The following is a 72,089-nucleotide window of genomic DNA, read 5'->3' on the forward strand; positions in this document are numbered from 1 at the left end:
TAAACACAAAAAAGGGACTCAGTGTAAATATTTAAACCACGGAGATCCTTATCCAGTCCAGGCTAGAGTATACGGAGGTGGCAGCTGCCGGCAGTATTTCAAGTCTTTTAGCCAGCTTCTGACACAGGCAAGGCATGACCTAGCTCTGATGGAGAAGTCATACAGCCCATTTTTCCATCATCTGATGTCTCAGTTACTATGAGCCAGTTGAAAGGCTTGCAGCATTTTCAGACTTTCCGCTAGTTTAGCTGAGACTCTTTTAGACACAACCATCTTACAAATCTTCCTAACACATTCTTATTTTTTGGCAGCTCTCAGTTGTATTTTCATTTTTCATGGCAAGATCTTTTTGGCTGGAGTGACTGATTATTTTGGTGTAGTTTTAACAATACTTTTAGGGAAACATTTTTCAAATGGCTTATGACTCTCAATAAACAAAATGAGTCATATTAACGGATGTGGTATTGCCTGTTACCAGATGTAAGCATACTGCTATCTTGTGCTTTCCTATGCAACCTAATTGATCGGCATATGGCTGTCATCCTATTTGTTTCTCTGTTTAAGTAATGCAATCACTATGGCCACTCCAAACACACAACTGGAAGTTAAATGCAGTGGGCAAAGCTGGCAAATGTTGTAAAAGGGTAAATCGTTTCAGAGGGTCTAAGAAAGTTACGAACCACATTTTAATGGAGTATTTACTGTTGTGGGGATCTCTGAAACATCCTAACAGGAAATAAAGTAAATTGGCTACTGTCATGGATGCAAAAATACCACAAAAGGTCAATCCAGTTGGACTATTTATAAAAAATGATATGTACATACAAATCAATTTGTTTATTACCAAAGAGGAAGAGACAGCATAGAAGCAGTAATGGCCAAGAATTCTCCTTTCCTTCCCCCCCTGCCTGCCTCCCTCTCCCTTGGCCTCCCAACCCTTCTTCCCCCCCTTTCTTCCCTCCCCTTCTTCCCTGACATAAGGTTTGGGCTATTTTTTCTTCTCATTGTAGAAATATCTGGAATTATACATATAAACTCAGGTTGTCTACGAACTTGTGAAAGACAGAAGCTTAGCTCCCTACTAGTTTGGTGTAATTCACATGTCATTTCATGGAGTTTCTGATAAAATGAAAAAGATTATTCATAGTCATTTCAGTAAACTATTTTATCTAAAAAGCTAATGTCATGTCAGTGACAATGACTACTAGGATGCACTATAGCAGGACCTACTAGTTTTTCCAGCAACTGAACAGTGACTGTTGGCAAAATCTGCAGACTTTTTATAAATATTTAGTAAATAATTACTTACTGTTAACACATGCTTTTTCCATTACAAGCATTCCCATAAAGTCTACAGGTTCTGATAACTGCGAATATAATGGCTAATAATATTGGAACTAGCACCTCCTTTCTTTGTCTTAAGATAAAGCATAACCGAAGCTTTTCTGAAGTTCTATTTTCACATCATATTTCATCCAGATTAATGCATACATATGTTTTGACATATAAGTTTCTGTATGTTTTTACATCAAACAGAGCACATTTGTAAAGAAGACCAGATAAAATATGTTGATTGTTATTTTTAATTCCTGAGTATAAATACAGAATCTGTCTGAGACTCAATATAATATACTCAGGGAAAGCAAATGAGCTAGTTAGATTTAAGAGGAAAAGAAATTCACAATAGCTTATATTGTTTAGCACTGAATATAGGATATTTATGATTCTATGATTCTATGATATTTGAAAAATTCAACTGTGTCTCAAGTACTAAGACAATTACAGACCTGAGGAATGTGTCCCACCTAGTTGCTTCAATCTCTTTAGTTTTGAAATCAAAAGGACACATTTTCCCTTGAAGGCATCCCATTATGCCTTTCCGGTTTTGTGAAACTGCAAAAATACTGCTGACGTAGCCTTTATGTACCCGGTATTTGAGAATCCTGTGCTAGGAAAGGAGTGGCTTGATGCCATCTCTCTTTCCCAGGGCAGCTGCAAAGCATGCTCATGTTCTTGGTGCTGAACCAGTAACTTAAAGACTGGAACAGCCAGTGTATTACTGGAACAATTTTGACGTTCTTCTTATACATGCCAGAAATCACAGTGGAGAAGAAAGGAAGGATTTTAAACTTGTTTGAAAGATATCTTCTGGTTTGGCAAGAATGGATGAGGTGATTCATAAGGATTTGTACTGAAGTAATTCTGTCAAAGTGTTAAAACTCTTTAAATTACATACTAATGCCTTAAATATACTGGATAATACTGCACACTCATCCCACTGAAGTCAGCTGTATCCGTAGTTATCAGAATTTTCACCAAGTAAAAATAAATATCTGTCCAAGAAGCAAGGGTGTAGTACATTGGTTGCAATGTGACATTAACTTTCATATTTTAATTAAATGAAGTGATAATGAAATGATTTATGAAGAAAAATATTTCTTTTCATGAAAGCCACACATTCATTGAGAAGATAGCACAGTGCAAACACTAAGCTTAAACTTAATACAGGTTTTATCTTTAGATACATAGTTTACAATATTTTAGCAACCTTAATCTTGCTTCTTGCTTTGAAATCTAGTGCAGTATCTCTGTTCCAGAGAACAGAAATGGAGTCATTACGTAGAGCAGGTGTTGAAGAAAAATCAACAAATTTTCCAGGGTATATTCAACTGGATGTATTTGGGCAATATTTCTGATTAAAATCTAGTTGTGAACCTGCCAAATGGTTTAATCTTTTACAGTGCTGAGTACCTGGTGTGTTTTGACATTATGCATGCGCTATGCATATGTTTTCTCATCTTCAGTTTATAATGAATCTTATTAAAGCAGAACTTGCCTTCAAGAAAGAGAACACTTGAATAGTATTTTACTAGTTTCTCAAATACTGTCCACTCTCCCTTCCTCACAGTACCACCAAATGAAAATACCCTCTAAAAGCCCTTTCTCCTACCTCTTCATTTATCACTTTTTCACCATTTTTTTTTTTTAACTTGATCTCAGCTCTGGACTCATTAGATGTGATATTTAAAAGCTTTACTTTGACTTTACCACTTCTAGATCATCACACTTTCTCCACTCTATGGAAGGTATTTTCACTAAAATATCTTTGCATTTCTCTTTTTCTTTTTTTTTTTAACTTTCATCCTTTTTGTTTTCTCTGCTGCTTTTGATTCTGTAATGCCATCTAATGCGTCTTTGTGTGTCCAAAGAAGGGCAACAAAGTTGGTGAAGGGTCTAGAGCACAAGTCTTATGAGGAGTGGCTGAGGGAGCTGGGGTTGTTTAGTCTGGAGAAGAGGAGGCTGAGGGGACACCTTATCGCTCTCTACAACTACCTGAAAGGAGGTTGTAGTGAGGTGGGGGTCAGTCTCTTCTCCCAGGTAACAAGTGATAGGATGAGGGGAAATGGCCTCAAGCTGTGCCACGGGAGGTTTCGGTTGGATATTAGGAAAAACTTCTTCACCGAAAGGGCAGTCAGGCATTGGAACAGGCTGCCCAGGGAAGTGGTTGAGCCTCCATCCCTGGAGGTATTTAAAAGCTGGGTAGATGTGGTACTTGAGGACATGGTTTAGTGGTGGACTTGGCAGTGTTAGGTTAACGGTTGGACTTGATGATCTTAAGGGTCTTTTCCAACCTTAACAATTCTATGATTCTAATCTTTTCCTCTGATACAATGTACTTTGCTGTCTTTTTCTGCTTGTCTCTGTATATATTATCACCTGTTGCCACACGACTTATGGAGCGCTGCCAGTTCCTACCCAAACTTTCTCTGACTTGTACCACTCCTGCAATGGAACAATAAACTTTCCACACATAGTCTTCCTAATCTTTTAGTGTCAGTCTTAAAAAATGAATTATTAAAATGGAGAAACGATTCAGGTTCAGATCCTTGTGGTATTTAAGCATCTAATTTCCACTCATTTGATCAGGGCCTATTTTTAATTTGGTACTTAATGACTTCTAAATATAAAGAATGCTTTCAGTATTTATGTGACGAGGTCTATAAAAGATGTTGCAAAGGCTTTTTTTCCACACTGTGTGCAGCCTAGGCACTCCTCTGACTGACACAGTTGCATCCCGGAGATCTTCCTTCATCGTGTTATACTGTCTCTTCCTTGCTTTTTCCTTAAGCAGTGTATCTAGGAGTTAGGGACCTAAATATCCTTGAAGCATGTGTCCCAGTGGTTCTCAGCCTTCATGCTTGATTTGTAAATCCCTGCCCCCAGAGGGAGAGGAAAAATAATGCAATCTAACCACCAGGAAAAGAGAGAGGGAGATGTTTTTGGAACACTGTTGGTCTACGTTTGAGTAGTTAAAAGCATGACTTCACTCTCAGGGTGACAGAAAGGGTTACAATGAGTTCATTAGTCCCATTAAATGATCTGAAATTAAGTCCTAATGTACACCTGGAATTCTTGAAAGTGCTGTTACTTGTGTAGCTGCCAGTTTTATTATTTACAGAAGGAAAAAACCTACAAATTGCTATTTGGAAACAGTAAGAACAAACAAGAACACGTCCCAGGGGCTGTTAGGATTTGGGGGAAGAAGATGAAAGAATAGTTTGGTTTGCTGAATCTGACAAAATTAAGGCTATAAAAGGGCTACCATTGTCTTCTTCAAAGTAAATCAGAAGTATAGGTATCATGGTGAGGGAAGAATAGCTTAAAACAGAAGACAATGTTAACCAAGAGAAAATGGTCATCCCTAGATCATGAATAAATTTAGTTTGGGAATTACAGAAACATTCCTAACTATGAAAGCAGGAAGGTATTGGAGAAGCCTTTTAGCAGGAGCAATAGGGGCAAGAAACGTAATTGGCTTTAAGGTAGAATTTGTTCATCTGATGAATGACGTGGTGTGACAACTCAGGTTACCAGATGACTGAATTTAGTGACAGCAGAAATCCCTTTTAAAAAATGATTCATTTTGAAGTTTCTCCACATAAAATGTGACAGTGATTTGAACTTTTGATTTTTAGGAAATTAGGTTTTCTGACTGAGAACCACTATTCCATATCCACAAAATTCTAACCACGTCCATATTCATGAACCAGTGCGCTGTATCGTCTAGTTACCGGCTGTAACAAGAGTCTGTGAACACAACATTTCATGGTTCAAGCACTGTATGCCAGCCCTGGAAAATAACTCAAAGTACACCGCTAAGTTCACAAAGTCTATCAAGACCACTCTTTCTCAGTTTCCATATTTTTTAAAGATAATTGTGTTGTACTGTAAAGCTTCAACTATCATTTAGACTATTTTTCTGTGTGCACCTACTTTGTATTTACTGAGACAGAGACTCCATATCCTGTGTGTGCTCCTACTTCATATTTGCTGAGATTGAGACTCCATATCCAAAGAGACAGATAAATAGAATTACATAGTGATGGTAGACAACTTTTGGAGGGAGAAATGTCTAAGTTGCTTGATTGTTGAGAGGTTAGAAAGCTGTTCTTCAACTGTCTCCTTGAGTCACTAAGGTGTCCTGGTCACAAACAAAGCTGGCATGGCTGAGTTACAATGCTTGGGGGGTTTCAGCAGGGTGGGGAAAGATGACCTGCAGAATCAGAAGCTCCATCCTTGTCAAATGTCCATTTAGGAGGTTTTATCTAAATTTCTTTATCTAAAAATAAATTTAAATAAAACTTTATCTAAATTAGAATAAGTATTTTATTCTAAATATCTTGGTGTTGTCCAGCTTCTATGTGATCAAAACAACAGAAAAGCTTGAAAATTTGCCTCTCCAAACCGCAAATTGAATCCCTTGTTCTAAAGCAAGAAGATGAAATCACACAGAACTTAAAATTGTGATACTGCTTGGAGTATATGAGCCACTTCCCCCAGATTGCACAATTATGTATTTTAGTATATGTGGTAAGACAATTTGATTGATACGTGCTAGCACAAGGAAACATTGTTCTGTATCAAAATGCTGGCCACAGTAACTGTTCCAGCATCAGAGCACCATGTAGTCCGACTTTCAGTCTAATGCAGATGGGGCCAAAGAGTCATTTGAGAATTAGTTCAAATGAACCAGGCAATTTTGTGGCACTTTGAAAATAAAGTGCAGAAAACAAAGTATGATTTATATTTCAAAAAGAAAGAACATGCAACTCCTATGCTGCCCCATATTGCATTAGGTATTGATCACAGTCCACTACTTTTTATATGGCAATTCTAGTTTTTGAAACATTTATTAGTAAAGTGAATCTTCGTAAGTAGACAGTATTCCTCTTTGGTGATGTTTAGATTTTCCATTAAAAGCAATTAGTTCACTGCAAATAGGTAAACAAGTACCCTCCAGTGACTACCTAACAAAACTGAAACTACTCTAAGATATTGCATTAGAAAAAAACTCCTGGTACGGAAGGTACATTTGCAGCCAGAAATGAAAATGGATGGGGTTGGATCAGACGTATTAAAAAAAGAAAGTTTCAAGGATCACTTGATGAGTATGGATGCTCCTCCCACACCAAGCAATGTGTACCCACCTCGTTTAAATAAGCGTCTGTCTACACAGAGCGAGCCACCAGGTGACACAACCGGTGGCTTCACACGTCACAAGAACTTACTGATATAAGCAGCAGATAAGGATTTAAATAGTCATATCTTTGTGTTCTTTATATATGTGTTGCTTCAGAGAGAAATCACCTGCAAACTTCTTGAATGGTAAGCGTAATATAGTTTTCATGTAGCTCAGATTCTGTCGCTCAAATTTTTGTTGGGCCTGTTTTTCTTTTGCTTTTAGGGAGCTTTCTGTCTTAAAAATACAAGGTAGTACATTTGGAATTCATATTTAAATGTAAATTTGGCATAATTTCAGCTAATTGAAGAACTGTGTAATACATATCTTAGTGAATTTTAATAAAATCTACTTTTTCCAAGCAGGCAAATGCAAGTAATATACAAATAATATGGCATTCTTTCATGTTCAGTATGACTTTACATTTCTTTTTATTGGCAAAACTTTTTCACAACCTAGTTTTTCTATTGGCCACCAGACTTTTTTTTTTCCCCAGTAGATCCATATGAAAAAGCATTCTAAGTATTGCACCTTCTTTACTAGTAGATATTGACTCTATTTCTAAGTAATGTTTGTAAAAATGAAGGATTTAATTATATTTCCTTAGACTAAAATAGACTATTATTACAGAGGGTCTGGTCATAGTTTCATATCTACTAAATATGAAATAGAAAATATATTTCAAATAAATACCCATATCTATTCCATCTAATAAGCATGCAGAACTTAATCTTAGTTAGTGAAACACAATGTCTGAATGACTTTGATATGACGGCCATCCTTCAGTTAGGGCAGGAATGTCCAGGACTTGGGGAAATGAAGAGTCAGCAAGTCTTAAACACTAGCTAAAATATGCAATACTATGCTAAAAGTAATTTCGTTAAGATATCTTGGCCTTTTTCTTCTTTCCTGAATTACATTTGTTTAAGCTGACTAATTTAAAAAGAAACTATATGTTTCCACATTTCACAAATTCAGGTATGTAAGCATCATTTTCACTCAATTATATATGTAACCATTTTCAAGGTAATGTTTTCTTTCATTTTAAAATAAAAAATGTATATAGTTCATTTGCACTATATAACATATACATTTTAATAATTCTAGTTTTTAACAAGTCTTTTTTTTCCTAACCTGATAGAAATATAGTTTAATATACCAAAAGTTCTGCTTCATGATTTCAGTGTAATTGCATGGGCAACTCATTGAGAAGAAATAAAAGTGATACAGATATCTTGCAAAATAAATTATTGATATTTGAAAGAAGTGAAAACCTGAGGTGTAATCTGACATAGATAATAGGAACTGCATTTTATTTTGAAAAATTGATGTTTTGTTGCATTTATACCAGTCTGTGATGATCCATAGAAAGCATTTATCGAAGACTTCCAGTGTTGGCTGCTTCTGCGATATAGATTCAATTCTTTATTCCCAGTTACTTATACAAGGGGTTCAGGTTAACCACTGGAAAGGTAGGATCCGTGTCTCTCTTAGATATTAGAAATGATCAAGTGCTTTCAGAAAATGCTTATACGTAAGAGAGTTAGAGAGTTAAGTGAATCCTCTTAGTTCAAAAAATGAAAGTATAGTCAGCAGAAGCTAAGGGGAAAACAGACTTTGGCTGGATGATATGTACAGAAAGAAAATAACGTCAGGGAAAGAGAAGAAAGAGGATTAAGCAGCCTTGAAATATAAACAGAGAAGCCAAGGTAGAAGAACAGGCAAGAGAGGAGATAGTAGGAAGGATATGAGATACGGTCATAAAAATAAGTTTGAAATGCCAACATGAAGACAGCTGGAAATAATGTGCACTATTGTTTTACTAATGCTACTTTTCCATGCTTGAGGTTGCCACCCTTCATTTGCTATGCTTGCAAACTGGTGACAGGGGAAATATCCATGAGATTTTCCCTCGGTGGTTCCCCGGAACAACTATGAGCGTGAAAAAGTTTGATCATTCTGGTTTAGCGGTGAGATGCACACCACACTCTTTCAGGAAAATAGTATCAGTATGCCCCCCCTGAAAATGCTAACATGCATTTTTCCACAATTTTACCTATTTTTATGATCCTAAAGTCTAGTTCATTTCTCTCTGTTTATTTGGGTTCCCTGGCCCGCTCCCCCTCCAAGCTGAAACTTTTCTATTTCATTCTGATTTCAAGCACTTTCTGGCACAAATCATCTTTGATATAATAGTTATTTTCTACAAATATGAATAAGTATGGCTACATTCACACTCATCTAGTAATTTGTAACATATTTCCATCAGTATTTTAATCCCTTAATGATGAAAATTCTTCTGGACAGCATCTTACATTATGTCTAAAAAAGTATATCAGACATCCTACACAATAGGGAAAGTTCAAGACAGTAAGCTTAAAATTTACTGTGTGTTTTCATTAGGAAATAATTAATGCATGGAAATATTCAACAGAATGATAATTAAAGCAGTTAGTATAGTTGTAATAAGAAATTATTCCTACTTATTTTGCCTTTCTGTTCCTGTATGTGGTAAACTCAATTATATTCCTAAAGAATGTCATAAATTACTAGGACACATTCTGACAGGTTTTCCTTCATACAGTCATTTTTAAGAACTTCCATCTTTAATGACGTTTACCAATAATAGGTCAATATCGATAACCACCAGTGAGACTAGACTATACCTCTGAAAGAAAAAAAGTCATTGAAGGCTCTTTCCAGCTTTTAAGAGAAAGAGAGATTAGGAGTTGTGTGATTAAGATGTCTTTATAGAGGACAGATTTTGCTGGATAGGATGTCCAGAAGAGAAAAGGATTTCTAAGTAGGCAGAGTAATGAATGAAACGCACCATCGCAATGAGGGTGCTGTTGCCTGACAGGCATGGCAGCATATATACTGTGTAGGAGAAATCTGTGGATGCATATTAGGATACCAATGGTGATGTAAACTACACAGCTGAATGAGGAAAGACCAAGTGGCACTAAGAAATAATACTTTCTGAATGTATTATTGGTCAGCAAAAAAGTGCCTAAATTATATTGCAGGTAGGATTTAGGCTTCTGAAATCTAGGAGTATCTTGCCTAAAATAAACCCTTGCCTAACCTTTCCATGTACAAATATCCTGAGGCACCTGTATCTTCAACCTGATCTAGTTGAAGATGTCCTTGCTCACGGCAGGGGAGTTGGACGAGATGGCCTTTAAAGGTCCCTTCCAACCCAAACTATTCTATGATTCTATGTATTTCATCACTAAGATTCTCCAGTTTTTGAGAGTTGTACAACTGGAAGTGTATCTTAACAATATCCAGAACTGAAATAAACTCGTCCATAATAAGCAGTGTAATGTATATATACCACGCCTCAGTCTGATTGGACTTTAAGGACCAAAAAGCTTCTGAAGCCTGGTAATTCAGCTTTTCCTAAATTCCACAGTTAGAGGAAGCCCAGGAGTGAGGTCCCTGCTTCACAGAAGGTTGCTGGGTTTGGTCAGTGGTAGCTGAATGTAAAACCACAAAAGCAGTCCTGGAGGCAGGAACAAGAAAGTAAGTTTTCCAGTGTGGTAGGAAACCAGACTTCAGCACTTTGACCCTAACAGTCTCTGGCTGTACATTGGCACAGCTTCAACAGGAAGAGGAGAGAGAGGATCACTACCAGAAAGCAAGCTACCATCTGGTGGCCATGATTGCTTTTATTACATAGATAGAAAATGTTTTAATCTCTTTAGTTTGAGGGAGGCGTATGATGCCTGGTATGTAAGAGGCCCTCCACTTGTTTAAAGGATAGCTGGCAAGAGATGGCTTAGCTCCCAGCTTCACAGGAGGATTACTGTCTGAAATGGGTACCTAAGTCACCCTTCATCTGTACACACTCCACTCCGAAGCATCCAACTTTTGCTACCATACACCTAAACCTTTCCTAGATCCAGCTTATATACTTGAAAGCTTTTGTCTAGGAGTTAACTTGAAGACAATAGTCGCTGCAATTAATTGCTGGTCTGTACTGGACATCTTGGGAAGTATCCTTACCAAGAATGTTCTCATGGAGTGTCACCTCCTTTACTTATTACAATTGATATTAACCGCAAGATCAATTTATACTTACTTTTAAAGCATAGATTGTACTCTATGGGCCTCTACTTAAATTTCTTCTTGTCCAAAGCATTAAGAGTAGGACTCAAAATCTGCAAGATATTATTTCGTATCTGATTATCATTAGGAAAAAAAAAAAAAGACTCTGTGGTGTAGTGGAATGAATTATTGTTTTCTAAATCCTCTGTTTTTTAAATGAGGCATGTAATAAACCTGTCAATAACTTAAATCCTTCTGCTGAGCATAGCAGCATGTCCCTTACTACAGCAAAATCTCAAGAAGAAAAAATGCAATGAAAAATCCATTAGACATAAGTGTAAAATATTATTTAAATTCATCTTTCTGGTTTAAAAAGACAGTGCAATGTTTCTCCATGGTAAGTACAAGCATGTTTCTGAAAACTTGTAGGAGACAATGCATTGTTGCTTGTTTAGGCAGTAGCTCAGATTAATTTCTGGATGACCGTAATCAATATCTGAAGTAGCATCATGAATTAATTTGGCTTACTGAATTAAGTTGACAGCACAAAACCCTAAATATCATTTTACACATCATAATTTGTATAGCACTGTTGCCAAATAAGTTACTTCCAAAGCAAAAAACCATACAGCACATCCTTTTCTTTACTGATATTTGCTTGAATTTATAGTTCCTAGGCCTGCAAAATTAACAAAATCGCAGGACTGTATTACTAAGGCTACAGGACTGGAATGGTGCATATTTACTGTATATACAATTTAATTATTAAACAATCATATTTTTAATGAAATGCTGCTCTATGATTACCTTTAGTGAATTTTGCTTGTGCTAATGGATCCACTATTCTACCATTAGCAAGAGCATGTTTGAAATAAAATGGTATAAATGTATTTTAATCCACTCTTGGGAAAAACAGCTGTAAGAAAGGTTATTCTTTGACTACTTATGTGAATTAGTTCCTTATGTCAAATGATTATGCAGAAATAAAAGCTGTGGTCAGCCCACTTAAAATTCCATTTGATTCCTCCTGGGAATGGAAAACCTTTGTATTATTTTTCATGCTCTGAACGTTCTTCTAAACATTTACTAGAAGACTGAAAACTAACAGTAATTTTAAAAGAAGAGGACAGTATTATCAGATTCAAGAAAATAAGTAAAACTATGATTGTTCAAGGATCATGACTTCTATTGTTTCACAGCATTACTCTGACTGCAATTTAGGGGATTTTAAGAAAAAAATGAATGATAGATTTACTAAAGCTTACCAATGTTTCAGTGATACCTCTATTTCCAGGTAATGATTCTTGCAGAAAATAGCATTTATTTTCTTTATATGATATCTAGACTGTTATTTGTTGAGTTTAATTTCTCATGAAGAGGACTATGGGCAACAGAAAAGTCAAGGCCAGACAGGGAATTCAAAGGGACCTCACCATGGGAAGGCGAACAATCTCACCAACTGGGGCTGCTCTTAATGGAAGTACCAGGAAAGGGGTTTAGAAATACAGAGGGCTCGTCCAGTGTCTTAATCCTAACTCTCATAATTAGAATCTCTGCAGGCACTAATGGCTGGCTTTCTTGAGTATAGCTTTCTTGCTATAGCATAAACGACCATTTTTTCTGGTCACAGTTAATGATGACATAACAATAAAAATGTACCTTAATGCGCTGCTCTTGAACGTATGCAATACCTATGGCTACGGCAGAATGTGGGCTGAAGAAACTTTTTTTGTTCCATTTTTTAGTGTTTCCTGATAATTAATAAGATCAAAGGTCTACACCACAAGCACTTAAAACCACTCAGTCTTAGGACTACTTAGTCTTATGATCTTAAGACTACTTAGTTAAGGTTGCGTAACTTAAGCAACTTATTATAAACGATTCTGGAGTTACAGGCTCTAGGATCAAAACAACAAACACAGTGTTCATAGAGAAAAGTCTGGTGTTACACATGCCAGTGAAACCTCTGAAGGAATTGGCAAGCATAGAGGTACAAATGATGCCAGTGACAAGTGGATTTGGGAAAGTTCTTCAACAAGGTCCCTGCTCCTAATCTATTAATGAAACTAAACTGTCATAGGACAGGCAGAAAGGATTTCCTGAATCTCATTAAGGGTTAAAAAATATGGAATAGGAATACATCTTCGCAAAGCAGGGAGGTTCCTTAGGACCCCTTAAAGTCAGCATTGGGATCAATGGTGCAAAGATATTCTGGCGATCTGGAAGGTGCTATTGAATTTTTCAGAATGATGAAAAATGCAGACGATTGTGGGAGATTCCACAACATTTGGTGAAACAGTAATGAAATGTCAGATGAAATTCAGTGTTGAATAAACACTAGGTGGGTACACAGAGGAAACATAACTGTAACCACCCTCATATGAGTGAGTAGAGCACGAGTGCTATTTATTTATACTATCACCACTCAGAAAAGGGATTGTGGTGGAGCTGCAAAAATTCTCAGGAAACTTAGCTCAGTGGCATTAAAAAAAAACCCAAATACCTTTGTGAGCATTTAGGAGAGGAATGAAGAAAAAATTGAACAATTACTTAGTACTATTGCTTGAGTATACCTTGACTTCAGCATGTAGGTCTTGCTATCCCATTTCAAAAGGAACATGGAAAAGATGCAGAGTAGCAGGATGAGGACGTTCAGAAATACAAAATGACACCCCTAAGAAGGAAAACCATATGAACCAAGCCCCATCAGCGAGCAAAGAGCTGGAAGAACTTTGTGAAATTATGAGAACTAACAGGGATAAAAAAATGGGGAACGACTCTTCATTTCCCAAAATAAAAACACCAGGCAGCACTAAGTGAAGCTAGCGGTAAAAGAAAGCATTTTCCACAAACGTGTAATGAAATTATGGCACTTAGTGCCACAGCACGTTGTGGCACGGCCAGCATAAAAAACGTTCAGAAAGGGCATGAGTGAAGTAAAGGAGAATTGCCAGTTGATGGCTATTAAACAGGCTGGACTGGATGAGACACCTGGTTCTGGCAGCCTCTAAGCTGCCGATTGCCATAAACCACGAACATCCAGGCAAAAAGTCATCCCATATGCTTCCTATTGCTTTTCCTAAGCGTTTGCCCTGGCCGCTACCTGACCTTTGGTAGGACTGTTATCACATTAAGTAAACTGTTAGTTCTCTGACTTCCCAATGTTTCCGTTAAAGGCTCAGCAAGAATGACTCCGTTAAAGTTGCTTTAGTAATTAACCCTTTGAAACTCTTTGTGCTGCTTCTTTCTACACTCTTCTCATAGCTTTCCTACGCTGCTCCAAATTTGCCGGTAGAACAAGTTCTACACGAAAATTTTATGACTGCAAAGTAAATGCTGAGAAGTTAATGGTAGAAAACTCAACTATTTTAAAGTCGCGAGGCCGGTGTAGACCAGCCCCCTTGCCACCGGAGCAGCAGCACTGCCCGGCCGCCCTAGGGCAGCTAGCGCGGGCCGGACAGCTTTTCTCCTCACAGGTTGCACCACGGGCGCTGGGAAGAGCCTGACTCTGCTGCTCCTGTTTTGCCTCGCGTTTATTTATTTTAATCTTTGCACATCGCAGCTCTTTCACGTACAGATGCACGCATCTCCAGGGACCTCTGTCACTGTCAGATACCCAACCAGGGAATGAAAAAAAAAACCACCCCAAGCCCCACGGGGATCGCTTAGCCCTCTCCCGCGGCTAACGCTGCCAGCGGCGCCTCCGGCCGCCGCCGCTCCCCGGCCGGCCGCGGGGACAGCCGCCGCGGGCCCACCCAGCACTAGCGGTGGCCCCTGAGGGGACCGGGGTTTCGCGCCCCCGGGGACCGCCCGGGACCTGCTTTTCGGCGGGGGGCAGCCGCCCGGCGGGGTTCCCGTCCCGGCGGGGAGCCGCTCGCCCTGCGGGGGGCAGCGGCGGCAGCGCCCCCGCCCGCTTTCCCCGCCTCCTGCCGCCGCCGCTTCGGCAGCGTGGCCGGGCGCGGCCGCGGCCCCGGCCGTCACTCGGTCTTTCGCCTCGCAGGTCTGCGGAGCGGGCGCTGCTCGGAGCCGGGCGGGCGGGCGCCATGAAGCGCTCTCTGCTGCGGCTCTGCCAGTCGCGGGAGAAGGCGGCCGCCTCCAGCTCCTACCAGGGCGTCGTCTGCGAGGCGGATGCCGCCTCCGTCGCCTCGCAGGATGTCTTCAAGGTGCGTGCGGAGGGGTGCGGAGGAGGTGGGGGTCCCGAGGGCTGGGTGGTGGGTGTGAGTGTGAGAGGACAGCCTCCGAGGCACCGAGGCTGGCGGGGGACAAGGACATGGGGGTGCCCAAGAGCGTGCCGAGGCTCGCGTGAGGGCGTTGGGACAAGGAGGGGTGAAGGTGGAGGGTGAGGTCGGCGAGGGTGAGGTGGGGGCTCTGGAGGCAGCTGTGCGGGCTTGGCGTTGGTTACGTCCCAGAGACCCTTTCCTCCAGGAGGCCCTTTCCCCTCACTCGTCAGCAGAGCCGTGAGGGAAGAGCTGTGAGGGGTGGAAATCAGGCTGGGAGCTGCCCTGGCCACGGGGCGTGAAAGGCACAGGAGACTGTGGCGTTGCGTGGCCAAGTCTGGAGCGGGGCGAGCGGGAACGCGGGAGGGGAGCAGGCGAAGGAGGATGCGGGGTGGCAGGGGCGGGTGGTGGGCGGCAGGCGGCTGCTGCGGGGCTCACATCCCTCCTGGGCCACGGCTCCCCCGAAAGAGTCCCCCTGTTAGAGGGAGGTCCAGAGGTCATGATGGGAATGAGTAGACCATCTAGCAAAAATGTCCTGAAAGGAAAGTTTAAAAGCACTGGAACTGTTATGAAGGGAAAGGGAACCAGCGGCACAACCTACAAATGCAAAATTGCTGCCGGGAAGGATATAACCTCTTCCCTTTTCCATAGAGAGCAGGATAAGAAGTGACGTATTTATATTGCTGCTAGGGTCACCTAGACTGAACGTTAGGGAAACCTTTTTTAATGGTAAGAATAATTCAGCAGAGGAAAAGGTTGCTTATGGGACGAATGACTTGGGTAACTTTGGAGATTTTTAAGAGCAGGTTAAACAAATTTGACAAAGTATGTGGATGGGTTTAAAGACCTCTTGAGATCATTTCCCGACTTGTTTTCTGTGTGCTAGCTGTAGTCCTGAGCAACACCTCTTCAGCATAACACAGCTTGTCACACTGGTGGGTGATTTGCCACCACAGAGCTGTTCAGGAAAAGTGCAAAGGAGGTGCTGTTGTTTAAAACAGCTTGCTTGGCTGTTTTGAACCAACCGAAGTACTGAGAACACCTAACTGATTTCTTCCTTTCCCATTTTGTTAAGGAAACACTGCAGTATTGGCTGAAAACTCTTACTTTTGTTGATAGAAATTATCATTGTGCCACATTTCAGCCACATTTTGTCTTACATTGACAAAAAATTCCAATGTAAAGAGTGGTAAAACGTAGTCTAAATCAATAGAAAGATTTGAAATTCATTACAATTAAAATTAAGTTAGAATATTAGAAGGAATAGAGGATACTGGGCTCTATAACAAGATTTTGTTAAATAGCTTTTTGATGTGTATAAAATGTATAGATATTTGTGCATGTAATTGACCTCTTATTTTTATGACAGCTGATTCATCTTAAATACCCTTTCCACAATGATACCACCTGTTTTCTATTAGCTTTTTCTAATTGCACTTTTAAAGCAGATGCTACCCCTGTATTTGGCCTCGGTATTCTAAACCTTTAAACACATTTGTAACATTATTCACATGAGTAACCTCACTGAGGTCAATGGGACTATTAAACTGAAGGAAGTTAAACACGTGCTTAAGTGTATGAATGGGCTGCCCCGTAATGTATATTTGCTTAATGACAGCAAAAATTGTTGCGTCTTTGGGGCTCGGGGGATCCTGGAGAGCAAAATTTTCTTTTTCATTTGTAGCTGAGGAGGGAACAGTGATTTTAGGGGATTTCCTTTATATACCCTTTGCTTGATTACACATAGTTGGGAAGGTTTGCATTGCTTTTAATATGCATTTTTCTCTTTTTTTTTTCCTCTCAACTTTATTGAATTGTTTTTCTTTTTTATTCTCTTTTAATTTTTTAATAACTGGTTTTTAAATTCCTGTCCATTCTACTGCAATCATTTTTTTCTATCACTTTTCTTCATGTACAAATATGGGTTTTGAACTAAGTATTTGGAGAACATCATAAAGTAAGAATCAGCAGGGTTTCCATAGTGGGCTTTTATTGCAAAGCACAGTACCAGGGAGGTGTCAAGGTGTCAGAGGGCTGACAGAGGGGGGGTTATTGTATTACGCTGTGAAGATGCTGGGTTGTTTCAGACTGAGATAGTAGCCCATGGGATGCTCTTGGGATACTGCTGAAATTAAAGAGTTTATTGGTTGCTCTGACATAAAGGACATCACAGAAACCCAACAGCTGAACTTGAAAGGCCAGGACATAATATCAGTCTGGTAGAAAGATCTAGAAAAGGAATCTATCAAGATTATTAATTTTTCCTCTCTGTTGAATTCATTTGACGTGGCCACAGCTGGAGAGAGTATAAAACAGTAAGTAATTAATTTGCTTGTTTGAGATTTTCCATGGTAGAGGGAGGATCTGGAGCTCACTACAGAGTACAAAATAATGTATTCAAGATAATTTCCGTTTTTTAAAATTTTGCACTGTTTCTCATCTGGGTTTGATTTTGCAATCCATCAAATCAATCTGAGTTTCACTGTTGACTCAATCTGATCAGGATTTGTGTACTTCTGTATGAAACTAAACAGTTGGGAGAGAATTACTGAGTGGTAACACACCCACAGTAACACATTATAGCATTACTAACATCTTGCCTATTAGGAGAATAAGGAAATGAAAAAATTTGTGTCCAAAACAGGTGATTTCAGATGGAAGTGCCTGTAGGCTACGGAGCTTCATTAAGAAGAATCGTTCTGGGCTTACCAAAGTGGATGAATTAAATGCCACCCCACTGCATCATGCTGCAGAAGGAGGTCAAATAGAATTAATGCAGTTGATCATAGATGATTCTTCCTGTGAAGGTAACACATGTTTTATGAACTATTTTATTTAACAGAATAAAGAAGTTCAATAATCAAAGTGTTTCTTACCCAACTGAAGCAGAACTGGTATGTGTTATCCACATTTATAGATTGAAATATAGTTCAAACTGTCTGCCACAGTTTGCAGTGTCTCGGGTGTGTTTTGGGTCGCCCTGGTTATGTTAGGACTGTTTAGTCTCTAATGCAGTGAATCGATACATTGTATTTTGTTTGGGGCTCAGATTTACAGTCTTCAGATATGAAAAAGAAAACTGCTGTGAAGTACAGTAGGCCTGACTTTTTGTCTTCCTTATTTATGTTATGTGTCTTTTGTTGCATTTATAATACTGGAAATGTAAAAGACAATTTGCTTTCTCATACTTATCATTCAAGTTGTCATCACAACTTGTTTATGTAATAGTTGGGAAGAATAAACATTTGATGAGATAGGTCATCTAAAGAAATTTAGGGAAGAAGTGGTAAGTAGGAGAATGTAGGGCCTTGAATGATGGAAAAACACTCTGTGTAAAAGGTGTTGTTTAGTAGTTATTAATAAGCATTGTGAACTACATAGGACTCCACTGACAGACTGTGGGCTACTGAGCAAATATACAATGGCCCTGAAAAGCTCATTTTTTCACCTAATGATGGCCAATCTAATTTTAGATTATTCTGGCTGAAATACATTATTTTTATTTTCAGTATATAATTTTTGTCTTAATTTTTTAGAATATTTGTTGAAGTTTATTTGCAATTTTGAAGCTCAAAATACATGTGTAGAACAGACCAGTTTTATAACTGGCGTGAATTGATTTACTTCTGTGTTCGTAAATGAATCAGAATAGATATGGTCTTTAATCTTCTTACCATTTGCAAGCACTTATCTATTATCTCTTATTTTAGTTATTCACACTCACTTGTTCCGTGCAGCCTCTAAAGCAGTAGCTGCAAAGCCAAATAAGATAGGAAAGAGAAGAGACAAGGAAAGAGGGAAATCAAGTAACTCTTGGGGGAAGAAAAAAGGTATATAATAATGGGCAAAAAACAGACAAGTGTTTCACCCCTCCCAGCTCTCTAACCAATATTCAGCTGAATATTTAATCAATTTAACACAATGCACTGTGTGACATGCAGTCTTTCCCTTTTTCTCTTCAAAGAAATGCAGTAGCACAGACCTAAACCTCCACTGAGGACTTTTTTTTTTTTTTTCAGTGCAATCAGAACATTTGATGGTTTTGCTTTGGTTTTGGTTTTGTTTTGTTTTCTCTCTTTTGACCTAGCGTTAAATGTGATGGATTCTTCTGGAAATACCCCACTGCACTGGGCCACAAAGAAAAACCAAGTTGAAAGTGTTAGTTTGCTCCTCAGCAGAGGAGCCAATCCAAACATTCTCAACTCCAATATGATGGCACCTTTGCATATGGCCGTGCAGTCCCTGCATAATGAAATTGTGAAGGTAAGTCTAAACTCCACATAAATATACAGAGTTAATAAGTAGCTCAACAGCAACTGCGTGCAGAACACTGAGACCTTGTTTATATATGCTATATCTCCTTAGATGCTTTGTTTAGTGGGCAGGATGTGTAACATTTGATGCTTGTAGAAAAGTTTGTGTCTTCTTAGCACAGCAAGTAAAAAGTAACTTATTTATATGAATACTGATGTTTGTGCTAGGGTAGTAGTCATTATGTTTCATGGAGAATTCCATTTGGAATTCCAATGGCATTTGGATAGAATTTTAGAATTTGTAGAGTTCTTGAATTTACTAGGTGAATACAACCTTAACACCACATCACTTGCTTTTCCCTTTAAAATTGTCTCTTTTTCTAGTTCATCCAAACAAAAGAAAGAAAAACATATTCCTGTATTCAAGACTTAAAATCCTTTAGAGATTTTCAGTGCTAAAATATTTCCATTTCCTCACATCTTTTACAAAATCTGTATTTATTATTAATTAAGAACAATAAAATCTGAAATACAATGACATTTTTAAAATGGGCTTTGTATCAAGTTCTGGGTTTGGGTTGTTTCACAGCTCTGCTCTTGACTAAATATGTGCTCTCATTCTTTCCCCACTCTGTTGTTTATTCAAGCTTTGGTTGAATAAACAACAACAACAACAAATTTGGTTGAATTCAATTCTTTGGTTTCTATCGTCAAATTGCCTGAGAGTGTTTAAATGTGCCAGTTTCTCCAGTACAGAAAAATTCATAGGAATTACTGCAAGACAATTAAATAAATATGTAGATAGGGGAATAAATACGTGGTGCAGTATGGTCATTATCATTTCCAGATCCTTTGCCTCTCAAAAAATGCTGGAAGCAGTCATAGAGGTACTTGGTGATACTGATAGCTCAGTGTTAGCTGTTAACATAGGGACTGAAGCAGGAATTCAGGACTGGAAGGGTCCCTGTTGTCATCAAGTCCCGTCTCCCTTGGTCTTATACAATTGTCCAATAGCACAAAATCAAGCAGCACCTACAACATTGCAACTTTCCAGGGAATACAGAATATTACAAGACATTACAACAAACTTCAGTTGAAAATCCCCATCTGCAATTTGCTACAGAAAAGATTTTCTCCCAGTATTGGGGAAATTGTTAAATAAAACTTTAAGATACTCTGCAGCTATGTGCAGTGTTTATCCTAGTTACCCAGCTGTCTGCTGTAAAGAATTTTACTTTTCTTTGTCTGTTCTCACCTGCGTTTTTCACCTGCATATTTTTACATTCTTTCTTATTTTGTCCCTCCTCTGCCTATGCATTGTGGGCTGTTGGCATGCAAAAAGAATAAGTTGCAAGAGTGCTATGGGTGATAAACAACAAAAGTAACGGAATAGGCCTTTGTGGTTGTATTTGACATATGGTTGACTGAATGTTTTCTTAAACATTTAGATTTTAGTCCAGCACAGCAGTACAGATGTTAATTTGGAAGGTGAAGCAGGGAACACACCTATAATTGTAGCGTGTTACAAGGATAATCCTGAAGCACTGACACTCCTGGTAGGTATAATTATCTATCATCTTTTGACATGATTCTTGATGCAGTGTTATTCTATTCCTGTGTTCTGTCTTTGTTCAATAGAGGAAAGTTAATCATGGACCTAATATTCAAGTTACTTTGCATAGATTACTAACAAACGTCAATCTTTTAAGAGCATATATAAATATATCTGAGTGGCAAACAGAAAAAACTTAAACTAATTTTGAAGGTCTTCAGGGCACAAAATGAAGCACATGTATGTATAGATGTATGGATATAACATGCAAAAGGCATTTGTATATAAACTTCACAATGCATATACAGCATAAAAAAATGAGACAGCTACCCAGGAGACTATACCTGTAATAGCATGTTCTTTAGTCAGAATTTTCTGTATGTCATTAAGCTATATCCAGGCCTTATTTTTCAGATTGAAAATGGAGGGAAAATATGTAAACCAAACAAAACAGGATGTATGCCTATCCATGCAGCTGCATTTTCGGGTGCAAAAACATGTATGGAAATTCTTTTAAAAAAAGGTAAATAAGTTGTTCCCAAGCACTCAATGAGATTTATTGCTTATAGTAGCGTTACCAATTTACTGTGTTAATTCTCAAAGAACTGTGCAAGCAAGTACTTATAACTGTGACTGAACTTACAAGAAGTTAATGCAATTATTCTTATGGGCAATTCATGCTGTAACTTTTGTAGAATTGTGGCAGCAGCTTAACTGTTTTCCTAAATGTGTGCCCATACATTATTTAATGATAGATGTGAAAGGTTCATATTTTGAGGGGGAGAATATTATTCCACAGTTAATATATTTGTTTTGAAAGCCTTGATAGCTTCTGTTGTCTTTCTCGCTCAAAAAATTTCCATTTATTTTCATTTCTTAGGTGAAGAATTGGGTCACTCCGCTAAAACCCACATCAATTTTACCAATAATGGAAAGTGCAGTCCACTTCATTTGGCAGTTCAAAGTGGGGACCTTGAAATGATTAAAATGTGCATTGAATTTGGAGCCCAAATTGATCTAAAACAGGTAAAACTTTGAATGGAGTGAAATATAATTTTGATAAAACCTAGATATCTCTAAATCTCTAAGTGGTATGAAAAAAAGATGAGCAGATAATCATTGTTCATTGTCTCTTCCAATGCAAAACCTAGGGAGCAGCAAAAGAAAACAAGTCTCTAGTTCAAATCAGGCAAAATGGCAGGTTTCTTCACACAAGTTACATAGGATGTTGTGGCTATGAAAAGTTTGCATGGATTCAAAATGCATTTGGGCAGACCCATAGAAGAAAAATCAGTCCTCAGCTACTGAATACAATGACATCCCCTCTGGCTCAGGAAGTCCTTGAGTCATAAACAGATGGAGTCTGGGAGAGCAATCTGGAGAATGGTACGGCCTTCTTCATAAACTCTTTACTATGCACCTGCTATCGTCCGTTCTCGGAAATGCGATCTTCGATCTGACCCTTTCTCATCATTCCTGTTTATCCTCAGCCTTTGCCCTGCCTTTACAGTATCTTCGTTGTAAGCAAGCACAAATTTGTGATACGACTGCTGCTACCGTGATACTGTGGGTGTAAGGGCCTGTGCCCAGCTTCATGATGAATAAACATTTCTGAAGATATCTATCATTAATCAAATTGTTTGCAAGGCTCAAATCAACTCATGAGAGCGAAGATAAACATGGTTTAGCCTTCTTTTATTGATTTGATCCTTCGAACACACAGCTTTTGAATGAGATGATTTATGCTGCTGATTTTGTGATGGATAAGACTGTTTGAGAATGCTTATGGTATTGTGGAAAAGCCCATTCCAATGCATTCAGTGAAATGTTCCTGTTCTAAAACGGAGAAAGTAAAAATCCTCAGGCATGTATCAAAGCTAGTTTGTCCCATCTAGCTAAATGAAATCCTGTTTTGGCAAATCTTATTCTAATCATTTATTTATTACTTAATAATTTTATGACTGTCTAGCTTATAATAGTTCAATAACATATTAGACCAAGTTATTTTTAACCTGCAGAAAATTTCATTTAAGAACAACATCTAAGGAAGATTCCATTTAAGGAAGTCAAAAACATTTGAAAATAATGCATTTTCTGTAATATATAGGCACATTTGTTTGCTTATTCATTTGTACTGGTCTGCCTATGGGTTTCTGTAGTTTTCCTTTGCTTCATCTCTTGTATTAAAGAGTGTTGTATGTATCTGTTTATTAATTCAACTACAAAAGATTGTTAAGAGTGTAATTATCTTATATCTTCGGGACTTGGCACGGAATAATAAGAAGCTTTGTAGTGATCCTTTAAAACTATCATCTCTTTAGTCTTTTCTGGTCTTTAAGATCTCTTCAGAGTTCCACTACTTTAGTTAAAGACTAAAGTTTCATTACTTGCCTAGAAATTTAGGCATTTAGGATTTATGAATCCTGGGGTAGATCACTAGTGTGTTTAATAGGTTGGAGCTTAGGTTGTTGAGGTTTAAATATTTAAATGGTTTTTTATTTTCCCATTTACAGAATGAAAAATGCACGGCACTTCATTTTGCTGCCACTCAAGGAGCAACTGAGATTGTAAAGTTAATGATGTCATCCTATGCTGGTGAGGAATCCATTATTGATGCTGTAGATGGGAATAAGGAAACATTGCTTCACAGGTAGGAGGCTGCTCTGCCAGACTTCACTATAAATTGTGAGCCATGATATTCTTAGTTATTCTCGGCATCCAATTATAGTTTATATAGTATACTTTGGAACATCCTTCTACATGGGTTGGAACTTCTCCATGGGATGGGGGATGGTTTTAGTACAATATGAAAGAGTCAGTAATTTGGTCAGAATATTGAAGATTTTGGTGCTGATATCAAAATCAAACCAGTTCTAGTTACCTTGATGCCATGTCAAGGAATGGTCACTAACAGTTTGTATTGAAAATTTACTCCAGTAAAGTAGTAGGTGAACAAGTTTATGGCATTATTAACAGCTTTTGAGGCTGTGGAACAAATGCCCTCATCTAATGGGGTTATGTTCTCCAGAAAATGAATGAAAAATAATATAAACAGTTTAAAAAAAATTTTCTTTTTTTCCCTAAAAAATTATCTTATACCTGATCAGCTACAAGTAGATGTTGGTACACTTCTCTATGACACAAAGTTGCAGATGGCATTTGTTTATGTAATAATCCTCTAGACCTCCAGTCTTTCACCGTCCTTTTGAAACCAGAGCACTAGACTGTGGAGAAGTTTCCTCAGTCTTCTGTAGCAGAAGGACGCTTAGTTAAATGTGCTGGCTACCAACTCTATGGAAGATAGTATATTTCCCCATCTATACATTTGTGCAAGAAAGATATGTCTCACTGCATTTAAGTGTAACAATTTTACGGTGTTATTCTACATGGAGTTTTACAAAATGAAAGAAAGAAGTCAGAGATAGAAAGAGAAAGTCAGAGATAGTAGAGATGATTGTTCTTTGGACACAGTATAAAGTGGAATGATTCAAAGATAATTGAAGAAATTAAAAGGGGAGTGTGTTGTAAAGTTAAGATAAGCTTTGGGTACACTTGGAAATGCTACCGCGATAGAACACTATTGAAGACAAAGCGATGACAGAACGCCAAAGGAAATTGTGCAGACACAGTGTACTACTTAATAGATAACTGCCTGTTATATCCATGAAAATGATTGTCCTTGGAAAAAGAATGACACTCTTTTATGCCCTGTGTCTGTGAAAAAGGAAAAAAATATTGTCAAGAATCATCAGAAAGGTAGAAAATCACCCAAATCTCTCAGAATATAAATAAACTGAATAGAAACGTTAACTTATTGAGAAGTGAAGGAGCAGTGAAGCATAGTCAGGACTTGATCCATTCCCATTCCTACTGTCATGGTTCCATCTAAATATTTTATAAAATGACTTCGCTGTCTCTTCAGGCACCTTGGAATTTATTTTGAGTGTGTGTGAAACATTCAGTATTTATGCCTGGCTGGAGGGGTCTGCTGGAGATAATGGAGGCATCTACGTATTTGGAACCATGACATGATTTTTAAAATAGATCTTTTGAGTATCAGTTCTAACTATAGTACACCCTGTGTTATTACCTCTTATAATGCTAAGGGAACTGTTATCTTTGAGATACAGCACAACCTTGGAACTGTCCTTCTGCGTTGCTCATTGAGTCAAAATATTTAATAGGGGTCTGACTTTTGAATTTAGAGTGTGTGTATTAACTGTGCTATACTTCCTGCTTTGACCTTTTTTTTCATATGATTCAATGTCTTATTATAGACTAAAATCTGAGAATTTTTCATGTGTATAGACAGCTTTAAAATATTTTTATTAAATTAATAAATGTCATCACGATTTATATCAGTATATTTCTTCATATTTTTTCGAGTAGACTTGCCTGCCACAGTCAGAATACATGTTTAGCTAAGTCATTTCCATTTTAACCCCACTCCAGCATTATTACACAAAATACATACCAAGTTATTTTTGATGATCGGATCAGTGAAATGGATTTGAGGCTCTAGGTCTGCCTGGAACAAATTGAGTCTGAAGTTTACGGAATTCTGTATTGACCTTGTGTGGTACAGCGAAAGATCTTACATATGAAATGACTGGTTCTGTTAAAAATCAGTGGTAAAATGCCTGTTGAATTATGAATGAGGTCTTTGTTTTCTATGATGAGTTGTCAGTGTATTAATTGAACTGAACTTGGTTTAAAAACAAAATTCCATGATAAAAACGGAAACAATTTATTAAAATGAATTGTGTAATAAAGGTATCTCTCTGTCTCTTTATTTTAAAAGGTATTTATTTGTAAATATTAGAAAATGCAGCAAATGGAGAAAAATGCTACCCTTTGGCTTGAAACTTCATTGTCCTTTCTAATGTTACTGTATTTTTGCATTTTTCCCCACAGGACAGCATTGTTTGATCATTATGAACTGGCAGAGTATTTGATTTCAATGGTAAATATTTAATCAAGCAACATGTTTATAGACATTATTGCTATCTATTACTACAGGTCTGCATAGAGAAATTCATAAAGGAGAATGTGTTCTCAGGTATAGGTTATTTAGAGAGAGATTTGTATTTCATAATGCATAATCGACGGTTACACTACAGTGGTAGTTATGCCTCCATAATAGCATCCCACAGCTACAGAGGATGAAAACTTGCAGTTTTATTTCCATTTTACTTACTCAGAAAGCTTTCATAAACATCTTTTACTAGATATGACAAACTGGTTCACTCATCCTCACTTTTAGGATATGAAATATGAAATAAATGCTAAACATGCATTGAATTTAATCTGATTTTCCGGAAAGAAATCCTTTCTTTGAAGTATGTCCATATGATTGTTCTGGGATCACACAGCCATATATTGAAGTTTGTGGACGATCTAGAAATATTTTTTACTCTGTGTAGTTTGGTTATTTTTCTTCACTGAATCATTATGAGGGAGAAAGAGATGAAATGTAACCGAGGGTGCTACTGGCTGTGCTCCAAGTGTCCATTTATACCAATTAAACTAAGGCTCATATAACCATTATATGCCCCACTCTGAGGAAATTTTCAGAAGTCAGCAGACTTCTTTTCCATTTTATGTATGTTTAGGTCTTTTACTTAATTTCATGACAACTATATTAAGAAAAATTCTCTTTTACATTTGGTTTTGCTTTTCTCAGAAACTCTGTTATAGGGATTGGATTTAGTCAGAGCTAGATGTGCTTATTTTTAATTCAAATGTGAAATGATGAGGTTTGACTGCTTAAACTTGTCTGAAAACACAACCTATCTACAGAAGTTATTACCTGATAAATACAGGCACAAGCTTTTTCATGTGGAGACTTGTGTGCACAAAGTATTAGAGGGAATATCTTTAACACTGCCTTTGCTAAGAACAAACGTTTATTCCTTGAGTATCATTTTGACTATTTTGGCCTCTTTCATAGAATCTGTACTGAGGGTTTGTTTGGCTTTCCATATAAAGTATGACAGTTTTGAAGTTTTAGGACTATTTTCAATTGCTCTGTCTGGGAATGGATTGAAATATGCCAGTTGGGGTTAGTGGGATGCAGCATGTACAACCTGTGCTGCCTGCTGTCTTGGTCCCCTGGCAAGATCACTAGGTATCACCTATGCTGTGGTGTACACAAGGGTGAAAAAGAAAGGTGGAGCAATGTTACTGCTCAAAAAGGAATAGCAAATTCCAGTTCAGAATGGCTTTCTGGTTTTAATAAAGAACAAAATTTATTTATTTTATATATTAAATATCCACATTTCATGCACATTAACTTACAATGATTACTTCCTTTATCTTATTTTTGGTACTCTCTGTGACTGAAAATAAAAGCTGTTGTAAATAGATACAGTGTTGCAACTAGCTCTTCTAGATAGAAAAGGTAAGATTAGCTATGCTAAACAGAATTGTCCAGGCGCACAATGTATGCTATTTACATTTAAATTGCACCGACTTTTTTGTAAGTTGTAGGTCAATGTGCTACACAAAAATCAGAGAAACGAACTCTACAGATATTTCTTGCAGAGCTTTTCATTATTTTGCATTTGGCCTCAACAGAACATGGCAATGAGTACATGCTCTTGTTTTTGTGAGAGGTACAGCTATGGTTTGACATAACTGAAGGCTAACCGAAGCCTTAAAAAAAGGCAAAAGGCAGAAACCTAGATCACTATTCCCAACTTCTAAATGTTACAAAACTTTATAGCTTTAAAGAAATGCTACTTACAAATTGGTTTGCAAGTTAAGCATTTTAAGCACAATGACTTTAAAAATAATGTCTAAGTGGCCATTGTCACATTTGGCAGTTAGATGCACAGTATCTGGTTTGTGCATGCACATGGCGTGATTGTATTTACGAGTTATGTACACAACTATAAAAAAGAATAAAGACATGAAAATCAGAAAGTTCTCGTGATTTAAGTAGTATCTTAGCAATTTCCCTGCATCTTTTAGTGTTTGGTTTTTTTTTCCTTGTGTACTGAACAATTTAGCATTGAGGTGTCTGGTGCTTCTTGAGTTTACTTCGTTAATTTTATTGAAATGTGCTTATTCAAAGTAAATAAGCAGTAATCTTACACATTTTTTTTGCTTCTTTTTTTGAACTTCCTTTTTCCCCTTTTGCTTCTTTTGTCTTCACTAAAAGAAAAATGAAAGATTAAGTTGGTATAAATACTAATTGATATTTACAAAATTTGCATAATATTTGTTTTTATATTAACGTCTATTTAATTCATATATATTAATATATAAATGCAAAAGTAAAAGGAGTTCAGAAACTAAATTTACAAACTCTTAATTCAGCTGTATCGTAAATGTGGTAAATATATGTGGCAACATGTAAGTTACTCCTTATTGCGATAAATAATGATGAATGCTGCTGAATTCATTTTGCTGAAGGCTGAACAATGATGTTAGCTGGAGGGAAGGTGATTAAAGGCTGCCTTATTAACTGGAAATTTCTGCCCTGTATTCACTGAAATGAATGAGCCACTTGGATAAAAAAGGTCTGTTTCTTTGATGAATAAGAACATTTTTAAGAGGCTGTCTGACCTTGTAGAAAGGTAATGGGGGAAAGGATCCTGCATGTGTTACTCTCAAACATTTCATCAACATACATTGGAAGCTTCCTGTTCTCTGTGGTAAAGTAATCACTGTACATTTATTAAAGGTTTCTTATTACTACATTACAGGTTTTACCATCTTAGAAAGTAAATATTGCTCGTGATTATGATTAATTCTCTCTCGAATTAGCATTGGACCCAAAGATGATTCAAGTTAATGGAAAAACTCCCATTGATTTTTTTTTTAATGATCTTTGGATATTATCTGAAATAAAATAGATTTTTTTGTGTACTTTGTTCAACTCATCCAATTTGACTTGCAACTCAATATCTAGAAAAATTATATCTAAAACATCATAAAATATACATGCATCTCATTCGTTCATTTACTTGTATCTTCCTACTCGCTTGTCGGGATTTTTTAGATAGATATGTTTATGTTCATAGTATTTTGCTGATATCATCATAGTGATAGTGTGACCATAGTGACCATACTGTCCTGGCAATATGCGTCTTGTGCAAAAATAGACAAAACGGCAAAACTGGGCTTTTGCCAGAATATCTCATTCCAGTCCTTGTGCTTCCCCTAAGGAGAAAGGACGTATCAAAAACCTTGAGTTTGGAGAATAAAAATGTGTCCACTGTTGATACAGCTACTTTCAAGTCAAAATTAACTTGGCTCATATAGCTTATGATGAAGAACAGAAAATTAAGATAGATCAACCTATACAGATCAAACCACACTAATCTCTGGATGCATTACTTCTTGAACAGTAATAATATAACGTAGAGGTTCAGAACGGTCTTGTTCTGGTAATTGATAGGTAAGACGACATCATTCAAAAGGGCTGCAATTTTTCTATTTTTGCAGAGCTTCAATACCAGTATTTTCAAGTTAGAATTATATATTTTGAGTATTTAAATGATATGGGAAGGTACCCTAACAACAGATCATAAGTTGTGAGTTCAGTATACCTAGAAATAGGCCGCTATTATTTAGGCATCTAAATTTATATAGATAGATAACTGGGCTGTGGCTGAGAGTTTGAAAACATAGTAGTTTCATATAGAGATGTAACGTGTTTATTGAATTTACTTATCATCTGGAGCATCTGGAGTTACTAAGAATGCCTGTAATTCTGCTATGCTTATAAAGGGCAGCACCATTTAAAAAATTCATTTCTTCATTATTCATGATAAACTTGAAATTCTTTATTGCAGGGGGCTAATATTGATAGTGTTGACATAGAAGGTCGATCCCCGCTTCTGTTGGCCACTTCCTGTGCATCATGGAAAATCGTGAATTTACTGCTCTCAAAAGGTAAAAAGGAATATGCACATGATATGCTTGCTTTGAGCAGGGTTCATACATGTTAAAACTCTTGTGTCTAACTTTCCTCTCCATTTCAATTCAGTACTTCAGCATACAGTCCGGTAGCAGCTGGGCTAAACAGCTGCACAGTGCTGGTATCTCCTGAGATAAAGGAAGAGTTAGTGTGATGATTTTACCCTTTTTAATACAGAGTGAACAGGCTGTAGAAAAATGTGTATGCCATGTGTCATGCTTCTCAAGGTAGAGGTGGCACTGTATTCCCTGTATTCCTTAGCAGTTTACAAAGTAAGCAGAACTGTGGAATAAATACACCACTTATACAGTCATGTTTCGTACCAGCAATCGATCTTTAAATGTTAAAGCCCATATTTCAAGCGTTACCTGTGATTTTATATAATCGCAGTCACCTTGAAAATGTTTGACCTATATCTCTCAATTGCTACACTTTTGGTGCAAGCTTATTATTGTTACTATATTTCCTCTTGTTAATAGTAATATAACTGATTTTGTTAATAAGCTCTGTAATAAGTTTTGAAGCTGTAACAAGATTCCAACTTTAAAAGATTAGAAGAGATGATCACCTACATATCTTTAAATTACCTCTTGATCTGTGGGTGCTCAGTATCTCTGAATATAAGGGCCCCACATAAATCTTAGTGCTGCAATGAAATACAAAATGTATACACACATGAGATAATGATGAAATCTGAGTGTCAGTAGGGGCATTTTTGTAAATAAAATTATATGTTATAATGTTGACTTGAAATAATACTTGTTATTTCTTAGATTTATAAACACATTTGTTCAATGTTTATTCCGTTGTCTTAAACATCATCAATTAGTGCCAGGGGCCAGCAGTTTTGAAGTTGCTGGTATTTATTTCCATATTTATCTAGGAGCAAATGTATCATTAAAAGATCATCTTGGTCGGAATTTCTTGCATTTGACGGTATTGCAGCCTGGAGGATTACAGCATCTGAATGAGAAATTTCTGCAGGTACAGTAAGCATCAATTTATGTCTCTCTGTTACCTTTACTAGAAAATGTAAAGAAAAAAGCAACTACCATTTTGTTTTGGAATGTTTGTAAAAGTTTGTGGTACTTGTTAAGTTGCCCAGTGTCACAGAAAATAGTTTGAAGAGGTACAAATCTCTCATGAAAACATTTCAAAGCCAATAATACAGTTTTCTTATTGCCAGGCAAAGGAATAACATAATCCCATAAATTATTTTGCTGTTGGGGGATTGAATAGCTCAAGAGGTAGGCAATAAAATATAGAACTTTTCAATTCTGTTTTCCCAGCTTGCATGCAGTAAAGCTAGGGAATGTACTCATATTCAGTCAAGCTCTAGAACTTGAACAACTTACAGCATATTCTGCAGGAGCTTTCTCTGGACTGGATTGTAATGAAGTCTTGGATTTAGTTTTAAAAAGGATTTCAAACATTGATTTGTATTTGGCTATGCTGAGGTGGAGCACTCATATTGCTAGAGCCAAAGCTTGCTTGAAAGAGTTGAATTTGTTAGCCTCCAGAGCTCCAGAAACAAGCTTTTAAATGTGAATCGAGTATAACTGATCTTACATCTGCTGAAATCTGTAAACAACTTTGATTAGTAATGCAGAATGGATTTAACCTCCCTTGTCAGCAGATGTAGAGAATCCGTTTTAAACCAGAGTGATAATTCTTAGTTGTCTGCATTGACTTTCTAATTATTGATCATACTAATAATTCAGACAAAGGAGTGGAGCAGACTGGGGGAGGAAATTTTTAGTTGCTTTAAGAAAGGCTGTACATAGGGTAGTGTTAGACAAAGTATGGAGGAAAAACAGGGAATGAAGATGAGAAAGAGAAATGGGGGAAATAAAATTACACTGAATAAACCGGTGAAGTGATGGTTCTCGACAGCCAGAAGTTTTGTTACTGAATACAGACTATAGAATAGCCTTACGTTCTGTACAAGCCTTCTGCTGACAGCAATGAGTGTTATGGTTGAATGGCAGCAAAGAAGAATCTCCTGTATTGTACTGTGGATGGATTGCAGTAAGGGTGGAGAGTGGCAAACTGCTGTGTTCTTCAAAGAGTAGTTGTTTGAAAAAATGGTGACCCACAAATCAGCAGGCATTAAATGCTCATTGTTGCTTAATTTACTTTTCCTGAAGTTTCTTTCTTATTTTTAGATACTGCTTTAAAATATTAATGCTATTGTTACAAGCTATTAGAAACTGTGGAGTATTAGTGATATAAATGTAATTCTGTGCTTTTGGGGTTTTTTGGGGGGGTAACAGATGGAACACATTAAAAATCTTGTAGTGGATGAAGATAACGAAGGATGCACTCCATTGCATTATGCATGCAGACAAGGTGTGGCCCTCTCTGTAAATAATTTACTCAGCCTCAACGTTTCCATCTACTCTAAGAGCAGGGACAAGAAGTCACCGTTACACTTTGCTGCCAGGTTAGTAGTGCAGTCTAGGCAATGGAATCAATGCCATTTTTTCCATCTGTATTTTTTTGACATTAATTTCTGTGCTTATCTTTCAAAGCTATGGGCGCATCAATACTTGTCAACGACTTATAAGAGATATGAAAGATACAAGACTTTTGAATGAAGGTGATAAGAAGGGAATGACTCCCCTTCATTTGGCAGCCCAGAATGGTCATGAGAAGGTAGTTCAGTTTCTTCTGAAGAGAGGGGCCCTTTTTCTGTGGTAAGTATACAGATTTCCATTCATTAAGGCAAAAAAGAACTATCACCCTACATTTTATGTCCATCTGCTGGGAAGCTAATACAATATAAATACAAATACAATATATGAAAATATTTAATATATTAATATATACAAATATAAATATACAATATAAGAGCATATCTGTAAAATATTTGTAAAACTAAGCTGATTGTGCCTTGCTTCAGCCTGACACAAAGAATCATGGCTAGCTGTAAAGCAAGGTTTCTAATGCTGGGGAAGCAGAAGTTTCTCTAAATCCAACTGAGAAAAGAGTATTGAACCTTCTGATGGAAAAAATATTGTTTTGGAAATATTATAATCACATCAGCTTCACTTACAGGCTTGAGTAGGGCTTCTTAGGATTGGTGGTTCACAGGCAACTTGCCTTGCACTCTTAAGTCCCCATTTCAGGTCAAAGATCCTCAGATCATTGGCAACTCCACAAAAGCTTCCAGGCTCACACCTGTAAAGCCAGGAGCCAAAGCTACCAAAAGTTGAGAGTCCTGTTTCCAAGGTACGGTCTAGAGCTTTAACTTCCATGTCCTGTGCTTCCAAGTCCACTGCAGCTACACCTTGGAGCTAGGGGCCTAAGCATTCTGAGGAGATCCTTTAGCAAACAGACCTGTCATATGTTCATTATTTCTGACTGAGAAGGACCCACTAAATGGACTACTGTCAAACCCTTTATTTCCAGTGTCCTTAGCTGGACTAGTACACCTATTCCATAACATGGCCGTGATCTATGCCACATCTGTTGCCAAGTATTAGTAACAGAATTTTGCAAGCTTCTGTGTCATTTTCAAGGGACACATAAGAAAATGGGCACAATCCAGATACACAGAGAAACAGAGAGAAGAAAAGAGAGAGGGATACCCAAATACTATTATTGAGTTGAACCTTTTACTTCTGAATGATGCATTGATAATCACATAATAGTTGACAGAAGGCATGGACATCTCTGCAGTAGTCATGCCAAAGAAAAGAGGTTTGAGTCAAAGGAAGAGGCATTTACATTTACTTTAAATTTATAAAAAGTTTTCCATTTATAATTACTAATTTTATACCGCTACATGTAAGTGATTATAAAGGCTGGACAGCCCTGCACCATGCTGCCTTCGGAGGATACACTCGCACAATGCAGATCATTTTGGATACTAACGTGAAGTGTACTGACAGAGTGGATGAAGAAGGGGTATGTGTTCACATAGCATTATTTGTTTCTTGTCTGCTATTACTTCTAGACCAAACGTCGGTGGTATGCTATTAGTAGTTTTCCACTGTGCATTACATGTGTAATACTTCATTTCCTGTGACAGATTTAATGTCTTTGTATTTCACCACTGTTAAAGTTTATTGGTTAGATTAATATATGATTGCTGAAATTGTTATCCAATTCTCATAAGTGGGAGACAAAAAAAATGCAAATAGCCAAATAGAAAACATAAAATACTGAGTATGTTAGACATGTCCCTCTTGCCCCCTTTACATAGCAGGAGTATTTTAACAATGTAGTACAAACACTGGTAATTTAAATTTAAAGAACTTATACAGATGTAAAAAATCCAGTATCAACTGTAGCTCATTAACATATTGTTTGAAATCCATCTGTTCTGCGCAGCAATGTCAGACAGATAGAGCTCCTATCTTGCTCTGAAGTTTGGACAAATGCAGTATCTGTTGGGTCAAGACAGAATCCATTTCCTGGATTGGAGACCTCTTTTATAAACCTGCCTAACAGTTCCCATTCAGAAAACATAGGGTGGTCATTTTTAAAGAACTGTTCAGTTTCCAACACAGAAGGTGTTGCTAATTTCTCTGAGAACTGGTGTTGAAAACATTTAGAATTATTAGATTAGGAACAAATCTTGCCTAGAAATTAATGAGAAGCCAATGCTTAGTTCTTAATTTCCCTCAGAAAAATCTGGGTGAGTTGGGAAGGTTTTCAAAAGTCAGTTTCAGTGTGACTTGGTTCCTAAACCACTCATTGCTTTACTTTTATGAAAATATCAAAGAAAAAAATGTTCCTCTTATAAAACTGTGCCTCCAGATTTTCTTGCAGATTTGTTTGTATGAGCACATCTGGATATAACTGGATGCTTCTCTTCTTGATTATCAAAATGCAGGTGTTCTCTATCTGTAGATACCATCATTTCTACCTATTTGTGACTTGCAGTTTGTTACTTACAAAACTAAAAGATATTAATGAATTGGCCTTTCTTACCTACAGCTGAGTTTCCTCTTCAGATTTAGTACTACTGTAGCTGTATACATAGAATAAAGAACTTGTCTATAATTTCTATCAGAATCTCTGTGACAATATTCTACTTTTTAATGTTGCTGGTAAAAGTATTCAGGATTTGCAACTGATAATAGCATGTGGCTCTTCAGTGTGGGAAAGGACTGAAATATGTACTTTTTTTTTTTTTAAAATGATTCTCATGGATGCATTGCTGTACTACTTTTCTGCACAGAACACAGCTTTGCACCTGGCTGCAAGAGAAGGACATGCAAAAGCAGTAAGGTTACTTCTTGACTATGGTGCAAAAATTCTGTTCAACAAAGCAGTAGCTTCTTTTTTCCATGAAGCAATACACAACAGGAGAAAAGATGTAGTGTCTGCTGTCATTTTGCACAAAAGGTAAGATGATACACAGAAAATGCTTTTTTAATTTATTTTTGTGGTGTTTTCTTTTGTTTTTTTTTTTTTTTAACTGAGATTAAGTTCTGAAAACCTGTAGTTTAATAAGTAAGACTGAATGCATATTTTAAAATTTCAGATATTATATTGTGTTCTCGTGAGAGCAAATAACAAATGGTGTAATTGTAATGGAAATCAGATATGTGGCACGTTGTTTTCCGTATTAGATTGAGTATTCAGATTCTGTTTAAAAAAAAAAAAAACAAAAAAACAGGTAGAAGCCATTAGAAATAAGCAATCCTTCCTCTGTCTTCCCTCTTCTTACATTCATAATTTTGGCCTTTCATATAGTGCTTCAATACCTACAGAATTTTAATCAAAATGTGAGTACAACTGATACCATTCAAGAGATTTAATTTAAAATTGTTGTTTTAAATGTTGCAAATACTTAAAAATGTGGCAGTTCAACTGTAGGTTAGAATATTTTATATTGCAATATAGAGAAGCCCCACTTCAGGAGTAAAAATGTTGCACCATTGCCTAATGATCACATCTCTTGGTAAGACTTGCAGGAAGCTGCCAGTATTTTACTGCATTTATTATTACTCACCTAATCTTGTAAGCCAAGATTCCAGTTTTAGGTCAAGTTTCATATTTCTTAGAAGGTCTTAGCATAGTTGAAACATTTCTGTTTAACTGATAACAGAATTAAACATGAATCATTCTTAGAGAAGCATCCAGAATGTTACCCAGTTACTCCCCAAACAGCTGATTTTCCAATTGATGGTATGTAAACTTGTTACATATTGTGATTTGCAAGATAATATCGTAAACAAAACTCAAATAATCTAAAAGTAGTTAATTTAAAAGAGAAGCAACTAATTCATTTTCCATTCTCTCAACTCATTTTTGCAGATGGGAAGAAGCTGTTGTGACATTCTCTCACTATTCTAGTGCCAATAAGTGTCCCTTGCTGGAAATGGTTGAGTATCTTCCTGATTCATTTAAAGTAAGTTTTCTGCACATATTAAAGAAATGACTGCACAAAAAAACCTTAGTTATGTTACATCATTTGCCATTGTTTTTCTAATGCTGTCTTCACTAATACATATTATTATAAAATAGAAACAATATAAATTCACAAATTCATTTCATTGTATTTTAGTGATAGTTTCAGTTTGGCCAGTTTAATTTCTTTAGTATCAGAAAAAGTTCTTAGCTTCCTGAGGTCAATGAAGTTATAAGAATATAAAAGCAATAGAAAAAGGAATATAGAAGTGATGAAAATCAGAAGAGAATTGGGTTCAAACCCTTTGCGATATTTTCACCTTCTGAACTGTTAAATGATGCTACAGAAATGCTTTTTATTAAAATAGCAAGTGACTTGGTATGTATATATTCATAAACACTTCACATTTTATACTTGTAAACTAGCATGTAGCCTTGTAAAGTGCATAGTTTCATTATTTAACTCCTACATGTAATCTCTGGAGTTTTATGTCTTCAAAACATATACCATAAAATCTGACTGAATCATCACTTCCGTTAGATGACTGCTGTACTTGAAGGTCATTTTCTTCAGGTACAAACATTATATTCTTTCTGATGAATGTTATCTGTGTCGCCTTAATTCACTTTTCTGTTCATCTGCAAAGCTGGTTTTGGACAACTGCATAATTGAGTCTTCAGAGGAAAAGACAAGCCGAGACTTCTATGTAAGTGGATGAAAAAATTTTTGAAGGAAGTACATTTTACTGCCTTAGGATGGAATATGTCACAACGTGCCTGGCTATATGTTAGCAGTGGTACCTTATTTGGATAATAATGCAGTTAGAAAATCATCAGCTTGGCATTTAGCTACTAATACTGGACTAAATTCTAATCCCTCTTAAATATTTTCTATAGTTGCAATTATAGTTCTATAGTTAGTAAATTGAAGTCAGCCAATATTTGAACTTGATTTATGAATAATTCAGTAGTTATTCACCAATAACTGTATTTGAATCTGTGCTTTTAACATATATTTGGCAAAAAACTCCTCAGTATTAGGATGACTTTTAAAAGTCACTTCATCAGATACTAGCAATCTTCAACTATTAGCCTTTTCTTTTTTTCTCAGCAAAGCCACTGATTTAATTCTCTTTATTGCCTCTGTGACACGGAAATGAACACATTTTTGCCTTGAAAGTTTGGGAAGTACACAATATGTATACTTCAATATGTATGTCAAGTTCATATGAATAAGATACACTTATAGATGAATATCAGATCTTAACAGAAAACACAGGTGACTGATTTTATTTTATCCTTTGGGCTGTAAATGGCTTTGAAGTTCTGTTTCTGTAATCTTCATGCTTATGCATTTTAAAAAGTATAACATTAAACTTGAGCAATCTATAGACTTTATCTTTGCTGTGTTAATTCTTGCAATCTAGCTGGGCATCAGGTTATGGATATTTTAAAATATCAGTGATAGAAGACATATTATCTATTTATGCATATCAAAAGTAGTACAATTGTCATCAATAATTCAGCATTTCTTTTTTGTAAATTCTTGTCCAAAATCTTAGGCAGTAGATTGCTTTCACAATGATAAGGAGGCATGAATGTTCTGCAGTTATGTTACCTTTGAAACCATATTGAAAACCACCTTATCAATTATTACATTGGATTGTGTCTACAGCATTAACAGAAAGCTTGCAAATTTTCTGCTACTGTACATTTTCTTTATGTTGTGTTACCAAAGCCATGTAACTTTTAAATACAAGCTTTTCTTCAAAGTCAACATTAAAACAAATTACAATTATGAGAATGACCTTTTTAAACTGTAATATTTTAAGAAGAAATGTGTACTTTTTATTTTACAATTCAAAATGGCTGTTTGTTTCATCATCTTACAGTCACAGAAGTGTATCTCGATGGCATGTGTTCACTGGCAGAGTAACTAACAATCAGTATACATCACTGTTCTAATTACTTTGACACAATGTATCTTTTTTCTCTCTAAAGGATAATCTTTTTAAAATTAAGCACATTATCTCAGTCTTAGATTATCAGTTTCATCACACTTAAATGCTGGTGTATGTTTATTTTTCAGATTGAATATAACTTCAGATATCTTCAATGTCCCCTGACACTTAACAAGAAATTAAAGGATGGTGAAGACATTTTCTATGAACCACTTACCACTTTGAATGTAAGTTCTTTATTTTACTCTGACATCATTCCATGCTGTCTTGCTTTAGATAAAATCAAGAGGTTTGAATTTTTCATCATAATATTTCTTCTCCAAAGTCCATGACTCTGTGTATTTAAAGTATATTGGAATGAAGTATGGGCCAAAGTTCTTATAGTCTAAGTAATAAATAACATTTCTTTTAGGTTTAGATAAAAATTCTTAGTTTATTTAAAAAACTATGAATGTTTCAAGAGAACACGCTGTACGTGCAGGTAATACATCAAAGAAAACCATACTCCAGTTGTTGTAGTGACCATGCACTGGAATGTAAGGCTTTGAAAAAACTGACAAAACTGATTTTTTCACATGCTAATTGCAAAATACTTTCTGTGCCTAAACCAAATTTTGCTGTTCTTTCACATTGCTAGTCTGTTCTCTCATTCTTTGTAAGAAAATGTTTACAGAACAAAATTTCTGGCTTAATTTGATTACTTTCTGGGCTTCCTGTTGGCAATTAGACTTGGTATACTGTCTAATAATAATTAAGTATTATCTCATTAAATGTAACTAGAAAAGCTTGGTCATCTCACAGGTATAGTTGGCAATAGTCTGTACAGTTTCTTAAAGCTTGAAATAGATGAACAGAGAAGCAGGAGAGAAGCTGGATGCTGCAGCAGGCAGAGAAGGCAAGATAGTAATAGCTTTGGGCCAGAATGCATAAACAAAAGAACTTTGCAATATCTTACAGGCATTTTATTTTTCATTAGGCTAATATCCAAGTAAAGAAGGTGGCCTAGACAGTTTTGTAAGCACTTTACTTAGCTAGATGAGATAAGTTTGATCCTTCTGCTTTCTTGTTTTGTAGGCCATGGTACGCCACAATCGCATGGAGCTACTCAGTCATCCCGTGTGTAAAGAATATTTGCTTATGAAATGGTACGTGTATTTTAATGTGCATAAAATATAATATTGCACGTCAGGATGAAGGCTATTGTGCTTGAGAGTTGTTTACTAAGATGTAAATATTTATAGTGTTGACTGAAGCAAATCTCTTTTCCACATAACCTCTCATAAGCGTATTTAGAATATGCTGATGATTATCATCTAAAATGTAGCTTAGCATTTAGTAATGATTCTTTGATAGTTACAGCAAAGACAACCACTATCTTTGCTTCCACTTTATTGCAAAAGTATATAATAGGATTGCCGAGTTAAAAAGTAAAGGAACAGTATTTCAGAATGGCCAATACAGTTTTGTCCACATAAAGCTTGATGAACACATTCATCGCAAAGGGACGTTTTAAGAAATGTTTATTTCCTCATCTTGAAAACATTGTTGGCTGTTACATTTGGATGCATGCTCTTCTAAATTTGTAAAGTGTTGTAACTTTAACATTCTTACTTTCAAGGATGGCCTATGGGTTTCGAGCACATCTGATGAATTTAGGCATATATTCTCTCGGTCTCATCCCACTGACTCTTCTGGTCACTCACATACAGCCAGGAAGACCTTTGAATGGAACAGAGATCTATGAAGCAAGACCATTAGAATATGAGGTACTAAATTTTCTTACTGGTTACAATATGTTTAGGATTTTCATAGCAAAACGGTATGATTATTTATTTTTTTTCTAGAATTATTTATGATTTAGCAACTCTAAGGAGTAGAATTGATGTATATTTTTAAACATTCAGCAGCAACTTCTGTAGATAATTTTCAGTTCTCATTTCTTGTTTTTAACCTTTTCTGAAAGTTTTACTTCTGGTACATAGTTACTTCAGTTTCTTTCCTGAAGTGGATATTTCTTTAATGTTGAAGAAAAAAGATTAATGTGCATTTAATTATGAAAAGACAGAAAACAGTGGATTCTTTAGCTTTCTATGTCCTTTTAATTTTCAACCAAAATAACTGGATATTGCACATTTAAAATTTGACATAGAAAGAGTAGTCAATAACAAAGTGCTTTTGAATATTCAAATACATCTTTCTTTGCCCATATTATGTATTACTTTCCCTTTCAGGCACTAGCCTTATAAACTATGAGGCTAAGACAGAACAATTTTTGCTAGTCTGTATATAGGTATCTCATGTACAACAGTAGTGAAAAACCTAACAGCATAATTCAGTCACATATGGATGGAAAACTCTGGGAAAGGTTTTTAAGTGTATTGGATGTTGCCTATAATCCCTGTAAATAAATTTAAAAGAAGAAAAAAAGAAAAAATTGTGTTGTGCTAAAATGTGAATGATATACCCCCATTTTTGAATTATCATATCTCAAAATGAAAAACTTTATTAGGTAGCAAAGTACATATGCATCATACTGACTTTTGAATGTTTGTCTCTCAGTCACAGGTGTGATAGGTGTGAGGCTACTCTAGTAATTTATGAATATTGATCTCATTCATGGTATGCATTGGATGGAAATGATGCTTTAGTTGGGGCCATAAGGAAAGCAAGCAAGGATGAACCCTGTCTCAGGATAAGCCTGTCCTCTGTAGATACTTTGGGGTTGTTAAGAGACAAAACTCAAGCTTTTTTTCAGAGGCTGGAACTGGAATAATTAGGACATCATAGTGAACTGATGAAGTTAGACTTGCCAGGTCCACGGCTACAGGAGAATGAGGCTTTAGAAAAGAAGGACATTGGTGCAACTGGTTGATGTCCTTTTTGTAAGTGTTTCCTTCCTGCAGTTAAAACTAAGCAGTATTCTGTCTTTTAAGAAGGCTGTGTTGTCCCTAACCTGAACATTGTACTAGACTTCCAGAGAAGGAACTGCAAGTTCTGCAGTTTATTGAACTTGTGAGTACAACTCATACATGGTGTTACGCTCCTGTGTCCATGTGAAGGGCAGGAGAGTCACAGAGCTCTGGCTCCACAACGTGAAGTCATATATTCTGACAAGACATACCTGTGTCATTAGCCCTGAAACAGTAACATACTGGTGTTAAGGGAGACAAGTTTTGTTGTGTGGTGAACTTTTCAAAGGATCCATTTCAAGTAAGTGATTTTATCACTAAAACCAAGGATTTTGGCAAGAAAAAAAAAAAGAGGCAAGAAAATATTTTACAGTTCTTTTGGGAGAGAAAAGACGTAAAACTGAAATAGGAACTCAAAAAGGATACGCTAGTAGAAATATGAAATAAACTCAAGGGATATAAAAGGTTCATGAGGATATATGAAAAAGTCTGGAGAATCACATACCCAGCCCAGTGCATGCGGGATTCTCAAAGATTCAGAAGCCAGAACTAGGAGAACTGGAAGAATTCACACCCCACTAACTAATCTTCCTAGTGGAAGACAGCAGAATGGCAGGAGCTGCATACAGCAGACAGAGGAATGACTCAGGCTGACCCACGTCCTTGAATCATCAGAGGCTGGGTGGAAGAAGCATAGTTAGAAGAGGGAGTCCTGTCCTTCAATGAGGAATGGTGCCAGCTGATGGAGAAGCAGTACAATGAACAGGAGCCGTGAAGGTGCTGCCTGAAAGACTAGAGCAACAGCAGTATATGTGAAATGTCGTGCACTGGAGGAGACAGTGTCCTAATGACCCAGTAACAGGAATGGAGTGGGGAATGTCAGCTCTGTAGGGAGCACAGTGTTACAGAACATGGTGCTATACTCTTAACCCAGGTTAAAGAGGGACATGCTGATGTGTATTGCAGCACGACTGAAAAGTGAGTGCCATGAATTTGTGGTCTGCCTATAAGTTAATGAACCCCTCAGGTGGGGAATTAGCTCTACAAGTTGAAAGATTAAATTCACTATTGTTATCTATGCCAAAAGAAGGCTTTTCACAATAAAGTTGTCTTTGCCTATACTGGTTGTAAAGGGAGACATCAAAGGGAGCAGCCACATAAGGATGCCAGGACTTCCCGTTTGTCCAAAGACTTCTATTGCCATTCTGGATACCGCAATATGATAGTGAAGTTATGGACAACAGAATTTGTCTTTATGTTCACCCAGTGGCAAAACATACTGAAAATATGGCATAAACACTGCACTTTCAGTTCCCAAACTCAAGTAGTAGTAATAAGGAAGCTGCACAGCAACTATTTATCATGGGAACGCTCAAACTTTCATACGTGGTTTGAATTACTTAAACACGAGATCCATGACATGGATTTCACAATAAATATTTGTAAAACACAATTTGGATAGTAATAAGTTTATTTGAAGCAAGCTAACAAAGTTTCTTAACTTGGCAATATAATGTTTATGTAGTAGGTAGAGCTGAAATAAATGTTCATTTAATAATTTCTAATTTGTTTTGTGCTCTGATTTTTGTTTCAGAACTCATACTTCACAAGGGTGTGTATGTGTTTAGTTTTAATTATGAGTTTACTGGGAATCTGCAAAGAAATATTTCAGCTCATTCAGCAGGTAAATACACAGAGAAATAACATTAATCAGACAGTGTGCTTGCATAGCAGTTTGTGTGATATTGAAGTAAATCTGATTTTTCCCTAATTAAAAGGGACATACCAATTTATATAAGATTAAAAGTGAGAAGAGGATTTAAATAGTGTCTTGTATTCAGTCCTCTAATGATGCATGGCTTGTAAATATGTATATGTCTCTCTTAAATCCTAGAAATTGAAATATTTGTTGGATTACTCCAATCTACTGGACTGGACAATTTATACTACAAGCATAATTTTTGTGTCTTCTTTATTTATTAATACACCAGCTCATTTGCAGTGGGAATGTGGAGCAATTGCTGTATACTTGTCTTGGATGAACTTCTTGCTTTACCTTCAACGGTAAAAGTTGTTTACATGCTTTACAATAAAATACTTCTAATATTTTCAGATATTTTATATATCCTAAACCGTGACTGATCAAGTGTGATAGCCCTATTTTTTATTTTTATTTTTTTCAAGCTATACAAGTTTCCAGATTAGGACCATAGGAATTTTTTAACCTAATGAACTGTAAGGTAATTTTCAGTGTTTTTCATGTAGAGAATCACAGCCTGTGTTATGGCAACTAAAGAAATAGGATGTATTTTCATGTTAAGTAAGCAAAGCCACCACATACGTCTTTTTAAAAACATGTTTCATTATACTGCACAGGCGTTCACTTAAAAAAAAAAAAGGATATGAATTACAAGAGGCAAAAGGAAGTCTGTTTTTATAAGTAATACCTGGGAGAAGGTAAATTCTATCATTTTACAAATTAAATGGCACGCCCCACTTTTCTACACCGTAGTGTCCTGTAAAAGAATTATAGGATGAAATTATTTCTTTAGTTGACATTAGGTCTATTTATTGCCATTAATGATCTTAATGCTGTCACTGGTACAATAGTGTCCAAGAGTTATGGACCGCAGGAGAGCTGGGTGGAGGGAAAAATAGTGTGGGTGTAGTGCTTAAGACTAATAAATTAAACATGTTTGTGCCTGAGCAGGACTGCCTTGCACAAAGATGATGTGTGGCTCATCAGCAAAAAAGTTGTGATTTGGAGCTGTTCAGAAAATGATGACAGTATGTGATAACACTGCATATATGCTCTTCTGATTCTTATTGTATATATGCGCTAACCACCCCCATGAGGTTTGGCAGACAGAAAAACACTGCATTTGCTGATTAATTTCAGGATCAGTTTACCCTTGTTGGGATGTTTAAGGACAAGGTTTGTAAACAGAATTAATGTCATAGAGAGTATCTTTATAGCACTGCTTCTGCTGGCAAGCCTTGTCCTCCATGTGTCTTGACCTTAGATGACTAATAAATGAGCGTGTCCTCTCTGCTGTGTGCTGTGGGCAAAATGGGGGTTTAATCTAAACAGTAACAAGTAAATTCATGATTGCCCAACCTTCCTTCTTCTGCTAGATCAAATGCTTCCCTGGCCTCCATATTTTTCATTTGTATAGCAGTAGAACTTTACACATAATTTTCCTAACTCATTCAGGCTGCCTCTTCTCAAAGGAACCTGTAGCTCCATTGACTTCAATGGAGTTTTGCCTGAGAAATGCCTAATAAATAGAAGATCAGGTTTGCTTTACTTCCAGCTTGATCTTTTCAGCCTTGCACATAATATTGCAGGGGGAAAATCCTGTGGAGGGATTTTCTCAGTTGCTACTGTTGTAGCATAAACCAGTCATCTGGTCCCTGAATCTGGCAGAGGACATAAATTCCCACGTTCAGGTTTGGAGGGAAAAGTAGTTTAATCCGCTTTACGACAATTCATGTTCTGAGATCTAGTTTTTATTTATGCCAAGAACGGGAGAGGCTTGCTGGATGTTGTTGGAAACACAGGTGTCTTAAAATTGTGCTACTCTTTCTCTTCCTGAGCAATGTGGGTTTTTTGTTTGCTTGTTTTCCATACTTCGTACTGTCATAAAAAGCAAAATCTTTTTAAATCAGGCATGTGGCTGCTAGATGGATGATGGTGCCAGTTGTCCTTTGTTCTGGTTGCTAAGCAGCAAAAAATGAGATAATTTCCTAATGTTATTATTCGGAGTGCAATAGTTGTACAATATTGTACTGTCTGTGGTTATGGAGAGAGTAAAAGTTGTCCATGAAAAATAATATCTTGAAGTACTTCTCTAGTGCATTAAAATATAAGATTACGTAGTTTAGGCTTGCTGTAAATAAGACCACTTGCATTCTTTTGGATGTGAAAGTACAACATGTTCGTACCATCTCAGAATGTCTCGGAGAGGCAAAATGTCTCTTTTCACACATGAAAATCAGGATTACTTATTGCCTTACATAAATAACTGTAAGGGACTCTAACTTCAGTATTTAATTTTACATATCTTTCCTGTTTACTTATTGCCTAGATTTGAAAACTATGGCATCTATGTTGTGATGTTCTGGGAAATTTTGAGGACTTTGATTCGGATTGCTGTCGTTTTCTTTTTCCTGATATTGGCCTTTGGACTAAGTTTCTTTGTCCTTTTGGGTTCACAGGTTAGTTGAATGGCATAGTTAATTTTATCATTATAAATATTATTTTTGACTAAAGAATCTCAAGAGATTATTTACAAATTTCATCGGTTCGGGTTTTTTCTTGATTTTGGTATTTTTCTTTTTGCAGCAAACGTATAGCACGCCTCTTCTTTCTGTAATGAAGACATTTGCAATGATGCTGGGAGACATTAATTACCATGATGCATTCCTTGATCCACTACTAAGCAATGAATTGCCATATCCATTCCTGAGTTACACAGTTCTCATTATATTTACCTTGCTTATTCCAATCCTTCTTATGAACTTGCTAGTAAGTGAATGACTTATTAATATGCAAAAGTGGTTAAGCACAGGTTTATGCACAGGTTTATACACAGTTTTAGCATACAGAATTCCTTTAGTGCTGATTCATGACATTCGTTCATTATTTAATGAACGGATATTTTCAGTAACATATTAAAAGGCTGCCTTTCCCTGGACTCATTTTTCCTCCAGTTCACTGTTCTGAGTATTTTCCCACAGTTAACTCTTGCAGGGTTATCTTGTATGTCTTTAGGTAGTAACTGTGATGGAATTTGAATTGGAGCTGCAAGGTATTACTATGAGGTCTTGATAAAGAAAATTGGGGAACAATGATTTTAAGAAGTACTTTGATAAATGCATGCCTTCTAGACTAGACATAGTCTTAATGGTTCAACCCCTTGCTGTATCATAACCTAGCACTAATGATATTTTTTTTAAAAAGCCAAAACCTAGATCTTTGTTGCACACAAACAGCAGTCAACAGTAGTGTTAAAACTAACTAATGAGCCTGACCTGAACAAAAAGAATCAGAAAACTTGGTAATGGTGAGAAAGGGAGAAAATATGTAATACATCTTCAGCCATGTTCCACTGATTTTAGGAAATCAGGTTTTTATATGAGCTGAGCAATAAAAATCAAACAATTCAGGTTTTTTAAGTTATTTATTGCTGCCATGATCCTATTCAATCAAGAGGTCAACAATTTTTTTAACATAACAGCAGTAATGAAGAATCGAAAAAAAGGGATGTTATTCTTGACAAATCTTTGAAGTAGCTCTTTAGTACCTTACTGGTAGACAGATAGTTGGCATTAAAAAAGCGTACTACATTGCTTGATATGGATTTTCCAAATATGCACAAAAGGGGTATGTTTCCAAATTCAAGTGAAACAAAATAAATTTTACTTTAGAGTAATTTTGGATTTAAATGTGAATAAGAAATACAATTGAAATCACAGACTATGAAAAAATAGATAATGTAATCTTTCTTGGTATTTTCAGATTGGTTTGGCTGTTGGGGACATAGCTGAAGTACAAAAATATGCTGCACTCAAGAGGATTGCAATGCAGGTAAGTAGCATACCATAGAAGCACCAACTATAGGAAGTAGATACTTAGAACACCATTCAGGTAATTAGCTGATTTATCATCAACATCTGTAACTAACATCTTAGCATCTCTGTAAAGCGACTTGGTGAACATGGGTATCATATTCTGAATCTCATTTTCAGTCATGTGAGTCATTGTCAAGGAAATGTATAAGCAAATGCATTTTTAAGGAACTTTTGAACAGTCAGTTCAATGAATCTGAGTTATTCCAACAACAGAATCTCAAAATGAGTAAATGCAATGTGTGAAATTGGAGAGTTGCCTTTTAAGGAGAGAATTGATGCAATGGAAAGAAGGTTAAGGTACACAGAAATCAGAAGGACAACAAACTCATTGCAGTATACGGAAGGCTCCTGCTGGTCTGTGTCCTAAGGAGATACTATGCAATAACTAAGGAACTTAATGTCACATTTCTAAATGGTTTTAGTTACCTTAAGATGTATAAAGACACCTAACAGAATTTCTGTTGAAATCAGAAGAGTTTAGTAACCTACATGCTTTTGAAAACAATATACATCTTAGATATCTGTTTTCAAAGTAGCTTTTGCAAATGTAGCCCTTATGGCTTACATACCAGGGCTAGGGCAATAGCACAACTTCATAAAATTTTAATTTTAAGAAATACTAAATTTAGCATATAGTTTTCAAAACCTTTTTTTCCTTGTGAACTGTACATCAAGCTTGACTTTCACAAGTGGAAATACACACAGTATACACCTATCAATCAAATAAAGAATAAAGATTACTTCTCCCTAATGTGTTCTTAGAAACTGTCTGTGTACATGCTTCCTTGAAGTTCTGCTCAAAGTCTGTGTTGTGAGAGGAGCTGACCATTTGTAACACTGATGCAGGGAGTGGCTTTGCCTATGTTCCCTGCTGGCTCCGCTTTTTCTAAAAAGTTTCAGAGCCTACCTAGTGGCTGAGCATAAAGAAGAGAGGTGTGCACAGACAGAATGCCCGAAAACGAGAACAGCTCAGAAATAACTTCTGGCAGTCCCGTACTTTCAATTGTGTGCTGTACTTGCTTAGTTCAAGTGTATTTGAAGAATTCTCTTTTAGAGTAACATTTCCTCCCAGGAGATATTTCTTTTGCTAGAGATACAGATGACTAAAGCAGAGGTATAAGGGCAGTTCTTGTAGCAGTTAGTGCATTTCACCTGTTTAGGTATTTCTTTGCCAACGGAATGCTCAGGAAGGATGGTGTCCTGCAACTTCAGACAGTACTATGAAATCTTTATTAAGCATGTAACTTTATACTGTACATCCTGTTCTTTTAGATACATATGCTCAGTATTTCTGTAGCAATTTGAGAATGACTGGAAAGGTGGCATCACCTGAAAAGGCACTCATTCATATATAACATACGTGTTCTACCCAAGGGAAAACTCCTTTTCCCACGGGCATTCCACTGGCATCTTAATCTATACTGACTCTGTCATAATCTAGTAAAAGGATACAGTACAATTAAAGAGAGAAAGATCACTCTCTTTCCTATTATTATTTGGTCACCTGTGGCTACAATAGATATTCTTGACATCTAGAATTAGTGAGACTTGACAACTAGTAATAGTGATTTGAATATAATGACATCATGGTTATTGTCACAGGATAACGTGTCTTTATTTTAAGAGAATATGTCTTATTCTAAATACAAAACTATGTTCAGGTTAATCTTCACACCAACTTAGAGAAGAAGCTACCGTTTTGGTTCTTAAGTCGGGTGGACCAGGAATCAATCACTGTATATCCCAACAGGCCAAGATACTGTGGATTTATGGTAAGATGGTGAATCTTAGACTGAAGAATTCTTAGTAGAATGTGATATGATCAACTTCCTTTGTACACAGATTGCTAGGAACATTGCATTAATAAAACTCAATCGTTAACTGACATCAGTGGAATCGTGATTCGACCTAGACTGTCTTCAGTGAAAATGATAAATCAGTTTGAGTGCAAGCTAACTTATTCAGATATAATTAGTGTTTGAATTCTCAGTGATCTGTGACTTTACTAAGAGAGACAAGCTACGGAAGTTATTCAGACAGAAAATAGAATTAGTCTCTTTTGGCATTTATTTGTTTACTTGTCATTTCAGCTGTTGTTGGTAGGCTGAATTTTCTGATTAAACAAATTTTGCAAAACAAACGTATACTATACAAAAAATAACTTCATAACAGAAACTCTTTTCAACTTTAACACTTTGTGGAGACTGTTACCATTCACTTATTTGGGATTTTTAATCTATTGCCAGAATATAATATCTGATTTCGGTTTGGTTCCATGTTTTGTTTAGAGCGTGTTCCAGTATTGCTTTGGGTGTGAGGACTCTACCACAGATGCACAGAGCACGGATACAACATTAGAACTGGAAGTTCTGAAGCAGAAATACAGGTATTCGTTGTGTTATTTTACTGCTGTAAAAATAAGTAGAACCAAAAAGTGTTCTAATGCTCCATACTGTACCTAAAAAATAAAATTTGATGTATCTAGTGTCCTTAAGTAAGCTCCCTCACTATGGTAACTTAGTATTTTATATTCTGTAATGTATTTACCTTCAAAATACTTCTGTGGTAAAGAAATATTTTTATCCCATGGTAGAGAAAGAGGACAGGCTTGTTTGCTCATTAAAGTAAACTCAAGTAATGAGGAAAATGCATTTTCATTTCAGAATGAGAGGTTTGTGTATAGAGGTTTTCAAGGGTTATTTTAAACTCACAATTGATGTAATTCCAATTGGTTTGCAAATATACACAATCTGTAACTGACTTTCCACTGGTCCGATGGTAAAACTGCTTCAGATTGTTTCCCCAAAAATGGATTGGTGTCCTGGTTCTCCTTTGAACAAATCATGTATCCCAAAGCCTCGGAAGGAATTCTCTGTACTTACTTTTACTCATCTTACCAATATATCCGTAAGAATGGTTTCAGAAAAGCCTTCTATGAAGGTACAGCTAGGAAAATCTATTCTTTCTCACTATATCTCACTCTCCCCTGCTCTTTTTTCCTCTCTTTTTTTTCTTTCTCCTTTTTATTTTAATCTACTAAATTTTTGTCTTCCTGCATAGATTCTGATTAAGTATTTTTTTGCATGAAGGACTCAGCAAGAGTTGAAGGGGTGAGAACACACCCTACAGATGGAAACCATGGAATTTAACAAGTCTTTCTTCAAATCCGTATATTAGGAACCAGCACAGAACATACTTTTCTTTTTTTTCCTCCCTACAAAGAGGGAAGAAAACTATTATTTTATAAAATTATAAAATTATCTGGAATAGAATAACTTGTTGCCATTTCGCTATGGAAACTTATATTTACTGCTCGGAAAATATTGGCTGAAAACTTTGGTTTACTATGTTGCCAGTATATTTTTATTGTCAGAGTTCAAAATAAAGTTCTGTTCCTACTGAAGCTAGTGGCAATCAGTGCTGAGTGTATATGTGTTTGGTTTTTGATTTGGGGTGGGATTTTTTTTTTGCTTTGTTAGCTAATTGCTGCATTATTTTAATTCTTGTGGAGAAAAAAGGCAACTATGTCTAAAGAAGTCCCAAACTGTTCTTCACAGAGAACCTTTTCAGTCACAATGTATATTTCATGCTGTAATTTTTTAAGTCTAGGCATTCTGAAAAGTGAATTTTCAAAAAGCCTGTTTGGTAGTTTTATGAAGACAGTTTCTAGACACATTTGCCATTTCTTTCATTTTTTCTTAAAAGGTAACAGATATTGTGTTCTGTATGCGTGATGCTAACTGATGTTAACTCTTTGCATCAATTGCATTTTGGATAGCACTTTAAAAGAGATCAGTAAGTGCCTCATCAGTATCTGTTATATGCTGTTAAAGTAGTTCTGAAGTTCACTAAATGTTTGTGGATGCTTAATTGCCGTTGCAAATCTGGGTCTTTTTTCTTGCCCGACTACTTCAGTCAATAGGAAAATCTTTTGATAGAACTGTTCAGAATTTTATTTTGAGAGTGAGGTTTCTCTTACCTTAAGTATATAGTAAGTTACTTTTCTCAAGAACCAGGAATTTGTTCTTTAGTCCTATTTCCTGAAACCTGGAGAGAAGTACCACAGCTTGAAAAATTAAATGTACTCCAGATAATATTCTTTGTTAGCAGAAGGGTGAAGTTGAGGACTGTCAGGTCTTTTACATGTGTAATTTTAATGACTAAAATGTCCTTTGAAACCAAATTACAAAGCCTGCTGTATGCATATTTTTTTCTTTTCTGTTTTTTTAGGCTCAAAGATATATCAACACTGTTGGAAAAGCAACATGACCTCATTAAATTGATTATCCAAAAAATGGAGATAGTGTCAGAGGCTGAGGATGAAGACAGCAATGATTTATTTCAACACAAGTTTAGGAAAAGGCAGTTAGAGCACAAGAATAGTAAATGGGATACAGTGTTAAAAGCTGTTAAAACAAATGTGCCTAATCCAAGCACAGAAAAGAACAATAGCTTCTTCTAGACCTGGCTATGATATCATGTTGTATTATAATTTTGTTTTACTTTAGGGTCACTTCTCTTATTGTCTGTGCATAATGTTAATGTGACACATCATGTATTCAAGTATAAAAAAGGCCAGATCTGAAAAAGGGATGCAGGTGCTCAAGACAGTATTTAAGGAGACTGAAGATGTCTACACCCAAAACTGTGATCCTAAAAGCGGCTGGCTAATCAGGAAAGTGCCTAACTCACCAGATGCCAACCTTGCTGTCCTGACAGTTCCCAAGGCTTCTGTCTAGATCTTTTCCTGGATTTGGCCCTAATACTCTTAGGTCTGTACTTAATTATGTTATTTTCTGTTACAAATATTTTTAGAATTTCCAACTTTTTAGAAATTCAAACTCTAATCATTTAGTATTCAAATGTTTTGAAAGAGCCAATGGGCTTTATGTAGCTTAAAGAAAAAGTATGAAACTAACCTGACAGATTGCATTGGAAGTTTTGCTGAGTAAGGACTGCAGGATCAGGCCTGAAAGGTAAGAAATAAAAAGATCATGAAAATGTAATGTAAGGAAAGGACTGTTGTCTTTTGTAGATAACTATATGCAATTCTCAGAGAGATCATTTGTACTAGCATGCATATAGCAACGATAGAATGACATGTTAAATATTAGTCATTTACAACTTGCTGTCCTGATACTGCTAATGTGATTTTGGCCTTCCTGATAACCTGAAAACTGACCTTGCTACTTTAATCTGCACTTTGGTTTTATTATTTATTTACTGGATATTCAGTGCATTATGTAATATACAGTAAGATATCAAATGTGGAAATAAACATGAATTAAACTGTGTTTAAGTACCTGAGTATATTTGTTTCAAAAACAGTGCTAATAAACTAATTATGACTATATGTGGTTATAATGCTCTGTGGTCTGCTGTTGAATTCAGACATTTTCTTTAAGAACTTAATAGACGTTAATTCTTCATGTAAAGAACAATTATGATTCCTGTTTATTTAAAAGGTAGCCACCAGAAGGTAATTCATACTGTACAGAACTTGTCCAATCTTCAGAAAACACAGGAAGATGCACTGTGGATTGGTGTGACTTGTGCCTTAAAATTGCCATGGATGACGGGCTGTTCAGTAGGGAAAATGCTTTCTCACCCAACTGCTTTATGGCAGCTTTGAGATTTTAAATCCTTGCCTGCTAAAACAGAGAAAGGAGGAGGTTATTACTGGTTTTGCCTATTCTACTACACTTGCTAAGGTGAATAGTTGCTTAATATCAAATGGTGGATGGCATCTGTAGAGATTCAGGAAACATTTGGAGTTTGTTTCTCTTCACTAGCAAGATTCATTGATACCTTTGAATCCTGTGGCATAAAGCCACGCCAGTTGTAACTGAAGATGTTTGTTGTCAAAGCTGAAGTTCTGTTCTGGGTTTGCCTCCCAGAATCTGCATAGGCATTTTGCATTTAAGTGGTCCTGTACTAGTTTAGTTAAGTAACAATTTGAGGCAGAAAATAAGCACTTGGCTACTGCGTTCACACAGGAAACTGGGGACACGGACATACGCATTGCTGTGTGACTGTGTCCACAAGCGTGCTCCTGGGTGCCCCAGAGGCCCCATCCTTAAGTCTGCCTCTGGATCCCGTTCTAGCTGTGCTGTTGACATCTACCGTGTACCATCACTCTTGCACACCCAGGTGGAGAGAAATGCGGTGCATAGATAATGGAGCATAACCGTGTCTCCAGTTTTCTCTTGACGAGGAGAGGATGAGGAAGGTGTGCTGCAGAGCAGGCTGCGTCTGCCCTGCAGGCTGCAGGAGGAGCAGCTGTGGGTTCTGCTTCGGGACCCGGTCTGGTGTGACACAGAGAAACAGGGAGAGAGAACCGGTAAGCAGAGTCGGAATCAAGGAAGTAAAATTGAAGGTAACTGTAGTCATTGAAGTTGCATTGTGGCCTCTAAACTCAAATCTATTCCTACGAATAGGCTGTTTGGATTTTCTGAGCTACTGTGCATCTGCAGCTCCCTCTGTCAGTGAAAACAGGAATTTCCAGGTTCTCAGCATAAGGCCAAACTTGAAAAATGTAAACTTTTAATTCTTAAAGCCAGAAAAGTAATTTTAAGTTCCTGACAATCTGTACCATTAACACTAGATGGCAGTGAGTGATAACATTTTTGAAGAAGTAAATTGGGCCTAAATGCATAGTTTAGGTGAAGAGGAACAGCAGTATGGTTACAGCAGAAGCAAAGTAGTCAGCATTTGTAGTTTTGAAGTTTAAGCCTTTCAAGCCTCTTTAAGCAGAACTCTGAGACATTTATACACAGCATCCTCTCAGGACAAGGATTTAATCTTTTCTGAGCTTTTAACTTAGAATTTGAGAAATGTTTTCCTTTTTTTTTTTTTTCCTCCCCCCTCAGACTTTGGTTCTTTCACTCATTTAGCAGCTGTCATTATGGTGGAAAATATGGGTAACCATATCCACCCTTCCCACATACACATCCAAAGCTGACCCTATCGCTGTTGCATAGTTTGCCTGCATGGAGGACCATTTGATGGTGGGTGTTAAGAAATTTCCAGATCGCTAAGTGGTTTTGTTTTGTTGTATTTTATTTTCTGTGACTTAGCCGTAGCAGCTTCACAGCCTGTTGAAATTCTTAGCAACAGCTCTTCCACAAGTCAGAGTGACTAGGCAGCTTGGACATCCAACGTGGAGCTAAACCCAGTATTGGCACATTATTAGGAAGCCAAATGCACGTCATGGCATACAGAAGTGATTTTTGGTAATGCAAATGCTTCTGACAAACTCCGTAGTATGTCATAATACCATTTATAAAGGTAAACTCATCCATACGATTAAGTAAATTCTTCACACTTCTATAATGTAAAAGCAGTTATTAAAGTTCATCTGTCATATTTTCAACTCTCTGGATTTAAGGAAAAATTACCAAATATACATTATTTACTGGGTAGTTTGCACACAAAGAGGTAGTTGAATAGGTATTGGGATCTATGACACATTGGTTTAGGTAGTTGCTCCTGGGTTTGGTATGCATCCTCAGGCTACCGAGGCCATCGGGACAGATTGGCAGAGAAATGGTCAGCTCCACTGTGGTGACAGTAGGACTATACAAACCAAGGGTGGTAGAAAAGTTTATGGTGGTTGGGATACGGAGAGTGCCTGCAGAGCAGGACTCTCCTGCTCCTACACAGAACCAAAATTGGCCAGTTCCTGGAAGAATACATAGAAAGTCAAAAAAGATGTTTCCTGCAGTTTAAGGTAAAGACACAGGGTTAGAGCCTGGCTTTTAAGCTTCATGAAGGAGCAGTTCTCAGCAGATATGGAAATAGCAGTGGAGAGAAAACAGTTAAACCACCTGTCTGCTAATTACTATGCAAACAAACCCCAATTTTGGTCAACAGTTTTTATACGGAAAGACAGATCGAAGGTATTTTATATTAGCTAATATCATAGCATTGAATTAGTTATTTATCTGTCTGTGGAAATCATCAGACCGATTATTTAATTGCCTTGTGATAGAAATATATAATAGAGTCTAAGTACAAAAAGTATAGAGCTTAAGAAACTTAATACATGTAGTATCAATTGGAATACAAATCACGATTATGTTGGAAAAGAATTGTGTAGACTGAGGTGAAGATACTGGGCCATTTTGGCAACATCTAGACGCAATCCAGTTAGATATGTCCAGGTATGTTAACTGGCAGTGTCATCATGTGAATTTTTAAATTCACACATAGGAATTAACATGGATAAATTCAACTGAAGTTGATTCTTTTGCTGTGAATATGGTATCTGGAAACCACGATGGGTGTATATCTGTATCCAGATATATCTGTATCCAGCGTCTTCCCCCCACTGCATCTGCTGCCACTTGCAACTGTCTTCAGTGCCCATCAGGCCTCTGCAAAGCTACAAGAACAAAAATGCTAAACCCAGCTGAGTAAGTCCTTCAAGCACATCAAAAATGAAGAAATTCAAATTTAGAAGGAAAAGACAGAGTTGGGTTCATGTGTTCAGCTTGGGTAGGATACTCAGTGAAGGCACCACCACCTTTATTTTGTTGTCCTGAGAGCAAGGTACCTATAGGTAACAGTTTTTTATACATATTTATATTTATATAGAAGTTGTATTTTAGATAAAAGCTGCAAAGCAGAGAGTTCTTGTCATCTATAACCCTATTTTTTTCCAATGGGATCTTGCTCTCACATATCCATGGTGATGACAGGAATATAGTATTTGAGATACTTAATATGACCGCTCCACTGCGGGAGGGAAACAGCTTTGCTTGTGGGAAATGTCAGCATCTCCTCTGGTCTATGCCACTGCTGTAGTACAGCATCCAGCGTGTTACAGGTGGACTCTACGTACACAATTCCTTCTGTAAAAATAAATAACTAAAGAAAAATTCTGCATTTGCATGTTCAAGACAGATCTTGCTGGGAGTGTGATGAAGAGGAACCAAAGAAGTATTTGTTCTGGTCAAAAAACAGGATTGTTATCATTCAGCACAGGCTCATTTCTCACATTTACTAAGACACATGGGATGTACATCACTTAGAGAAGAAAAAGATAAAATGTGAGAATGCTGTTCGTTCATCCTGCTGTTGGCCCAAAACTGTTTTGGTTCCCATCGTGGTCAGCCTCTACCAAAAGCAGAGCAGTAATAAACTGCATCCATTGCTCTCCAGCCCAGGAACTTGTAATGCAGTTGCTAATTGTTGATATGAAATTTAACTTCTGGTGTAGAAAGAGAAACGTGCTGAGGTTTGCCTGTGGCCTTGACAGTCTGCAAGGGCGTTTTATGTACTGTGAGGCCTCACTTTGTTTATTGTCAAGTTAAGAACTCTGCTAGTGGTTTAGTCTGGTGTCTGGCCAGGAGGTGGCTTTATCTGGCCTTGCCCACAGGACATCAGCATTTCTAAAATGCTTTTGGACAAAATGGATACCTAAAAGCAAATTTGTCCTCAGAGCGATACTGCTCTATTCAGCAGAGGCAACACCTTGGCTTGATGGAGTTGCCGAAAGGTTGGATCCTTGCTCGGACACTGCGCAAGCATACAGCCTTTAAGAAGTTGCCTCTCTGTTTCATGTAGACAGAAAGCAAACTAGCTCACTGTCTGGAGGAAACAGAGGCAACTTCTTCAACCTAAACAAAAATGTAGGTTACTGCATGCATGCGTTTATAGCTGACCATCTGATTGTAATATTACACCACATACTTATAATGAAAGTCTTTATTTTTACTGACATATATACATATTACATATCATATATATTTTGTTTAGTATGTGTGTCATATATACAATATATGGTTACAAATATTATATATAAAAAATAGATGGCAGGTATTTCATCCTTATGAGAGTGGCAATCAGTACACGGGGTCATGGTGTGCCCCATCCCCGGGTCGAGGCAGTCAGTGGGCAGAGGGGCACCTCGCCCCTGCGCTCTGTGGGACAGGCTGGAGTCTGGCCCTCCCAGGGCCCACCTGGGAGAGATGCCTCCTCTCGTTGGATTTTAACCGAGAGGAGGCATCTCGGTTGTCAATATGCAGCAAAAGACAAGACGACAGCGTGAATCTCAGACAGCTCCAGTAAGTTTATAGGATGCTCTGAGCATGATTACCTCATTTGGTTTTGAAAAGACCTAGGATTAGCATTTCAAATCCATATCTGGTCTAAGTTTGGGCACTGACTATTTCTCCCTTAAGAAAGCTAGCCGATAGTCCTGTAAAATGTGTACTGCTTTGTGAACAAGTTTAACAGAAAAGGTAGTTCTGCATTACTTCAGCCTTTAACTTCAACCCAATAAACTATCATAATTAATAGAGCTGGACTGATTTCATTTCACTACAATTTGTTCCCTTGCTAGTTACAGTAAGACTTTCTTTCTGAGCGTGTAAAAAAACCTCAGTTATTTCATGTTTCTTCATTAGTATATAAAACTAGCCAAAAGATTTCACCACTCTCTTCATTCCTTCATCTGACTCAAATAAATGATATTTTGCTTTGAAAAGGTCTCTGTTATTCTGTAATATAAGCAAATAAGTACTGGTGGGTGTAAAAATACATGCTACAATTACATCAGGTGAGACAGGGACAGATGACCACAATCAGAAGCCTGCACCTTCAGCCTCCTGCCCACCAGACAGGCAGGGTCTTGTGGAAGGACTGACGGCGATCCAAAAGTCAGGCTGTTACAACCAAGGGAAAACAGCTGGAGAAGTGAAAGTGTTTCCCACAAAAACTTGTTACAGGAAGGTAAGGCCGAAATATGTGTTGCTAAACACTATAAAAGGACCTTAGAAAGTGAAGGTGGCTGCCTGAATACGCCTCTGCTGCCTCCAAGCCACAGCATCAGCTGTGGCCTGAAGCTGGGAAGCCTCCCATGACCTGGTGGTTCCTGGTGTCTATTCCTCCCTTATACCAAACCCAACTATTGCTTTCCCATCTGCCTTCACAGCAGCTGAGGTGGCTCTATGATGTCTTCTATGCCTGAGATCAGGTGTGTGATGGATGTCACCACAGGGAGAGGTCAGGCACAGGGTGGCACAGAGGGTGCCACCCCTCGGTACCCCTTCCAGGACAGGGCACAGCTGAGGCTTCCCCTGAGGTCCACAAGCTGAGTTTCTCTGGAAAGCACGAGCAAGTGAACACGCACTGTTAAAATAACTATTTTCTTAACTGTATGATCTATACACATGGACAAAGAGGCCAAGAAAGATGAATGTGGAGTAGTGAGTGCAAGATGAGGAGGAGGAGGTGCAAATATAAAGCATATCTGACCCAACCTGGGGGCTGTAGGCAATTATGGCCAAACGTAAAAGGAGGGGAGACAATGTGAAAGGTGCTATAGAGAAGCTAGCTTAGAGGGCACTTGTGATCTCTGGGTTTGGGACAGCAAAGTTATCAATGCCATAAAGCTTCTTAAGTTTGATTAGTGACAGAAAAGGCAAAGGGTGCTGGGGGAATTAAGGATGGAGCCAATAGTCCACAAGGACTGTGAGTCACCAGGGAGCTTTGTTTGTTTTCCAGCGCAGTCATAAAAGCATCGTCCGCTTCTCTGAATAAACACCACAGTGCACAAATTATTCCTGAGGAGCTCATAAAACATGTATTAATGACTCTAGAGATAAACAATAGAATCCTAGCTCCAGCATGCATATTTTCTGATGCAAAAGCCTGCTTTTTAATGCCTACAATCCAACTTTACAAAATAGCCTTTAAATAAAGACCAAATAAGAGCTTACTCTTGAATTATGAAATCAAGTAATAATACATTTCTAGGCCTGTGGATTTCTTTCCTCTTAGGCTTTAGAAATAGTTAAAACATCTACCTAGAGAGAAATAAGAGAGGCTGAAGAAAATAAAAATAAACATCTCTTAAGCTTAGATATTTGGTTTATTTTATAGTGTATCTAAATAGTTAGGGTCGTGAAAGGTGAAATGCATCAGTGAGACTAAAGCAAAATTAAAGTAGGGTTGGTCATTCTTAGATTCGGCACCCGCAATCCTTTTATGTCATCCCAACTCCTGGTCTGCCCTAATGTATGCATTTAAACAGTGCTGCATTAGATGACAGCAGAATAAATACTCCTGGCTATTCTGGCCCCAGTGATAAATCCACTATTGCTTTCCATGAGATCTCCGTTTCTCTCAGGTGATCATTCCTCCGGGCAGCTCAGCTGCAGGGGCTAATTCTTGTTCAGTCACACTGAACGCCACACGGCTGCGATGGGACTCGAGCCCTCACCCAGCCCAGACAACCTGCTCCGAGCCCTGCCCCATGCTCTCCAGGTCCAGCTGTTCACCTGCACCCCCACAGAGTGGGATATATTGCTGCTCTGCTGTTTACTCAAATGGAACGAGATAACCTGAGGGTAGTTTATTTCAGATGATACTTCATTTTTTAGTTATATTAGCGGTGTTTTTTGCAGTGAATCTTCCCTACTTCCCTGGCACGTTTGCCCTTTGCATTGCCTAGGAATTTAGAAAATGCTTGACGGGCCTGCTGACTGCAGGTGACAGCCCTGGTCCCTGCCTGGCGACACACATCGGTGGTTGTGCCTTAGTTCTGGTATGGCATTCCCAGCCTGATAAAACTTTGGAAATGCCTGAGATGTTCATGCAAACCTTCCAGCAAATTATGCCAGATTTCAGAGCATGTGTGGGATGTCTGAACACATCCAGAGAACTGCCAGCGATGTTTTCCCCTGTGTTACACAATCTCCCACCAAGCACATTCTTAGATGAAGGAGCAGCAAACCTGTACTTCTTTCAAAGTATGAGCGGAGTACGTGGTCCCTTGCTGTTCAAAATACAGCAAGTTCCTGTTTACTGCCAGGACCTCCATGCTAGCACAGCACTTGTTTCTCGGTTTCTATCAATCAGCAAGATCATTTTCCCAGGGATGCAAGATACAAGGCATCCTAGCTGTGGCAGCATTAGTGTTGTCATTAGTGGCATCCATCTTATGTTAACACGCTCCTGTCCATAATTTCAGTTGGTTGGGCTCTTTCTGGGGGTGGCTGGGAGATTTGCTCAGTTTTTGCCAGCGGTAACACAGCACATGCTATTGCCAGGGCACCTGTGGTGGCCCGTGGGCGTTGCGGTTCTCCCCGAGCAGTTCCCTGGCACACGGCAGCAGCGAGCAGGTCGTCCAGCGCGAGCAGAAGCCCCGGGGCTGTGAAGCTCAACCGGTGCTGCAGAGGGGACCCCCTGACTTCCCCAGCTCCATTTGCGGGGTGCGCTCGGCAAAGCAGCAGCTGGGAAAACCAAACAACAGGTGCTTCATCGTGAGTTGTATATTCCAGGACAAAAATAACCTCCAAAAGTGGTGTTGGCCCAAGTGGCTGCCCTAATCCCCTGGGAAATTTCTAACCTGCTGCAGAAACTGAACTTTTACCTGCTGTTTGGCTTTCACTGGTTCAGTGGCCTGTGGTCTTCCTGCAATACACCCTTGGGATGTTTATAAGGAGAAGAATATGTATTACTGTGGTATTGTTATCAAAATAAGAAGATTTTTCAAGATCACCTTATACACCAGAACCAGCAAAGCAAAGCAAAGTGGTGACTGCCAAGAAACGTGTAGCAGGTGGCACAAGTACTGTAATGTGTGTGGTCTTTCCCAAATTGAAGCCATATGATGTTTCCTGAGAGGCTTTCAGAGTCTCAGAGCCTTGTGGATGCCCTTTCTGTAATGTCGCGTGTTGGCACTTGGCAGTGTTTGTAGCACAGCTTGCAGCCACGGGAGTGGATTGATGTTGTAGCTGCCCTCAAACCTGCCAGTGACTCTTCATCCCCTCCTCATATTTTGCTGTTAGGCTAATTAATAACTGCATAGAAGCAACACCATTATAACAACCACGGCAGCAAGTCCCACAGATCATTGAAAGCAGAGGAAAAATCCAGTTTTACTTCAGAGAGCTTGAAGTCAGCTTCCAGGTGTGGCTCGATGTAGGCAGCAACTTGAAGACAATTCAGGCATCGTCAATATGATGGGTAGACTAAAGGAAAGCAAGTCCTGATCAAGGACGGAAGGATAGAAAACAGTAGCCTCTTCTTCATAACTCCTAAATTAATTCATTTTTCAGTACAGACTAAGATCTGCCTTAATTTCTTTCTCTGCTGTTCTGACTCTGACCAAGGCTCCAGGCTGCCAAAAGGTCCCCCGTCTCTGCACGGAGCAGTGACACCCAACACAGAGCCTTGCTGTGTTCGCAGGGAGCTTCGGACGTTAATATTCACCCACAGAAGGTTAAAGCAGGCTGCAGGGAAGCCAATTTACCCTTCCTGCAGGCGTAGCAGGGCAGGGTAAGCAGCCAGCTGATCGTGATCACTGAGTTAGTGACTGGACTGTCAGCCCTCCTCCTACCCTTGCTGCATCAGGCCGTAACACGCTGGAGGGTCTTCACCAACTGTAGAAACCAACCTGTAATAAATTGCCCTCTCTTTTGTAAAGTTACCCTAACCACCGATCTGGCTGCTGAGGTGGTGCCTGACTGGGCAAAACCTAAGCTGTCCATATCGAGCTCCCCCACCCACACTGTTCTGGTGTGGCAATCTCCAGGGGCAGTGAAAACCAACTTGAATATTTCTCTGTCACCGTGGCTCACAACCATGGCTATTTTTGATTTCCTAGCAGCGACAGTCTTTTTTTTAACTTTTTTTCTCCTTTTCCCATTAAAAAAAATAACAGTTTGCTCTCTTTATATAAGGATTTCACCAAATACAATAAAAGACCCCCTCTACTGCAACCCATGTAAGACAATACCAGTGACCCTGGGATGCTCTTCTCCCCATCTCAATATTCAGTAGAAACATAAAATGGATATCTGCTAGAGAAGACAGCAGGAATAGACTCTTACTTCCTAGTGCAAAAAATAAAAATCCAAGTTTCAATTAATCAGGATACATATATTGTGTGCTTAATTATATAACAAGTGACAATTTAGCATCTTGAAACATGTTTTTAGACAGCAATCACAATTCTTCTGGTTTTTTCCTTAAAAAAATAAAATCATGCTTAAAAAAATACACCTTTCCATTTCTTTAGCACCCAGGAGGCTGAGAGAGCTTTGTAGACACTACTTCATGGCATCTTCATGAGGCCACTGCTTTTGAGTGCTTGATACAAGCAAGGAAACATCAGCATGTGCTCATTGGATTATTTTAATTTTTTTTTTTATAGAAAGAGGTTTTTTCATCAGAAAACACCGAGTCATCAAAATACAAATCGCTCACAAGAAAACGAACCTTTAAAAAAAAATTGATAAATTGTGAAAACACCCTATTTTTTATTTGTTTGAAGTCAGAAGGGGCTAACCATTAGGTTTACTTGATTTTCATTTCGAAATTTGAGTGTTTTGTAAAAAAAGAAGAGAAGATAACTACTGAAAATATATCATGATTGAAATTATATATAATATAACACAGTTATTATATATAAATACAACACAATGTTAGTTATAGAGTTTTTAACCATCAGCTTTTTATTTTGGGTTGAGATTTTTAATTTGTTGTCTTGATCTGCCCTGTGATCTATATTTTTAAAACCTGCAACATGTCATAGGGAGGTATATTGAGCCCACCCAGCTATAGTTGCAGACTTATCTGGGTGCTCCCAAGTTGTCCATTGGCGTGGGTGACTGCATCTCAGCCCCCTGGAGCTGAAAACCCAAACATCACCATCCAGCTCCTCAGGGCAGAGCTGTGCTCGCCTCTCTGGACAGCCTGGGGAAGGTGGAGTTGCTCAGTTTATAATCTCCTGCTAAAACAGATGAGTGAAGATCTGAAGATAGGACACAAGCCCAGCTCTCCAGAGTGCCGTCTTAAGCCTTTGCTCCTCCAGCCAATGTTTTAGCATGATTGTATCAGGGAAACCAGACAGAGAAAACTCTGTTTTGTTCTTCCTGCCAGCTCTCAGTTAACCTCTGAGCCCTTTGGATTAGCAATATCATGAAAATGTGTGTCCTGTACATTGTTTGCTGACTTCCAAGTTGCTCCATAATGCTCCTTTCTGGGAAAGAGAGCGGTGAGGACTGACTTTAGGGGAATCGCTGTTTGATGGATGTGGGAGGTTTTCGTGTTTGGAAAGAAGAGTTCCAATTTTTTTCTGATTACTTTTTTGTACACATGCCCAGAGATGTGGCTATGGGCCCACTTAGAGCTAATTAATAAATACATTTGGGGCTTTGGGTGTTTTTAAGGCAAATTTAACCCACTCTATCATCCACTACAGAGGGTGTAGTGCTGAGAGGCTTGCTAGTCACACACCTTTTTGCAGCAAAGGCAACACGGAGGAGATGGAGCTTTCCCTCTTCATTACCAGCTCCAAGCACTGCCCCTGACGTTAATGTTAGATTCAGAAGAGAGTGCCTGCATTAGCAAATCCGCTGTCAGGAGCCCATCGGTGGCTGTGCCTTGCGTGCCTTCCCCACTTCCCTCCAGGGCTTCTCCGGCCGCCCTCTGAGCGATGCTCGCTCGCCGCTGGACGTCGGCCCTGCTCTCCCCGCTCCCCTCCCCGCCCTGCAGGCGATCGCCCCGAGGTGTGACACCCTGCCCTCTCCTGCCTTCATCAGAGAGCCTGGGGAGCTATTAAAACGCTGTTATAAATCATAGTTATTAGCCAAGTGACTCATCTTACAGCACTGAGAAGGAATCTCCGATCTCCCGAGTGCTCGGTGTCTCACACAGAGTGCGCTGGGGTGTTGATGAGCCTTTATGGTATCCTTATCTTGTATTTCCAACAGCAAAACCCGACCTGTGTTTTACTCGTGCTGTTTATATATCTAATCAAAGGGGGTCAGGAAACGTGGAAGACAGCACCAGGGCTGCCTGAGAAACATAATATTTGTCAGAGAGCATTAACTCAGCCTCTCTCTTTCAGGGAATGATAGATGAAGTGTGCCTGAAACTCTGTTTAGATTATGTGAAGTAATGCACTGGTGGTTACATTCATCCTAAGCAAATCATTTTCACTCACTTGAGCTGCCTTACAAAATTTTCCAATAACACTTTAAGCAGCCTAAAACAAAATGAAGTCTTCACGGGTTGCTCACGTGGGAGTTCCTCTCGGAGCTCGCTTGCACACAGACAGGTTCAGAGGGCTCTGTACCTAAAATAGAGGTGGGCCCCAGGCCAAAGCCTGGATCAGCATCGGGAGAAAAGTTTGGGAGGTGCCAGGGCTGGTGCCCATGTCCACAGTATTTAAGCTCGTTCAAGCAACAGAGAGCCTGACACCAAAGAAACCACAGCAGCCCTTTACAAAATGGTAGGGTGACCTTCACAGAAGCTCTGAAAATCTTCTGTGTCCCCGCAGTCACCCAGGAAAGGACAGCTGCCCGGGGGGAGCAGAGGAGGGCACCTCTGCTCCTGCTGGGAGCTGCTCCCTTGCCCGGCCAGCATTGTCCCCAGGCAGTGGTCAGCATGGGGGACATCTCTCAGGCCCCTCAATTTGGGGGTCATGAGGATTGTGGGCCTTCTGGTTCCCCAGCTCCACAAGTTCTTGGGAAAGAGGAATGAGCCAATATGCTGAGCCTTTTCTTCCCCAGGCGAGCGCAGCACAGTAATAACATAGGGAGCCCGCGCCAGGCCATGGGCCAGTAAAACGGGCTCTGGACCAACCCGAGCCAGCCTCGAGACCTGTTCCTGCCGCTCCATGAAGTGTAAGTGAAAGGGTTGCTCTAACAGAGAAGCCTTCAACTTCAGCATATCTCTACTGAAGCCCAGGGAATCTTACCAGAGATAATCATGGCTTGCTCAATTTAATAATTATACAGGGATATATTTCATCTGCACTCAGTGCCAATTCTAAGCTGAAGTGAACATATTTGCTTAAGTTTAATATTTTTTTAGGGAGGAGTGCTATAATTTTCAGGGGAGGAATGCAATTAGATGAAGCCTAACAATGTTTCTGCTAGGCAGCATATTTTTAAAGGGTTTTGCCTTTATCTTTTTTTAAAAGGAACCTTTATTGACATCAGCTTCTGCTTTCACACGCGGTGTGGCCCCAGCAATTAGGAGTTCTGGGGATTAAGTAAAAAGTCACATTTAAAACTTTTCAGAAAATACTTTGAACAAGAGGGGGAAACCACTTAAGTCAGCTGCTTCTGTGCATGTCTTTTTGTGCTATGAAATATGACTTCAAAGAAAACCCTTCTGTTTCCATTTCAAGGTCTTTTTGTAAGGCAAGGAAGATAGGCAACCGGCACTGGAATGCTGCCTCTGGGAGATTTATTGGAAGTCTTGAAGGGCTCAGTAGACTGGGAAGGTAATTTTTGTATCCTACTGCACTCAAGACTGATTTAATTTTGTGTCAGTTCTGGAACTGCAACCAGCATATGAGCTGTGAGTTTATAAATTGCTCCTCTGAGTGCCTGACCTTGCAGGGGAGGGGAAACAAGAAGGAGTTAGAAGATAAAGAGATCTTGCACAGCCGATCAGATGCATTTCACTGGGTTAGTGGACCTCTCGCTTGCTCCTCATTTCACCCTCAAGCACTCTCGCTTTGAGAGGATGCCAGTCTCCTTGCCAGCCTTCATGCCACAAGGGTGTCACCATCCATCAGGGTACGTCTGCAATTTGGATCAGATATTTTTGAACAGAGGACACAGCTACTGCAATAACCTATGTGTATAACAATTATTATTAGGAATATTTTTTTATTTTGTTACTATAATACATATAAATATTGAACTGAAGTAGAAGTTCAAAGAAAATATTTAAGGGCAGAAAATTTCATTCAAATAGCAGGAAAAATATATTAATCAGTTCATTAGATTTGGAAATATTCTCTGAAGGTGAATGCCAGAAGTCCCATCATATGATTCACTTAAAAACAGATTAAACAAAGTTCTTGGGAATGCATTTCAAAAAGCAGTTTTATTCTGGCAAACATTAAAGAGAAAATGAGCTAATAACACTGTAGGATTTTTCATTGTTCAGTTCCAGCTCAAAAATCTATGATTCAAGTCCTGAAATGTGTATAATCTATAAAGTCCCATTAGAATCTTTTTCATTTCCAAAGAAAATTAGATTAGAATAAATTGCACTTTCCTGACATTAAATCATTGCTATACATAAGATATGAAGTATAGAGTGACTGCCCTTAAAAGTCATTTCAATTACCTGAGATTAATTTAAATTTAAACACTGTAGTTGCAACAAGTTTCAACTTTTCTACAATTGATCTTCTCTGCAACAAGCACAGAGCAATTAAGTAAAACCACACATATCAAAATAACATTGTCTAACTGTAAAGACAATTATCATCACGACGCAGCAGATCCTTCATGTGGTGGATGTATAATACAGGATAGGGACTGTCAGACAGCAGCCCCTGAGCTGTGGCGGGCTAACTGGTCACATGCTGCTGAATCCTACCCTGGTTTCCATCTTATATTTTTGCTAAAAGAAAGCTAAATTATATTACAAACGCTGCCTGAATATCAACTTACCGTGTAAGCACTCATTGCTGCACCAGGAGTACTATGCAATCAATAGAGGAAAGCGAAGTGATCCATGAACTATGCTGGTGAGATAGAAAAACTGAAATCCCCCTGCTAAATATCAAACCCACAAAGCCCTACTGTATTATATACATTTCATTAATAAATGTCATGTGTGATTAGCACTGGTGGAGCTTTTAGGGGAAATATATTTTGTGGTTTTATATTTGCTTCATTGTCCATTTCAGTGGTAACTTCCCAGTTTTTTCTTTTGGAGGAGTTATCTCAAGGCCAGGTGGGAGAGATACCGGGTTTTACGTCCTGATTCCCCCTTATCTTTTTCATTCACCACTGCAAGCCAGAGGCATGGAAGGACTGGCACAGAGTGTTCCAAGGAGAAATGTCTCCAACATTGAGATATTTCACTGAAATGGAAATTACCTTAGAAAAGCAACAGAAAATACAATAAACCCCATGTATTCCACATCTTCATGGGATCACCAGACACTGTACATTTATGACTATAGAAACATGCTGGTCTGCCATCCTCTCCTTCCTCTTTCCATTCTCTGTTTTGTTTGATTTTCATCATTGCTTATTGTTCCCTCACCTTTGGGGTTTTGGGGTGTGGGGAGGGAGGGTTATTCTTTGCAACTGATCTATTACAGCATTACCACGACAGTCCGTTGTTGTCCAGAGCACTGTGAAATGTTCTCGGTGTGCAAATCCCATGTGAGACAGCCTATCAGATATCATCTTGGAATCCTTTGAATGTATTTACTTTATTCCCACTGGCACTGGGGAGTCCACATATCATGACATGTGCTGTAAAAAATCTCTGAAACAGGGGTTGGTTGACTTCAGCTGTAACTAGCAGTGGAAATCTCAAATGGAAATTATACATTGTTTTACCTCAAATGAGGCTGGGTGCCATGCTTGCTCACATTAGTGCTATGATCATACTCTCTGCACTTGATTGTGGTGACATTTTCTATTTCATGTTTAATAGACTATAGAAGACAGTAGAAATCAAGGGACCAGCACTTATTCTCCTTTAAATGGGAGATTGATCTTTTAAGTTCTCAGTAGGACTAATTGAACCCCTAAATGAAAAAAAGCAAATGATGCTAGCAAGAAACCACAAGGAAAGTTTTTGTTATATGCATGTATGTGTTTGCAGAACATCCATATTCTAACTAGGAACCGCAAAGACAGAGGCTACTGAAAAGTCTGGAAGGACTAGTCTAAAGGAGATGACAGAAAGACTAAAGGTTTATTGTTATAGTTGAATTATCAACACTATTTAGCTTGGCTGGAGACGAGTTTCCTTCCTGGCACACGAGCTAAATGGAGCTGGTCACCTCTCCATAGGGGACTAAGAGCCAGCCCCATCTGGGATCCAGGCTTCTGTTTTCATGACAAGTATTTAATTCCAGGTGCTGACTTTGCAGGTGTCTTCTCTTGAGAGGGTTGAACTGTCAGGCTCAAGAAAATATAATTCCAGGAGGAATATCAGAGAAAAAAACAAGCGATCACCCAGTGCACATTTTGCGTTTCATACCCCATCCCATTTTGCACCATCCAAAAGGAATCAAGAGATGGAAAAGAGCTCTGGAAGTCCATGTCTGTCCAGGCAGGGGGGATACCTCTGCTAGGGCATTTCTGAAGACAGTTGTAAGTCACCTTCAGAGGACACCATAGGGCTGGACTGGGAGCACACATGATTCTGGTGGGATGGACCTATGTCACCAGGGCTTCAGGTGTTGACTGTGCTCACTGAGAAACTCCCAAAAACCACAGCCTTGTGCCTTCGCAAGAAAGCTGAGGGGCAGAGAGGGAAGACAAATATTCACTGTCAAGTTCACCCTCCTGCCCAACAGGGTTTATCAAGAGATGAGAAAATAGCCAACTGGTTTTTGAAGTTACTGCATTGCAACAGCTGCTTTAAGGACCTTTCTGTTGACGCTGGGTGTTGGGATACTTCCTTTTGGCCAGATTATTAATGACATGCCCTAAATGAAAGCGTCAGGCATAATTTTAGCTTGGAAATATGTTGTCTTTGCTAGATACTCAGAACCCTGAAGTACTGCAGAAAAGTCTCTGCAGTCAGCAGCCAAATACAATCTCCAGGTTGTCTCTGCAGCGGCTGTCAGTGCATTACACTAACGGCTCCTTTCTGCCTGCCCATACACAGACTTATTCCACAAAAGTGAGATATTTTTCCGCTGTCTACCTACAGTGTCTGCAGCTGGCGCATTATCAAAGTAGTAGCTGCTGCATACCCAGCTCTGAAAATATGTGTCACTAGTGAAAAAGTCTGTTGCATCTGGAATATTAGTAGGACTATCCACGTGAAAGCTAAAAATACAAGAGCTTTGGACATGTCCAGTCAAACCAGCATTGTGTGACTGCATTATAGAGTTGTCATTTTTGGTTTTGTTACTCTGGAATACCTTCCATGCCTGGAGACACAGCAGCTGCGGTGTTACTTCTAATAAGTTTACTGTTGTTTTGTTAACATCTGAATTGATACTTCCATTAATATTTAGACCTGTCATGCTCCAGACAACATGCTGAGCTAACATGCTTTTGTATGTAGCAAGATTAAAAATCATGGTGCTTAAACTGAGATATAGCTTGATATTAACTAAGGGTCATCTCCTATCACATTTTTTTGGCTGAACAGAAGCGCAGCAAACAACCTTTAGTAGAAGTGGCTCTGACTGATATCACTAGGCATCGGCTGGCACTGATTTTACTCACCTTGCATATGTGCTCTTTATTTTCAGATATGTTTGCAGGAGATGTACGCCTCTTAGGGGTATTGTCTCTTTATAATCGGTAGCTGCACTGAGGACTGATGTATGCGCTGAAAGCTCACTGAGGCTTATGTGGAGATAAACATACTAAAATAAAAACACTTTGGGGGCCACAGATTGGAAGATCTTTTTAATTTTTATTCTTTACTTTTCCCAATGTGATCCATGTCTTGTGTCACCTGCATGAGCAATTTGCAATGTGGAGCTCTGCACACAAAGAAAAAGAAACCTATGGAAGAACCACCCAACTTGTCCTGTTGTTATTACAGGTTTCCCAATTCACCAGGTACTTAGCATTTCCCCTCTGCCCCCCAATCTAATTTCTCAGGTGTCACCTGGGCTGTTTGACAATAAAAGTTTGTCCTGGCAAAAAAAAACCCAAACAAACATGCTATTAAGTTCTTGAAAAATTTTTCATTTGGCTCTGTGGTATTAGTATTTCAATATTCACATATACATTCTTCTTCCCAAAATGAGCAAAAATGCTACGTGACATTCTGGTTGTTTTTCCCTCTTGGCACTCCTTCTCATTACAAGGAACTTTCCCAAGTGGTTCTGATAAGTATTAAGTATTTTCGTTAAAATTAATCATGTCAGCTACCTAAAGCATAAAAAAGCAAACTTAAATAAATATTTTAGGTGAAGGAGGGGAAACATTCTGAAAATCCTCTGTGTATTTTCCTGGGAGCTGATCTTTTATGATTTGTCTGTGAGCAAGCTGAAAGACTTTTAGCTGTTCCTAACTGGATCTTATTTTGCTTTACCACTCTTCCCTGCTGTTTATTCAAAACTATAAGGGATCCTTGGATATTTTGCTACACTATTATTCAGTCAGAGGATGCCATGGAATGCCAAGGGATTATTATAACAGTATAATTAGCTTGCAGACAGCTCTCTTCTCAACAGCTTTCAAAGGCTCTTCTATCCATCTCAGTTACCCAAGTAATTAATTAAACACAGCTGCAGACTAGAACAACTGTTGCAAAAAAATGTGTTTGCCGTTTGCTTTTCCTCCTCACTTCTAGGCAGCAGCAGCAGAGGAAGTCACGTAGGAGCCGTTACGACAGCTAAGGACCGTCTGCTTCGCCCCGTGGCCTGAAATCCTGTTGAGTTAAGTAGGAGAGAGGGGCAAAAGCGTCTGTGAAGCACAGCGCTTGCTGCAGCCAATTCATGCCCGCAGCAGGGGTGAATCTTTTAAAATCGTTGCTAGTCCCGTGTGACTATGTCCTGGAAATGACCTAAGGAGGAAAAGCCCTGAGGATCCTTGCCAAAACTCCTGTGTCACGTCTTTTTTACACAGTGTTAGAAATAAAGTACATAAGTGGGAAAAATGGAATAACTGAAGCAGTCTGAGTTTGGAAGGGAACTGGCAGAAAACTGGAGCAGGTGACTTTCAAATGTTCCTGGAAGCAAACGGTGCTAAAAAAAAAATACTGGAAATGGTGCCGTCTTCTCAACTGCTAGATGTGGCAGACTCGAAGGTGCTGGGGACTTACAATAAATTCCTTTGGGAGAATTAAAGGGAAAGCAAACTGCTCAGCAAAATCACTCAAAACATTCAAGAATATCATGATCCATGGAAGAAAATGACTTTAGAAAGGTACATTTTTGGTCCAAGAAGCCAGCTACCAGGCCAGATGATTGAACATTATATGGCAGTTATTCAATAAAGGTATCGTTAAATGTGAACAGTTAACGCACGGACAAGCTGAGCAATACTGGGCAGCCATGTTATTCTTTCCTTTTAATGGCCATTACCAGCCAAACATAGCAAAGACCGCAACGAGAAAGTAACCGTACTGCTAACCATAGCCAGTATTGCTTGGGGCCTTGAGAGCACGAAGTAGCTATGGAGGTAAAGACTTGAAGAGTGAAACACATTGTGTCTTTTTTGCCTTTTCACATATCAGCTGCTTTCCCAGCAGAAAATGTAGAGAAGCACAAGAAGCAAGAGTTAGTCTTTTCAAAGAGTGTCTGGGGATGCACATGTGCTGTCACAGCCTTCCCTGTTTCGCAGTTACAAATGGCCTGCTACAGCATAAAATATTTTATGACCTGATTGCTTTTCCACAAAATGCCAACACTGTCAAGGAGTAAGGAAGCCCTGTACCCAGGGTTTGGGTTTTGGGGGATTTTTTTTTTGCGATGTGTTCAATGGCAGTGATTCTCGTTTAAAATGAAAAAAGGATTTGTCCTGGAAGGGGAAACCATTTATCCTCGCAAGGCACAGGTTGTGCAATGTGTGGAATGTCATCGCCCATGTCCCATCCAGTTTTCTTCACCCTCTACGTGATGATGGAGGTCCTGCCTGCTTGGCCTGAATGAGTCAGGGACCATAATGAGGTTTCCAGAGGCACAGCTGGAGCCTATGGCTCTTTCCAGACACTTCCAAAGATATTTTAAGGGCAATCTAGACACATATACTTGTCATGAGCTCCTGTGCAGACTTGAGGCTGAAAGATACAATTTTAAAGGTCAATATTTGAAAGTAGACATATAGACTGTAAATAAGTACTTGAAAGGCCTTTGCAATTTTTTTTTGCATACATGAGGTGATACTCATTGAAGACTTGCCTCTTGTCTCCTAACTGGCAAATATGACTATGAGAAAGCACAGTGCTGTTCACTGACAAACAAAGGGTACTGTAAATGAGATGTGTGGGAGGTAATGCTTGAAACAAAATGTAGGACTCTGGCTGCCTGTATATTGTATATGTTATCTATATTATCTCTTACTAATGGTATTGAGCTGTGTTGTCATACAGGAGAGGCTTAGAGAACACAGAATTAACTAATAATGAGGAGCATAAAAAGTCAAAAACAGGCCAAAAAACAAGTGACGGCCCTTAGCAAAATTCTTCAGGGAAGGAGGCATTCTTCAAATAACATAATCTCAATAGGTAGCTGGTATTCAAATTAAGCAGTTCTGGATTTTGCTAGGTATCAAATGGGCAGCAGGAGGGAAGAGTGCCAGCTGCAGCAAACCATCACCTCACACCTTTTCTGGGATCCTGCAGTGGCGTAGCTAGCGGGAGCACAACGCTCTGCTCTTTCCAGCCCTTGAGATGCGATGAGCTCTGGCAAAAATGGGGGTAGACCAGTTTTCATATTCTTCAGAGCACATATCCTGCATTTTTTTTCAGGCCTTTCTTTAGTCAGTGTTGATCGTTTATGCTATTCCTCCTTGCTCTAAGTTAAAAAGCAGGCTATATCTGATCTTTGGCGATTTCCACTGTTACAATGTCATATATGGGCTCTCTATAGGTTTTAATGTGCACAGTGACTTCCTTACAGGATGTGGTAATAGAGTCCCAGCTATCTTCTTACAGTGTTTCTCTTCAGGCTAGTTAATAAAGTCATATCCTGCAGGCTTAGGATAGTAACTCCACTTCTCTTTGTTCAGCATCCCTCACGTTCCTCCTTTATTTGTATTTAACTGTGTCATGTTCTAAGTGAAGCACCCT

The 72,089-nt window shown here is 38.1% G+C and overlaps 1 protein-coding gene across 1 annotated transcript; it reads left to right on the forward strand.

The window, feature by feature from the left end:
- Positions 1-14,613: 14,613 nt before the first annotated feature.
- TRPA1 (transient receptor potential cation channel subfamily A member 1) lies at positions 14,614-50,847 on the forward strand (the record flags this gene model as incomplete). Its single annotated transcript, XM_082311313.1, has 27 exons — positions 14,614-14,733; positions 17,432-17,594; positions 18,875-19,050; positions 20,489-20,596; positions 21,007-21,115; positions 21,473-21,618; positions 23,106-23,242; positions 25,507-25,555; positions 29,394-29,493; positions 30,402-30,502; positions 31,792-31,961; positions 32,050-32,214; positions 33,313-33,427; positions 34,707-34,873; positions 35,789-35,882; positions 36,529-36,588; positions 37,971-38,069; positions 38,917-38,987; positions 39,461-39,608; positions 42,346-42,435; positions 42,646-42,815; positions 44,840-44,969; positions 45,097-45,279; positions 46,273-46,341; positions 48,047-48,157; positions 48,674-48,771; positions 50,616-50,847. The coding sequence occupies 27 exons, from the start codon at positions 14,614-14,616 to the stop codon at positions 50,845-50,847; spliced, it is 3,381 nt and encodes a 1,126-aa protein (XP_082167439.1).
- Positions 50,848-72,089: the final 21,242 nt, after the last annotated feature.

Source organism: Platalea leucorodia, assembly GCF_965183815.1.
Source record: "Platalea leucorodia genome assembly, chromosome: 1".
In the NCBI taxonomy this organism is placed as follows: Eukaryota; Metazoa; Chordata; class Aves; order Pelecaniformes; family Threskiornithidae; genus Platalea; species Platalea leucorodia.